Source organism: Procambarus clarkii, chromosome 15, assembly GCF_040958095.1.
Source record: "Procambarus clarkii isolate CNS0578487 chromosome 15, FALCON_Pclarkii_2.0, whole genome shotgun sequence".
In the NCBI taxonomy this organism is placed as follows: Eukaryota; Metazoa; Arthropoda; class Malacostraca; order Decapoda; family Cambaridae; genus Procambarus; species Procambarus clarkii.
The window spans coordinates 38,600,853-38,672,941 of NC_091164.1; positions in this window are offsets into that span (position 1 = coordinate 38,600,853).

Below are 72,089 nucleotides of genomic sequence, written 5' to 3' on the forward strand. Positions count from 1 at the left end.
TCTTCTGTCTATCCATCCATCTACTCATATGTCTTTCCATCTATCAGATAGACGGATGCATCTATGCATCCCTCTATCCGTCAATGTATATATTTAGCAATCAATGTAAACATCCATCTATCTACTTATATAATTTTCCTTTAATCCCTGTTTCACCTGCACCACTTCCCTGTTCCCCCATCCCCATCCCTGTTTCACCTGCACCACTCCCCCTGTTCCCCCATCCCCATCCCTGTTTCACCTGCACCACTCCCCCTGTTCCCCCATCCCTGTTTCACCTGCACCACTCCCTCTGTTTCTCCCTCTTCATCCCTGTTTCACCTGCACCACTCCCCCCTGTTTCTCCCTCTTCATCCCTGTTTCATCTGCACCACTCCCCCTGTTCCTCCATCCCCATCCCTGTTTCACCTGTACAGTACCCCCTGTCCCCCTCTCTTCCTCCCTGTTTCACCTGCACCACTCCCCCTGTTCCCTCTCTTCATTCCACCTCTAAATCCCGTATCCTCCCCCCCCCATCCCACAACAACCTTTGCACCTCTTCCTTTAACTTAAATCAGGACCAATAAACTTCTTTATGTGTTTAATTTAGTTTTTTTCTAAGTACGAAAAAGTCTTCAGCCATCTCAAGCATTATTTTACAATTAACTTTAATTAAATTGGTAGGGGAGAGGGGGGGGGGAGTGATAAGAATAATTAATAATCATTCCTAAATCCTTTAGCTAAAGTCAACACTGACCAACCTATGCCCGTTCCCTACCCCAGACCATTCCCTCTACAAATACATTAATTTAGTAATAATAAGCCTTAATAATATATTAATAAATAAATTTTAAAATAAATCTGTGTATGGCTGCAGCCTCCAGCATGTGGCCTCATAACATAGACAGACATTCTCTTTATATATATATATATGTCGTACCTAGTAGCCAGAACGCACTTCTCAGCCTACTATGCAAGGCCCGATTTGCCTAATAAGCCTAGTTTTCATGAATTAATGTTTTTTCGACTACCTAACCTACCTAACCTAACCTAACCTACCGTTTTCGGCTACCTAACCTAACCTAACCTATAAAGATAGGTTAGGTTAGGTTAGGTAGGGTTGGTTAGGTTCGGTCATATATCTACGTTAATTTTAACTCCAATAAAAAAAAATTTCCCTCATACATAATAAAATGGGTAGCTTTATCATTTCATAAGAAAAAAATTAGAGAAAACATATTAATTCAGGAAAACTTGGCTTATTAGGCAAATCGGGCCTTGCATAGTAGTCCAAAAAGTTCGTTCTGGCTACTTGGTACGACATATATATATATATATATATATATATATATATATATATATTATATATATATATATATATATATATATATATATATATATATGTCGTACGTACCTGTGGACGAGGTACCAACGTACCTGTGGACGAGACAATCGGAATGATAGCCGACAGAGTGTATCGTGATCCAGCCTGTACTCCTCTTGACATGCCAGAAAGTATTCTGAGGAAACTACTCCAAGCTTGTACTAAAGAGGCACCCTTCTTGAGCCCGGATGGGCACATGTATAAGCAAGTAGATGGGGTCGCCATGGGTTCTCCCCTAGGTGTCCTGTTTGCAAACTTCTACATGGGTACCATCGAGCAAAAAGTCTTAGTCGACATGAACTTGAACCGGCCATATACTGCAGGTATGTTGACGACATTTTTACACAGGTACCTGATGTCAGACATCTGCAGGAGCTGAAGGAGGCATTTGAGCAGAGTTCCGTGCTGCGTTTCACTTACGAGACGGAAATGGATGGGAAGCTGCCTTTTCTAGATGTAACAGTCATGGAAAAGGGCGGAGGTTTCCACACTGCAGTCTACACAAAGGAAACAAACATAGGAATGTGCCTAAATGCCAACAGCGACTGCCCTGACAGGTACAAGAGGAGTGTTGTTAACGCATACGTCGACCGTGCTCTCAGCCACAGCTCAGAATGGAAGCAAGTCGACGAAGAACTCTGTAGGGTAAGGCAGGTCCTAGTCAATAACGGCTTCTCCAATGGTTTCATCGAAGACATCATAAGAAGGAAAGTGAAAAGCCATGCAACCTCCGAAGAGACAACTAACACAACACCTATACCCCCTATTAGACTATTTTACAGGAACTTCTTTTCCACAGCTCATAAAACGGAGGAAAGGGTCCTGAAAGATATTGTTAATAGAAACGTTATCCCTACAGACAAAAATCAGAGGATACAACTGACGATTTACTATAAAACCAGAAAACGGCCAGCCTACTCATGAGAAACTCTCCAGACACAAAACAGAACGCTTTAAAAGAGACTAACGTCGTCTATGCCTTCAAATGCCCACTTGGGGACTGTAAGCTCCAAAAAACCCAGTATATAGGCTAGACAACAACATCTCTTTCTAGGCGTTTAACGATGCATAAGCAACAGGGCTCCATTAAGGAACATATAATCTCTTCCCATAACCAAACCATCGCCAGAGAAATCCTAGTAAACAACACAGAAATCATCGATAGATACAGCGATAGCAGGCGGCTTGACGTTTTGCGAGGCACTACACATCAAGAAGTCAACACCAGCAATCAACAGCCAATTATTGCACAACTATATTCTACCCACCTCAAGACTCCGCTCCAATATAGAAGCATCAAGAAATATGGACCAATAGGCTTTCTACAAACACTTCTATTCAATACCCATTGTTTCTGTTCTGTCTTGTATTGATACTTTTAATACCCTATTAATATCCCCTAGTGTTCTGTCTTGTGTTAATGCCACATCACCCTTCCCACCTCACTCAAATGTAGATATAAATCAGGGAAACGCAAGTTCTAATCAGTTGTGTATTTGTGAAGTCTTTGAAAATGTAATAAGTTTTACGAAACGCGCCCGTGTAGCGTCAGACTAGAAATAAAATGAATTTTGGAGAAGTGATTTTTGATTTACCTCCAACAGTGAAGCGTAATGTACGAAAGATTGAGAAAATTCGTGTTAGAATTATTAATCTTACTTTTTCGGTCATATTTAATAATATATATATATATATATATATATATATATATATATATATATATATATATATATATATATATATATATATATATATATATATATATATATATATATATATATATGTATGTATATATATTTTTAAAAAATCTGTCATATTTGTAAATTAAATAATAAATATTTAATTATTATATTTAATTTAATTTGTTTTATTAATATAATTATTTAATAATTTAATAAAATAATATTTTATTAAAAAACATTAATTTGATTACTTATTTAATAAAATTAAATAATAAATAATAAATTAAATATTGATATATACTTGTGTGTCCAGGAGGCCATCTGTGTCCCCTCAGATGGTCTCCCTTATCACATTTTGTGTCTATGGATGTGTGTGAGTGTGTATATCCCTGTGAGTGTCCGGGCGAGTGTGTGTGAGTGTGAGTGTCCCTGTGAGTGTCCGGGTGCGTGTGTGTCCGGTTATACCTGTGGGTCCAGGAGGCCATCTGTGTCCCCTCAGATAATCTCCCTTATCACAGTCTATGGGTGTGTGTGAGTGTGAGTGCCCCTGTAAGTGTTCGGGTGAGGGTGTGTGTGTGTGTGTGTGAGTGTCCGGGTTTATGTGAGGTTTGGTTCCAGGGAAACATTCTTCCCCCCCCCCCCCTTCACGTATCTCCTCCCTTATTCCCTCCGTGGGTTCGAATCCCAGGTGATTAGACCTGCTCTATGTCCATGGATCCAAGGTATCCATCCGTGGGCCCAACGGATTTCACCCCTTCCCCACTTTCCAAGGGCCAGGCCAATTCCAGCTATCCAGGGGACCTGTCGAAACAGAGGCAGCTACAGGAGGGGACACACAAATATTTGTGCCCTGCAGTTACACACCCGTTCCGACAGACTCGATCGCAATCTATCCAGATGAGAACACGTTCTCTTCCGACTAGACCACGCTGGAGTCGCTGTATGTCTCAAATTTGGTTCCTTTATTTATAGTTAGTATTTTTGGTGAATTAATTGATTTGTTTTAATTTTTTATTGACTTAGGTAGAACGATTTGGGGAGTTGGGGGGGGAGGGAGGGGGTTTGTGTGTGTAATGGATTGTCGAGATCGTGGTTGGTTAGTATTTATCTAGTTGTGTTCACCTAGTTGTGCTTGCGAGGGTTGAGCTCTACTCTTTCGGCCCGCCTCTCAACTGCCAATCAATCAATTTTTACTAACTAATAAAAAACATTCCACACACACACACCCAGGAAGCAGCCCGTAACAGCTGTCTAACGCCCAGGTACATATTTACTGCTAGGTAACAGGGGCATCAGAATGATAGAAACTCTGCTGATTTCCGTTTGTCCCATCACCGGGGGATCGAATGAGCTACGATTACGAGTCGAGAGCGACGTCCACTCAGCTATGAAGCCCCCTAGTTTGTGAATTGGTGCAAAAGATAATTTGGGAGAGGTTAAGGGAAAGGAATGATGTTTGGTGGCTTTGAAAGCTTTGGATGGGAGGGGGGTTGCCAGTTATGAATTAAAACTGTTAATTATTTAAGATAGGATATATATGCAAAAGACGTTGCGAGATATAGTAAAAAAAGTGTTTCTGACTGAGGTTAGGTACTGTGTGATTGACTTGTATGTTAGGAAAAAGAACATTTATTAGAAACTAAGATGATCTTTTGAAATGTTTCTTAGCAAATAGTTGCAAATTATGGTGTGAAAAGCATATGGTTCCTCTACCCTACACAAACACACGTGAGCACAATTAGTCCACGGAATTCAGAGAGAGTGAGAGTGAACAGCGAAATAGTAACAAAAAATGTGACAATGAGGGGAAACTATGTCATTCAAACGTTAACCATATAAATTACAGTAACACTAACCGAGCGTCCACATACATATTCCAATCAATTTACATAAATAAACATTCACTAATATATTCCTTTAAAATGGACACACGCAGATAGTTGCAGTACACATGTCAGTTCAATTACTGGTACACATAAACACTCATAGCTGGACGTGTCTGTCCATCTTGACAATAGTAGACATGTAACAAAAAATGTGACAATAATGGGAAACTATGTCATTCAAACGTATAAATGTTAACCATATAAATTACAGTAACACTAATCGCGCGCACACGTACATATGTCAATCAATTTACATAAAATACACATTCTCTAATGTGTACCTTTAAAATGGACACATACAGATAATTACCGTACACATGTCAGTTCAATTACAGGTACACATACACACACATAGCTTCACGTGTCTGTCGGTCTTGACAATAGTACACATGGATACGCACACAAAACAGTCCATTATCAATTAATGTGTGTGTGTGTGTGTGTGTGTGTATTTATTTTCTCCTTGTATTTACTATATGTATCTGCAGAATCGAGTTATTAGCTCTTGGACCCCGCCTATCAAATATATGTATTTTTCCTTTTTTTATATCTACTACATCTATTTCTCTCTAACACACACACACACACACACACACACACACACACACACACACACACACACACACACACACACACACACACACACACACACACACACACACACACACAAACATGCCAAAACTAGAAGACATAAGAAAAGAGGTGATATGATCACTACATACAAAATAGTAACAGGAATTGATAAATCGACAGGGAAGATTTCCTGAGACCTGGCACTTCAAGAACAAGAGGTCATAGATTTAAACTAGCTAAACACAGATGCCGAAGAAATATAAGAAAATTCACCTTCGCAAATAGAGTGGTAGACGGTTGGAACAAGTTAAGTGAGAAGGTGGTGGAGGCCAAGACCGTCAGTAGTTTCAAAGCGTTATATGACAAAGAGTGCTGGGAAGACGGGACACCACGAGCGTAGCTCTCATCCTGTAACTACACTTAGGTAATTACACACACACACACACAAACTGGAGGCCTACCGTCTAAACGGAGAGAGTTCGTTGGTTATAATCCTAATGGTCCCATATCGAATCTCAGTTGATGCAATAGCAAATCGACAGATATTCTTTAACCTGATTCGCCTGTTCACCAGCTCCCCTCCGACCGGGGAGCCAGTCGGCCGAGCGGACAGCACACTGGACACTGGACTTGTGATCGTGTGGTCCCGGGTTCGATTCCGGGCGCCGCCGAGAAACAATGGGCAGAGTTTCTTTCACCCTGTGCCCCTGTTACCTTGCAGTAAAACAGGTACCTGGGTGTTAGTTAGCTGTCACGGGCTGCTTCCTGGGGGTGGAGGCCTGGTCGAGGACCGGACCGCGGGGACACTAAAGCCCCGAAATCATCTCAAGAAGAACCTCAAGAGATAAGCACAAATGAATCCATCAATGGATCCATCTACCTATCTACTTATATCTGTCAATCCATCAATCTATCTTCCCATAAACCAACCATTTATAATTATATACATTTATATTCCATTTATCCGTCCATCAACTCTTCTGTCTATCCATCCATCTACTCATATGTCTTTCCATCTATCAGATAGACGGATGCATCTATGCATCCCTCTATCCGTCAATGTATATATTTAGCAATCAATGTAAACATCCATCTATCTACTTATATAATTTTCCTTTAATCCCTGTTTCACCTGCACCACTTCCCTGTTCCCCCATCCCCATCCCTGTTTCACCTGCACCACTCCCCCTGTTCCCCCATCCCCATCCCTGTTTCACCTGCACCACTCCCCCTGTTCCCCCATCCCTGTTTCACCTGCACCACTCCCTCTGTTTCTCCCTCTTCATCCCTGTTTCACCTGCACCACTCCCCCCCTGTTTTCTCCCTCTTCATCCCTGTTTCATCTGCACCACTCCCCCTGTTCCTCCATCCCCATACCCTGTTTCACCTGTACAGTACCCCCTGTCCCCCTCTCTTCCTCCCTGTTTCACCTGCACCACTCCCCCTGTTCCCTCTCTTCATTCCACCTCTAAATCCCGTATCCTCCCCCCCCCATCCCACAACAACCTTTGCACCTCTTCCTTTAACTTAAATCAGGACCAATAAACTTCTTTATGTGTTTAATTTAGTTTTTTTCTAAGTACGAAAAAGTCTTCAGCCATCTCAAGCATTATTTTACAATTAACTTTAATTAAATTGGTAGGGGAAGAGGGGGGGGGGGGGGAGTGATAAGAATAATTAATAATCATTCCTAAATCCTTTAGCTAAGTCAACACTGACCAACCTATGCCCGTTCCCTACCCCAGACCATTCCCTCTACAAATACATTAATTTAGTAATAATAAGCCTTAATAATATATTAATAAATAAATTTTAAAATAAATCTGTGTATGGCTGCAGCCCTCCAGCATGTGGCCTCATAACATAGACAGACATTCTCTTTATATATATATATATATGTCGTACCTAGTAGCCAGAACGCACTTCTCAGCCTACTATGCAAGGCCCGATTTGCCTAATAAGCCTAGTTTTCATGAATTAATGTTTTTTTCGACTACCTAACCTACCTAACCTAACCTAACCTAACGTTTTCGGCTACCTAACCTAACCTAACCTATAAAGATAGGTTAGGTTAGGTTAGGTAGGGTTGGTTAGGTTCGGTCATATATCTACGTTAATTTTAACTCCAATAAAAAAAATTTCCCTCATACATAATAAAATGGGTAGCTTTATCATTTCATAAGAAAAAAATTAGAGAAAACATATTAATTCAGGAAAACTTGGCTTATTAGGCAAATCGGGCCTTGCCATAGTAGTCCAAAAAGTGCGTTCTGGCTACTAGGTACGACATATATATATATATATATATATATATATATATATATATATATATATATATATATATATATATATATATATATATATATATATATATGTCGTACGTACCTGTGGACGAGGTACCAACGTACCTGTGGACGAGACAATCGGAATGATAGCCGACAGAGTGTATCGTGATCCAGCCTGTTACTCCTCTTGACATGCCAGAAAGTATTCTGAGGAAACTACTCCAAGCTTGTACTAAAGAGGCACCCTTCTTGAGCCCGGATGGGCACATGTATAAGCAAGTAGATGGGGTCGCCATGGGTTCTCCCCTAGGTGTCCTGTTTGGCAAACTTCTACATGGGTACCATCGAGCAAAAAGTCTTAGTCGACATGAACTTGAAACCGGCCATATACTGCAGGTATGTTGACGACATTTTTTACACAGGTACCTGATGTCAGACATCTGCAGGAGCTGAAGGAGGCATTTGAGCAGAGTTCCGTGCTGCGTTTCACTTACGAGACGGAAATGGATGGGAAGCTGCCTTTTCTAGATGTAACAGTCATGGAAAAGGGCGGAGGTTTCCACACTGCAGTCTACACAAAGGAAACAAACATAGGAATGTGCCTAAATGCCAACAGCGGACTGCCCTGACAGGTACAAGAGGAGTGTTGTTAACGCATACGTCGACCGTGCTCTCAGCCACAGCTCAGAATGGAAGCAAGTCGACGAAGAACTCTGTAGGGTAAGGCAGGTCCTAGTCAATAACGGCTTCTCCAATGGTTTCATCGAAGACATCATAAGAAGGAAAGTGAAAAGCCATGCAACCTCCGAAGAGACAACTAACACAACACCTATACCCCCTATTAGACTATTTTACAGGAACTTCTTTTCCACAGCTCATAAAACGGAGGAAAGGGTCCTGAAAGATATTGTTAATAGAAACGTTATCCCTACAGACAAAAATCAGAGGATACAACTGACGATTTACTATAAAACCAGAAAAAACGGCCAGCCTACTCATGAGAAACTCTCCAGACACAAAAACAGAACGCTTTAAAGAGACTAACGTCGTCTATGCCTTCAAATGCCCACTTGGGGACTGTAAGCTCCAAAAAACCCAGTATATAGGCAAGACAACAACATCTCTTTCTAGGCGTTTAACGATGCATAAGCAACAGGGCTCCATTAAGGAACATATAATCTCTTCCCATAACCAAACCATCGCCAGAGAAATCCTAGTAAACAACACAGAAATCATCGATAGATACAGCGATAGCAGGCGGCTTGACGTTTGCGAGGCACTACACATCAAGAAGTCAACACCAGCAATCAACAGCCAATTATTGCACAACTATATTCTACCCACCTCAAGACTCCGCTCCAATATAGAAGCATCAAGAAATATGGACCAATAGGCTTTCTACAAACACTTCTATTCAATACCCATTGTTTCTGTTCTGTCTTGTGTTGATACTTTTAATACCCTATTAATATCCCCTAGTGTTCTGTCTTGTGTTAATGCCACATCACCCTTCCCACCTCACTCAATGTAGATATAAAATCAGGGAAACGCAAGTTCTAATCAGTTGTGTATTTGTGAAGTCTTTTGAAAATGTAATAAGTTTTACGAAACGCGCCCGTGTAGCGTCAGACTAGAAATAAAAATGAATTTTGGGAGAAGTGATTTTTTATTTACCTCCAACAGTGAAGCGTAATGTACGAAAGATTGAGAAAATTCGTGTTAGAATTATTAATCTTACTTTTTTCGGTCATATTTATAATATATATATATATATATATATATATATATATATATATATATATATATATATATATATATATATATATACATATATATATATATATATATATATATATATATATTATGTATGTATATATATTTTAAAAAAATCTGTCATATTTGTAAATTAAATAATAAATATTTAATTATTATATTTAATTTAATTTGTTTTATTAATATAATTATTTAATAATTTAATAAATAATATTTTATTAAAAAACATTAATTTGATTACTTATTTAATAAATTAAATAATAAATAATAAATTAAATATTGATATATACTTGTGTGTCCAGGAGGCCATCTGTGTCCCCTCAGATGGTCTCCCTTATCACATTTTGTGTCTATGGATGTGTGTGAGTGTGTATATCCCTGTGAGTGTTCCGGGCGAGTGTGTGTGAGTGTGAGTGTCCCTGTGAGTGTCCGGGTGCGTGTGTGTCCGGTTATACCTGTGGGTCCAGGAGGCCATCTGTGTCCCCTCAGATAATCTCCCTTATCACAGTCTATGGGTGTGTGTGAGTGTGAGTGCCCCTGTAAGTGTTCGGGTGAGGGTGTGTGTGTGTGTGTTGTGAGTGTCCGGGTTTATGTGAGGTTTGGTTCCAGGGAAACATTCTTCCCCCCCCCCCCCCCTTCAACGATCTCCTCCCTTATTCCCTCCGTGGGTTCGAATCCCAGGTGATTAGACCTGCTCTATGTCCATGGATCCAAGGTATCCATCCGTGGGCCCAACGGATTTCACCCCTTCCCCCACTTTCCAAGGGCCAGGCCAATTCCAGCTATCCAGGGACCTGTCGAAACAGAGGCAGCTACAGGAGGCGGACACACAAAGTATTTGTGCCCTGCAGTTACACACCCGTTCCGACAGACTCGATCGCAATCTATCCAGATGAGAACACGTTCTCTTCCGACTAGACCACGCTGGAGTCGCTGTATGTCTCAAATTTGGTTCCTTTATTTATAGTTAGTATTTTTGGTGAATTAATTGATTTGTTTTAATTTTTTATTGACTTAGGTAGAACGATTTGGGGAGTTGGGGGGGGGGGGGGAGGGGGGGGGGGTTGTGTGTGTAATGGATTGTCGAGATCGTGGTTGGTTAGTATTTATCTAGTTGTGTTCACCTAGTTGTGCTTGCGAGGGTTGAGCTCTACTCTTCGGCCCGCCTCTCAACTGCCAATCAATCAATTTTTACTAACTAATAAAAAACATTCCACACACACACACCCAGGAAGCAGCCCGTAACAGCTGTCTAACGCCCAGGTACATATTTACTGCTAGGTAACAGGGGCATCAGAATGATAGAAACTCTGCTGATTTCCGTTTGTTCCCATCACCGGGGGATCGTATGAGCTACGATTACGAGTCGGAGAGCGACGTCCACTCAGCTATGAAGCCCCCTAGTTTGTGAATTGGTGCAAAAGATAATTTGGGAGAGGTTAAGGGAAAGGAATGATGTTTGGTGGCTTTGAAAGCTTTGGATGGGAGGGGGGTTGCCAGTTATGAATTAAAACTGTTAATTATTTAAGATAGGATATATATGCAAAAGACGTTGCGAGATATAGTAAAAAAAGTGTTTCCTGACTGAGGTTAGGTACTGTGTGATTGACTTGTATGTTAGGAAAAAGAACATTTATTAGAAACTTAGATGATCTTTTGAAATGTTTCTTAGCAATAGTTTGCAAATTATTGTGTGAAAAGCATATGGTTCCCCTACCCTACACAAACACACGTGAGCACAATTAGTCCACGGAATTCAGAGAGAGTGAGAGTGAACAGCGAAATAGTAACAAAAAATGTGACAATGAGGGGAAACTATGTCATTCAAACGTTAACCATATAAATTACAGTAACACTAACCGAGCGTCCACATACATATTCCAATCAATTTACATAAATAAACATTCACTAATATATTCCTTTAAAATGGACACACGCAGATAGTTGCAGTACACATGTCAGTTCAATTACTGGTACACATAAACACTCATAGCTGGACGTGTCTGTCCATCTTGACAATAGTAGACATGTAACAAAAAATGTGACAATAATGGGAAACTATGTCATTCAAACGTATAAATGTTAACCATATAAATTACAGTAACACTAATCGCGCGCACACGTACATATGTCAATCAATTTACATAAATACACATTCTCTAATGTGTACCTTTAAAATGGACACATACAGATAATTACCGTACACATGTCAGTTCAATTACAGGTACACATACACACACATAGCTTCACGTGTCTGTCGGTCTTGACAATAGTACACATGGATACGCACACAAAACAGTCCATTATCAATTAATGTGTGTGTGTGTGTGTGTGTATTTATTTTCTCCTTGTATTTACTATATGTATCTGCAGAATCGAGTTATTAGCTCTTGGACCCCGCCTATCAAATATATGTATTTTTCCTTTTTTATATCTACTACATCTATTTCTCTCTAACACACACACACACACACACACACACACACACACACACACACACACACACACACACACACACACACACACAACATGCCAAAACTAGAAGACATAAGAAAAAGAGGTGATATGATCACTACATACAAAATAGTAACAGGAATTGATAAAATCGACAGGGAAGATTTCCTGAGACCTGGCACTTCAAGAACAAGAGGTCATAGATTTAAACTAGCTAAACACAGATGCCGAAGAAATATAAGAAAATTCACCTTCGCAAATAGAGTGGTAGACGGTTGGAACAAGTTAAGTGAGAAGGTGGTGGAGGGCCAAGACCGTCAGTAGTTTCAAAGCGTTATATGACAAAGAGTGCTGGGAAGACGGGGACACCACGAGCGTAGCTCTCATCCTGTAACTACACTTAGGTAATTACACACACACACACACAAAACTGGAGGCCTACCGTCTAAACGGAGAGAGTTCGTTGGTTATAATCCTAATGGTCCCATATCGAATCTCAGTTGATGCAATAGCAAATCGACAGATATTCTTTAACCTGATTCGCCTGTTCACCAGCTCCCCTCCGACCGGGGAGCCAGTCGGCCGAGCGGACAGCACACTGGACACTGGACTTGTGATCGTGTGGTCCCGGGTTCGATTCCGGGCGCCGCCGAGAAACAATGGGCAGAGTTTCTTTCACCCTGTGCCCCTGTTACCTTGCAGTAAAACAGGTACCTGGGTGTTAGTTAGCTGTCACGGGCTGCTTCCTGGGGGTGGAGGCCTGGTCGAGGACCGGACCGCGGGGACACTAAAGCCCCGAAATCATCTCAAGAAGAACACTCAAGAGATAAGCACAAATGGAATCCATCAATGGATCCATCTACCTATCTACTTATATCTGTCCAATCATCAATCTATCTTCCCATAAACCAACCATTTATAATTATATACATTTATATTCCATTTATCCGTCCATCAACTCTTCTGTCTATCCATCCATCTACTCATATGTCTTTCCATCTATCAGATAGACGGATGCATCTATGCATCTCCTCTATCCGTCAATGTATATATTTAGCAATCAATGTAAACATCCATCTATCTACTTATATAATTTTCCTTTAATCCCTGTTTCACCTGCACCACTTCCTGTTCCCCCATCCCCCATCCCTGTTTCACCTGCAACCACTCCCCCTGTTCCCCCATCCCCATCCCTGTTTCACCTGCACCACTCCCCCTGTTTCCCCCATCCCTGTTTTCACCTGCACCACTCCCTCTGTTTCTCCCTCTTCATCCCTGTTTCACCTGCACCACTCCCCCCTGTTTCTCCCTCTTCATCCCTGTTTCATCTGCACCACTCCCCTGTTCCTCCATCCCCATCCCTGTTTCACCTGTACAGTACCCCCTGTCCCCCTCTCTTCCTCCCTGTTTCACCTGCACCACTCCCCCTGTTCCCTCTCTTCATTCCACCTCTAAATCCCGTATCCTCCCCCCCCCATCCCACAACAACCTTTGCACCTCTTCCTTTAACTTAAATCAGGACCAATAAACTTCTTTATGTGTTTAATTTAGTTTTTTTCTAAGTACGAAAAAGTCTTCAGCCATCTCAAGCATTATTTTACAATTAACTTTAATTAAATTGGTAGGGGAGAGGGGGGGGGGAGTGATAAGAATAATTAATAATCATTCCTAAATCCTTTAGCTAAAGTCAACACTGACCAACCTATGCCCGTTCCCTACCCCAGACCATTCCCTCTACAAATACATTAATTTAGTAATAATAAGCCTTAATAATATATTAATAAATAAATTTTAAAATAAATCTGTGTATGGCTGCAGCCTCCAGCATGTGGCCTCATAACATAGACAGACATTCTCTTTATATATATATATATGTCGTACCTAGTAGCCAGAACGCACTTCTCAGCCTACTATGCAAGGCCCGATTTGCCTAATAAGCCTAGTTTTCATGAATTAATGTTTTTTCGACTACCTAACCTACCTAACCTAACCTAACCTAACGTTTTCGGCTACCTAACCTAACCTAACCTATAAAGATAGGTTAGGTTAGGTTAGGTAGGGTTGGTTAGGTTCGGTCATATATCTACGTTAATTTTAACTCCAATAAAAAAAAATTTCCCTCATACATAATAAAATGGGTAGCTTTATCATTTCATAAGAAAAAAATTAGAGAAAACATATTAATTCAGGAAAACTTGGCTTATTAGGCAAATCGGGCCTTGCATAGTAGTCCAAAAAGTGCGTTCTGGCTACTAGGTACGACATATATATATATATATATATATATATATATATATATATATATATATATATATATATATATATATATATATATATATATATATATATATATGTCGTACGTACCTGTGGACGAGGTACCAACGTACCTGTGGACGAGACAATCGGAATGATAGCCGACAGAGTGTATCGTGATCCAGCCTGTACTCCTCTTGACATGCCAGAAAGTATTCTGAGGAAACTACTCCAAGCTTGTACTAAAGAGGCACCCTTCTTGAGCCCGGATGGGCACATGTATAAGCAAGTAGATGGGGTCGCCATGGGTTCTCCCCTAGGTGTCCTGTTTGCAAACTTCTACATGGGTACCATCGAGCAAAAAGTCTTAGTCGACATGAACTTGAAACCGGCCATATACTGCAGGTATGTTGACGACATTTTTACACAGGTACCTGATGTCAGACATCTGCAGGAGCTGAAGGAGGCATTTGAGCAGAGTTCCGTGCTGCGTTTCACTTACGAGACGGAAATGGATGGGAAGCTGCCTTTTCTAGATGTAACAGTCATGGAAAAGGGCGGAGGTTTCCACACTGCAGTCTACACAAAGGAAACAAACATAGGAATGTGCCTAAATGCCAACAGCGACTGCCCTGACAGGTACAAGAGGAGTGTTGTTAACGCATACGTCGACCGTGCTCTCAGCCACAGCTCAGAATGGAAGCAAGTCGACGAAGAACTCTGTAGGGTAAGGCAGGTCCTAGTCAATAACGGCTTCTCCAATGGTTTCATCGAAGACATCATAAGAAGGAAAGTGAAAAGCCATGCAACCTCCGAAGAGACAACTAACACAACACCTATACCCCCTATTAGACTATTTTACAGGAACTTCTTTTCCACAGCTCATAAAACGGAGGAAAGGGTCCTGAAAGATATTGTTAATAGAAACGTTATCCCTACAGACAAAAATCAGAGGATACAACTGACGATTTACTATAAAACCAGAAAAACGGCCAGCCTACTCATGAGAAACTCTCCAGACACAAAACAGAACGCTTTAAAAGAGACTAACGTCGTCTATGCCTTCAAATGCCCACTTGGGGACTGTAAGCTCCAAAAAACCCAGTATATAGGCAAGACAACAACATCTCTTTCTAGGCGTTTAACGATGCATAAGCAACAGGGCTCCATTAAGGAACATATAATCTCTTCCCATAACCAAACCATCGCCAGAGAAATCCTAGTAAACAACACAGAAATCATCGATAGATACAGCGATAGCAGGCGGCTTGACGTTTGCGAGGCACTACACATCAAGAAGTCAACACCAGCAATCAACAGCCAATTATTGCACAACTATATTCTACCCACCTCAAGACTCCGCTCCAATATAGAAGCATCAAGAAATATGGACCAATAGGCTTTCTACAAACACTTCTATTCAATACCCATTGTTTCTGTTCTGTCTTGTGTTGATACTTTTAATACCCTATTAATATCCCCTAGTGTTCTGTCTTGTGTTAATGCCACATCACCCTTCCCACCTCACTCAAATGTAGATATAAAATCAGGGAAACGCAAGTTCTAATCAGTTGTGTATTTGTGAAGTCTTTGAAAATGTAATAAGTTTTACGAAACGCGCCCGTGTAGCGTCAGACTAGAAATAAAAATGAATTTTGGAGAAGTGATTTTTGATTTACCTCCAACAGTGAAGCGTAATGTACGAAAGATTGAGAAAATTCGTGTTAGAATTATTAATCTTACTTTTTCGGTCATATTTAATAATATATATATATATATATATATATATAATATATATATATATATATATATATATATATATATATATATATATATATATAATATATAGTATGTATATATATTTTAAAAAATCTGTCATATTTGTAAATTAAATAATAAATATTTAATTATTATATTTAATTTAATTTGTTTTATTAATATAATTATTTAATAATTTAATAAAATAATATTTTATTAAAAAACATTAATTTGATTACTTATTTAATAAAATTAAATAATAAATAATAAATTAAATATTGATATATACTTGTGTGTCCAGGAGGCCATCTGTGTCCCCTCAGATGGTCTCCCTTATCACATTTTGTGTCTATGGATGTGTGTGAGTGTGTATATCCCTGTGAGTGTCCGGGCGAGTGTGTGTGAGTGTGAGTGTCCCTGTGAGTGTCCGGGTGCGTGTGTGTCCGGTTATACCTGTGGGTCCAGGAGGCCATCTGTGTCCCCTCAGATAATCTCCCTTATCACAGTCTATGGGTGTGTGTGAGTGTGAGTGCCCCTGTAAGTGTTCGGGTGAGGGTGTGTGTGTGTGTGAGTGTCCGGGTTTATGTGAGGTTTGGTTCCAGGGAAACATCCTTCCCCCCCCCCTTCACGTATCTCCTCCCTTATTCCCTCCGTGGGTTCGAATCCCAGGTGATTAGACCTGCTCTAGGTCCATGGATCCAAGGTATCCATCCGTGGGCCCAACGGATTTCACCCCTTCCCCACTTTCCAAGGGCCAGGCCAATTCCAGCTATCCAGGGGACCTGTCGAAACAGAGGCAGCTACAGGAGGGGACACACAAATATTTGTGCCCTGCAGTTACACACCCGTTCCGACAGACTCGATCGCAATCTATCCAGATGAGAACACGTTCTCTTCCGACTAGACCACGCTGGAGTCGCTGTATGTCTCAAATTTGGTTCCTTTATTTATAGTTAGTATTTTTGGTGAATTAATTGATTTGTTTTAATTTTTTATTGACTTAGGTAGAACGATTTGGGGAGTTGGGGGGGGGGGAGGGGGGGGTTGTGTGTGTAATGGATTGTCGAGATCGTGGTTGGTTAGTATTTATCTAGTTGTGTTCACCTAGTTGTGCTTGCGAGGGTTGAGCTCTACTCTTTCGGCCCGCCTCTCAACTGCCAATCAATCAATTTTTACTAACTAATAAAAAACATTCCACACACACACACCCAGGAAGCAGCCCGTAACAGCTGTCTAACGCCCAGGTACATATTTACTGCTAGGTAACAGGGGCATCAGAATGATAGAAACTCTGCTGATTTCCGTTTGTCCCATCACCGGGGGATCGAATGAGCTACGATTACGAGTCGAGAGCGACGTCCACTCAGCTATGAAGCCCCTAGTTTGTGAATTGGTGCAAAAGATAATTGGGAGAGGTTAAGGGAAAGGAATGATGTTTGGTGGCTTTGAAAGCTTTGGATGGGAGGGGGGTTGCCAGTTATGAATTAAAACTGTTAATTATTTAAGATAGGATATATATGCAAAAGACGTTGCGAGATATAGTAAAAAAAGTGTTTCTGACTGAGGTTAGGTACTGTGTGATTGACTTGTATGTTAGGAAAAAGAACATTTATTAGAAACTTAGATGATCTTTTGAAATGTTTCTTAGCAAATAGTTGCAAATTATTGTGTGAAAAGCATATGGTTCCTCTACCCTACACAAACACACGTGAGCACAATTAGTCCACGGAATTCAGAGAGAGTGAGAGTGAACAGCGAAATAGTAACAAAAAATGTGACAATGAGGGGAAACTATGTCATTCAAACGTTAACCATATAAATTACAGTAACACTAACCGAGCGTCCACATACATATTCCAATCAATTTACATAAATAAACATTCACTAATATATTCCTTTAAAATGGACACACGCAGATAGTTGCAGTACACATGTCAGTTCAATTACTGGTACACATAAACACTCATAGCTGGACGTGTCTGTCCATCTTGACAATAGTAGACATGTAACAAAAAATGTGACAATAATGGGAAACTATGTCATTCAAACGTATAAATGTTAACCATATAAATTACAGTAACACTAATCGCGCGCACACGTACATATGTCAATCAATTTACATAAATACACATTCTCTAATGTGTACCTTTAAAATGGACACATACAGATAATTACCGTACACATGTCAGTTCAATTACAGGTACACATACACACACATAGCTTCACGTGTCTGTCGGTCTTGACAATAGTACACATGGATACGCACACAAAACAGTCCATTATCAATTAATGTGTGTGTGTGTGTGTGTGTATTTATTTTCTCCTTGTATTTACTATATGTATCTGCAGAATCGAGTTATTAGCTCTTGGACCCCGCCTATCAAATATATGTATTTTTCCTTTTTTTATATCTACTACATCTATTCTCTCTAACACACACACACACACACACACACACACACACACACACACACACACACACACACACACACACCACACACACACACAAACATGCCAAAACTAGAAGACATAAGAAAAAGAGGTGATATGATCACTACATACAAAATAGTAACAGGAATTGATAAAATCGACAGGGAAGATTTCCTGAGACCTGGCACTTCAAGAACAAGAGGTCATAGATTTAAACTAGCTAAACACAGATGCCGAAGAAATATAAGAAAATTCACCTTCGCAAATAGAGTGGTAGACGGTTGGAACAAGTTAAGTGAGAAGGTGGTGGAGGCCAAGACCGTCAGTAGTTTCAAAGCGTTATATGACAAAGAGTGCTGGGAAGACGGGACACCACGAGCGTAGCTCTCATCCTGTAACTACACTTAGGTAATTACACACACACACACACAACTGGAGGCCTACCGTCTAAACGGAGAGAGTTCGTTGGTTATAATCCTAATGGTCCCATATCGAATCTCAGTTGATGCAATAGCAAATCGACAGATATTCTTTAACCTGATTCGCCTGTTCACCAGCTCCCCTCCGACCGGGGAGCCAGTCGGCCGAGCGGACAGCACACTGGACACTGGACTTGTGATCGTGTGGTCCCGGGTTCGATTCCGGGCGCCGCCGAGAAACAATGGGCAGAGTTTCTTTCACCCTGTGCCCTGTTACCTTGCAGTAAAACAGGTACCTGGGTGTTAGTTAGCTGTCACGGGCTGCTTCCTGGGGGTGGAGGCCTGGTCGAGGACCGGACCGCGGGGACACTAAAGCCCGAAATCATCTCAAGAAGAACCTCAAGAGATAAGCACAAATGAATCCATCAATGGATCCATCTACCTATCTACTTATATCTGTCAATCCATCAATCTATCTTCCCATAAACCAACCATTTATAATTATATACATTTATATTCCATTTATCCGTCCATCAACTCTTCTGTCTATCCATCCATCTACTCATATGTCTTTCCATCTATCAGATAGACGGATGCATCTATGCATCCCTCTATCCGTCAATGTATATATTTAGCAATCAATGTAAACATCCATCTATCTACTTATATATTTTCCTTTAATCCCTGTTTCACCTGCACCACTTCCCTGTTCCCCCATCCCCATCCCTGTTTCACCTGCACCACTCCCCTGTTCCCCCATCCCCATCCCTGTTTCACCTGCACCACTCCCCCTGTTCCCCCATCCCTGTTTCACCTGCACCACTCCTCTGTTTCTCCCTCTTCATCCCTGTTTCACCTGCACCACTCCCCCTGTTTCTCCCTCTTCATCCCTGTTTCATCTGCACCACTCCCCCTGTTCCTCCACCCATCCCTGTTTCACCTGTACAGTACCCCTTCCCCCTCTCTTCCTCCTGTTTCACCTGCACCACTCCCCCTGTTCCCTCTCTTCATTCCACCTCTAAATCCCGTATCCTCCCCCCCCCATCCCACAACAACCTTTGCACCTCTTCCTTTAACTTAAATCAGGACCAATAAACTTCTTTATGTGTTTAATTTAGTTTTTTTCTAAGTACGAAAAAGTCTTCAGCCATCTCAAGCATTTTACAATTAACTTTAATTAAATTGGTAGGGGAGGAGGGGGGGGGGAGTGATAAGAATAATTAATAATCATTCCTAAATCCTTTAGCTAAAGTCAACACTGACCAACCTATGCCCGTTCCCTACCCCAGACCATTCCCTCTACAAATACATTAATTTAGTAATAATAAGCCTTAATAATATATTAATAAATAAATTTTAAAATAAATCTGTGTATGGCTGCAGCCTCCAGCATGTGGCCTCATAACATAGACAGACATTCTTTATATATATATATATATGTCGTACCTAGTAGCCAGAACGCACTTCTCAGCCTACTATGCAAGGCCCGATTTGCCTAATAAGCCTAGTTTTCATGAATTAATGTTTTTTTCGACTACCTAACCTACCTAACCTAACCTAACCTAACGTTTTCGGCTACCTAACCTAACCTATATAAAGATAGGTTAGGTTAGGTTAGGTAGGGTTGGTTAGGTTCGGTCATATATCTACGTTAATTTTAACTCCAATAAAAAAAAATTTCCCTCATACATAATAAAATGGGTAGCTTTATCATTTCATAAGAAAAAAATTAGAGAGAAAACATATTAATTCAGGAAAACTTGGCTTATTAGGCAAATCGGGCCTTGCATAGTAGTCCAAAAAGTGCGTTCTGGCTACTAGGTACGACATATATATTATATAATATATCTATATATATATATATAATATATATATATATATATATATATATATATATGTAGTGTCGTACCTGTGGACGAGGTACCAACGTACCTGTGGACGAGACAATCGGAATGATAGCCGACAGAGTGTATCGTGATCCAGCCTGTACTCCTCTTGACATGCCAGAAAGTATTTGAGGAAACTACTCCAAGCTTGTACTAAGAGCACCCTTCTTGAGCCCGGATGGGCACATGTATAAGCAGTAGATGGGGTCGCCATGGGTTCTCCCTAGGTGTCCTGTTTGCAAACTTCTACATGGGTACCATCGAGCAAAAAGTCTTAGTCGACATGAACTGAAACCGGCCATATACTGCAGGTATGTTGACGACATTTTACACAGGTACCTGATGTCAGACATCTGCAGGAGCTGAAGGAGGCATTTGAGCAGAGTTCCGTGCTGCGTTTCACTTACGAGACGGAATGGATGGGAAGCTGCCTTTTCTAGATGTAACAGTCATGGAAAAGGGCGGAGGTTTCCACACTGCAGTCTACACAAAGGAAACAAACATAGGAATGTGCCTAAATGCCAACAGCGACTGCCCTGACAGGTACAAGAGGAGTGTTGTTAACGCATACGTCGACCGTGCTCTCAGCCACAGCTCAGAATGGAAGCAAGTCGACGAAGAACTCTGTAGGGTAAGGCAGGTCCTAGTCAAAACGGCTTCTCCAATGGTTTCATCGAAGACATCATAAGAAGGAAAGTGAAAAGCCATGCAACCTCCGAAGAGAAACTAACAACACACTATACCCCCTATTAGACTATTTTACAGGAACTTCTTTTACAGCTCATAAAACGGAGGAAAGGGTCCTGAAAGATATTGTTAATAGAAACGTTATCCCTACAGACAAAAATCAGAGGATACAACTGACGATTTACTATAAAACCAGAAAAACGGCCAGCCTACTCATGAGAAACTCTCCAGACACAAAACAGAACGCTTTAAAGAGACTAACGTCGTCTATGCCTTCAATGCCCACTTGGGGACTGTAAGCTCCAAAAAAACCCAGTATATAGGCAAGACAACAACATCTCTTTCTAGGCGTTTAACGATGCATAAGCAACAGGGCTCCATTAAGGAACATATAATCTCTTCCCATAACCAAACCATCGCCAGAGAAATCCTAGTAAACAACACAGAAATCATCGATAGATACAGCGATAGCAGGCGGCTTGACGTTTGCGAGGCACTACACATCAAGAAGTCAACACCAGCAATCAACAGCCAATTATTGCACAACTATATTCTACCCACCTCAAGACTCCGCTCCAATATAGAAGCATCAAGAAATATGGACCAATAGGCTTTCTACAAAACACTTCTATTCAATACCCATTGTTTCTGTTCTGTCTTGTGTTGATACTTTAATACCCTATTAATATCCCTAGTGTTCTGTCTTGTGTGTAATGCACATCACCTTCCCACCTCACTCAAATGTAGATATAAAATCAGGGAAACGCAAGTTCTAATCAGTTGTGTATTTGTGAAGTCTTTGAAAATGTAATAAGTTTTACGAAACGCGCCCGTGTAGCGTCAGACTAGAAATAAAAAATGAATTTTGGAGAAGTGATTTTTTATTTACCTCCAACAGTGAAGCGTAATGTACGAAAGATTGAGAAAATTCGTGTTAGAATTATTAATCTTACTTTTTCGGTCATATTTAATAATATATATATATATATATATATATATATATATATATATATATATTATATATATATATATAATATATATATATATATATATATATGTATGTATATATTTTTAAAAAATCTGTCATATTTGTAAATTAAATAATAAATATTTAATTATTATATTTAATTTAATTTGTTTTATTAATATAATTATTTAATAATTTAATAAAATAATATTTTATTAAAAAACATTAATTTGATTACTTATTTAATAAAATTAAATAATAAATAATAAATTAAATATTGATATATACTTGTGTGTCCAGGAGGCCATCTGTGTCCCCTCAGATGGTCTCCCTTATCACATTTTGTGTCTATGGATGTGTGTGAGTGTGTATATCCCTGTGAGTGTCCGGGCGAGTGTGTGTGAGTGTGAGTGTCCCTGTGAGTGTCCGGGTGCGTGTGTGTCCGGTTATACCTGTGGGTCCAGGAGGCCATCTGTGTCCCCTCAGATAATCTCCCTTATCACAGTCTATGGGTGTGTGTGAGTGTGAGTGCCCCTGTAAGTGTTCGGGTGAGGGTGTGTGTGTGTGTGTGAGTGTCCGGGTTTATGTGAGGTTTGGTTCCAGGGAAACATCCTTCCCCCCCCCCTTCACGTATCTCCTCCCTTATTCCCTCCGTGGGTTCGAATCCCAGGTGATTAGACCTGCTCTAGGTCCATGGATCCAAGGTATCCATCCGTGGGCCCAACGGATTTCACCCCTTCCCCACTTTCCAAGGGCCAGGCCAATTCCAGCTATCCAGGGGACCTGTCGAAACAGAGGCAGCTACAGGAGGGGACACACAAATATTTGTGCCCTGCAGTTACACACCCGTTCCGACAGACTCGATCGCAATCTATCCAGATGAGAACACGTTCTCTTCCGACTAGACCACGCTGGAGTCGCTGTATGTCTCAAATTTGGTTCCTTTATTTATAGTTAGTATTTTTGGTGAATTAATTGATTTGTTTTAATTTTTTATTGACTTAGGTAGAACGATTTGGGGAGTTGGGGGGGGGGAGGGGGGGGTTGTGTGTGTAATGGATTGTCGAGATCGTGGTTGGTTAGTATTTATCTAGTTGTGTTCACCTAGTTGTGCTTGCGAGGGTTGAGCTCTACTCTTTCGGCCCGCCTCTCAACTGCCAATCAATCAATTTTTACTAACTAATAAAAAACATTCCACACACACACACCCAGGAAGCAGCCCGTAACAGCTGTCTAACGCCCAGGTACATATTTACTGCTAGGAAACAGGGGCATCAGAATGATAGAAACTCTGCTGATTTCCGTTTGTCCCATCACCGGGGGATCGAATGAGCTACGATTACGAGTCGAGAGCGACGTCCACTCAGCTATGAAGCCCCCTAGTTTGTGAATTGGTGCAAAAGATAAATTGGGAGAGGTTAAGGGAAAGGAATGATGTTTGGTGGCTTTGAAAGCTTTGGATGGGAGGGGGGTTGCCAGTTATGAATTAAAACTGTTAATTATTTAAGATAGGATATATATGCAAAAGACGTTGCGAGATATAGTAAAAAAAGTGTTTCTGACTGAGGTTAGGTACTGTGTGATTGACTTGTATGTTAGGAAAAAGAACATTTATTAGAAACTTAGATGATCTTTTGAAATGTTTCTTAGCAAATAGTTGCAAATTATTGTGTGAAAAGCATATGGTTCCTCTACCCTACACAAACACACGTGAGCACAATTAGTCCACGGAATTCAGAGAGAGTGAGAGTGAACAGCGAAATAGTAACAAAAAATGTGACAATGAGGGGAAACTATGTCATTCAAACGTTAACCATATAAATTACAGTAACACTAACCGAGCGTCCACATACATATTCCAATCAATTTACATAAATAAACATTCACTAATATATTCCTTTAAAATGGACACACGCAGATAGTTGCAGTACACATGTCAGTTCAATTACTGGTACACATAAACACTCATAGCTGGACGTGTCTGTCCATCTTGACAATAGTAGACATGTAACAAAAAATGTGACAATAATGGGAAACTATGTCATTCAAACGTATAAATGTTAACCATATAAATTACAGTAACACTAATCGCGCGCACACGTACATATGTCAATCAATTTACATAAATACACATTCTCTAATGTGTACCTTTAAAATGGACACATACAGATAATTACCGTACACATGTCAGTTCAATTACAGGTACACATACACACACATAGCTTCACGTGTCTGTCGGTCTTGACAATAGTACACATGGATACGCACACAAAACAGTCCATTATCAATTAATGTGTGTGTGGGTGTGTGTGTATTTATTTTCTCCTTGTATTTACTATATGTATCTGCAGAATCGAGTTATTAGCTCTTGGACCCCGCCTATCAAATATATGTATTTTTCCTTTTTTTATATCTACTACATCTATTTCTCTCTACACACACACACACACACACACACACACACACACACACACACACACACACACACACACACACACACACACACACACACACACACACACACACACACACACACACACACACACACACAAACATGCCAAAACTAGAAGACATAAAAAAAGAGGTGATATGATCACTACATACAAAATAGTAACAGGAATTGATAAAATCGACAGGGAAGATTTCCTGAGACCTGGCACTTCAAGAACAAGAGGTCATAGATTTAAACTAGCTAAACACAGATGCCGAAGAAATATAAGAAAATTCACCTTCGCAAATAGAGTGGTAGACGGTTGGAACAAGTTTAGTGAGAAGGTGGTGGAGGCCAAGACCGTCAGTAGTTTCAAAGCGTTATATGACAAAGAGTGCTGGGAAGACGGGACACCACGAGCGTAGCTCTCATCCTGTAACTACACTTAGGTAATTACACACACACACACACAAACTGGAGGCCTACCGTCTAAACGGAGAGAGTTCGTTGGTTATAATCCTAATGGTCCCATATCGAATCTCAGTTGATGCAATAGCAAATCGACAGATATTCTTTAACCTGATTCGCCTGTTCACCAGCTCCCCTCCGACCGGGGAGCCAGTCGGCCGAGCGACAGCACACTGGACACTGGACTTGTGATCGTGTGGTCCCGGGTTCGATTCCGGGCGCCGCCGAGAAACAATGGGCAGAGTTTCTTTCACCCTGTGCCCCTGTTACCTTGCAGTAAAACAGGTACCTGGGTGTTAGTTAGCTGTCACGGGCTGCTTCCTGGGGGTGGAGGCCTGGTCGAGGACCGGACCGCGGGACACTAAAGCCCGAAATCATCTCAAGAAGAACCTCAAGAGATAAGCACAAATGAATCCATCAATGGATCCATCTACCTATCTACTTATATCTGTCAATCCATCAATCTATCTTCCCATAAACCAACCATTTATAATTATATACATTTATATTCCATTTATCCGTCCATCAACTCTTCTGTCTATCCATCCATCTACTCATATGTCTTTCCATCTATCAGATAGACGGATGCATCTATGCATCCCTCTATCCGTCAATGTATATTTAGCAATCAATGTAAACATCCATCTATCTACTTATATAATTTTCCTTTAATCCCTGTTTCACCTGCACCACTTCCCTGTTCCCCATCCCCATCCCTGTTTCACCTGCACCACTCCCCCTGTTCCCCATCCCCATCCCTGTTTACCTGCACCACTCCCCTGTTCCCCATCCCTGTTTCACCTGCACCACTCTGTTTCTCCCTCTTCATCCCTGTTTCACCTGCACCACTCCCCCTGTTTCTCCCTCTTCATCCCTGTTTCATCTGCACCACTCCCCCTGTTCCTCCCCCCATCCCTGTTTCACCTGTACAGTACCCCCTGTCCCCTCTCTTCCTCCCTGTTTCACCTGCACCACTCCCCCTGTTCCCTCTCTTCATTCCACCTCTAAATCCCGTATCCTCCCCCCCCCCATCCCACAACAACCTTTGCACCTCTTCCTTTAACTTAAATAGGACCAATAAACTTCTTTATGTGTTTAATTTAGTTTTTTTCTAAGTACGAAAAAGTCTTCAGCCATCTCAAGCATTATTTTACAATTAACTTTAATTAAATTGGTAGGGGAGAGGGGGGGGGGGGAGTGATAAGAATAATTAATAATCATTCCTAAATCCTTTAGCTAAAGTCAACACTGACCAACCTATGCCCGTTCCCTACCCCAGACCATTCCCTCTACAAATACATTAATTTAGTAATAATAAGCCTTAATAATATATTAATAAATAAATTTTAAAATAAATCTGTGTATGGCTGCAGCCTCCAGCATGTGGCCTCATAACATAGACAGACATTCTCTTTATATATATATATATGTCGTACCTAGTAGCCAGAACGCACTTCTCAGCCTACTATGCAAGGCCCGATTTGCCTAATAAGCCTAGTTTTCATGAATTAATGTTTTTTCGACTACCTAACCTACCTAACCTAACCTAACCTAACGTTTTCGGCTACCTAACCTAACCTAACCTATAAAGATAGGTTAGGTTAGGTTAGGTAGGGTTGGTTAGGTTCGGTCATATATCTACGTTAATTTTAACTCCAATAAAAAAAAATTTCCCTCATACATAATAAAATGGGTAGCTTTATCATTTCATAAGAAAAAAATTAGAGAAAACATATTAATTCAGGAAAACTTGGCTTATTAGGCAAATCGGGCCTTGCATAGTAGTCCAAAAAGTGCGTTCTGGCTACTAGGTACGACATATATATATATATATATATATATATATATATATATATATATATATATATATATATATATATATATATATATATATATATATATATGTCGTACGTACCTGTGGACGAGGTACCAACGTACCTGTGGACGAGACAATCGGAATGATAGCCGACAGAGTGTATCGTGATCCAGCCTGTACTCCTCTTGACATGCCAGAAAGTATTCTGAGGAAACTACTCCAAGCTTGTACTAAAGAGGCACCCTTCTTGAGCCCGGATGGGCACATGTATAAGCAAGTAGATGGGGTCGCCATGGGTTCTCCCCTAGGTGTCCTGTTTGCAAACTTCTACATGGGTACCATCGAGCAAAAAGTCTTAGTCGACATGAACTTGAAACCGGCCATATACTGCAGGTATGTTGACGACATTTTTACACAGGTACCTGATGTCAGACATCTGCAGGAGCTGAAGGAGGCATTTGAGCAGAGTTCCGTGCTGCGTTTCACTTACGAGACGGAAATGGATGGGAAGCTGCCTTTTCTAGATGTAACAGTCATGGAAAAGGGCGGAGGTTTCCACACTGCAGTCTACACAAAGGAAACAAACATAGGAATGTGCCTAAATGCCAACAGCGACTGCCCTGACAGGTACAAGAGGAGTGTTGTTAACGCATACGTCGACCGTGCTCTCAGCCACAGCTCAGAATGGAAGCAAGTCGACGAAGAACTCTGTAGGGTAAGGCAGGTCCTAGTCAATAACGGCTTCTCCAATGGTTTCATCGAAGACATCATAAGAAGGAAAGTGAAAAGCCATGCAACCTCCGAAGAGACAACTAACACAACACCTATACCCCCTATTAGACTATTTTACAGGAACTTCTTTTCCACAGCTCATAAAACGGAGGAAAGGGTCCTGAAAGATATTGTTAATAGAAACGTTATCCCTACAGACAAAAATCAGAGGATACAACTGACGATTTACTATAAAACCAGAAAAACGGCCAGCCTACTCATGAGAAACTCTCCAGACACAAAACAGAACGCTTTAAAAGAGACTAACGTCGTCTATGCCTTCAAATGCCCACTTGGGGACTGTAAGCTCCAAAAAACCCAGTATATAGGCAAGACAACAACATCTCTTTCTAGGCGTTTAACGATGCATAAGCAACAGGGCTCCATTAAGGAACATATAATCTCTTCCCATAACCAAACCATCGCCAGAGAAATCCTAGTAAACAACACAGAAATCATCGATAGATACAGCGATAGCAGGCGGCTTGACGTTTGCGAGGCACTACACATCAAGAAGTCAACACCAGCAATCAACAGCCAATTATTGCACAACTATATTCTACCCACCTCAAGACTCCGCTCCAATATAGAAGCATCAAGAAATATGGACCAATAGGCTTTCTACAAACACTTCTATTCAATACCCATTGTTTCTGTTCTGTCTTGTGTTGATACTTTTAATACCCTATTAATATCCCCTAGTGTTCTGTCTTGTGTTAATGCCACATCACCCTTCCCACCTCACTCAAATGTAGATATAAAATCAGGGAAACGCAAGTTCTAATCAGTTGTGTATTTGTGAAGTCTTTGAAAATGTAATAAGTTTTACGAAACGCGCCCGTGTAGCGTCAGACTAGAAATAAAAATGAATTTTGGAGAAGTGATTTTTATTTACCTCCAACAGTGAAGCGTAATGTACGAAAGATTGAGAAAATTCGTGTTAGAATTATTAATCTTACTTTTTCGGTCATATTTAATAATATAATATATATATATATATATATATATATATATATATATATATATATATACATATATATATATATATATATATATATATATATTTATGTATGTATATATATTTTAAAAAATCTGTCATATTTGTAAATTAAATAATAAATATTTAATTATTATATTTAATTTAATTTGTTTATTAATATAATTATTTAATAATTTAATAAAATAATATTTTATTAAAAAACATTAATTTGATTACTTATTTAATAAAATTAAATAATAAATAATAAATTAAATATTGATATATACTTGTGTGTCCAGGAGGCCATCTGTGTCCCCTCAGATGGTCTCCCTTATCACATTTTGTGTCTATGGATGTGTGTGAGTGTGTATATCCCTGTGAGTGTCCGGGCGAGTGTGTGTGAGTGTGAGTGTCCCTGTGAGTGTCCGGGTGCGTGTGTGTCCGGTTATACCTGTGGGTCCAGGAGGCCATCTGTGTCCCCTCAGATAATCTCCCTTATCACAGTCTATGGGTGTGTGTGAGTGTGAGTGCCCCTGTAAGTGTTCGGGTGAGGGTGTGTGTGTGTGTGTGTGAGTGTCCGGGTTTATGTGAGGTTTGGTTCCAGGGAAACATCTTCCCCCCCCCCCCCCTTCACGTATCTCCTCCCTTATTCCCTCCGTGGGTTCGAATCCCAGGTGATTAGACCTGCTCTATGTCCATGGATCCAAGGTATCCATCCGTGGGCCCAACGGATTTCACCCCTTCCCCACTTTCCAAGGGCCAGGCCAATTCCAGCTATCCAGGGGACCTGTCGAAACAGAGGCAGCTACAGGAGGGGACACACAAATATTTGTGCCCTGCAGTTACACCCGTTCCGACAGACTCGATCGCAATCTATCCAGATGAGAACACGTTCTCTTCCGACTAGACCACGCTGGAGTCGCTGTATGTCTCAAATTTGGTTCCTTTATTTATAGTTAGTATTTTTGGTGAATTATTGATTTGTTTTAATTTTTTATTGACTTAGGTAGAACGATTTGGGGAGTTGGGGGGGGGGAAGGGGGGGGGGTTGTGTGTGTAATGGATTGTCGAGATCGTGGTTGGTTAGTATTTATCTAGTTGTGTTCACCTAGTTGTGCTTGCGAGGGTTGAGCTCTACTCTTTCGGCCCGCCTCTCAACTGCCAATCAATCAATTTTTACTAACTAATAAAAAACATTCCACACACACACACCCAGGAAGCAGCCCGTAACAGCTGTCTAACGCCCAGGTACATATTTACTGCTAGGTAACAGGGGCATCAGAATGATAGAAACTCTGCTGATTTCCGTTTGTCCCATCACCGGGGGATCGAATGAGCTACGATTACGAGTCGAGAGCGACGTCCACTCAGCTATGAAGCCCCCTAGTTTGTGAATTGGTGCAAAAGATAATTTGGGAGAGGTTAAGGGAAAGGAATGATGTTTGGTGGCTTTGAAAGCTTTGGATGGGAGGGGGTTGCCAGTTATGAATTAAAACTGTTAATTATTTAAGATAGGATATATATGCAAAAGACGTTGCGAGATATAGTAAAAAAAGTGTTTCTGACTGAGGTTAGGTACTGTGTGATTGACTTGTATGTTAGGAAAAAGAACATTTATTAGAAACTTAGATGATCTTTTGAAATGTTTCTTAGCAAATAGTTGCAAATTATTGTGTGAAAAGCATATGGTTCCCTACCCTCACAAACACACGTGAGCACAATTAGTCCACGGAATTCAGAGAGAGTGAGAGTGAACAGCGAAATAGTAACAAAAAATGTGACAATGAGGGGAAACTATGTCATTCAAACGTTAACCATATAAATTACAGTAACACTAACCGAGCGTCCACATACATATTCCAATCAATTTACATAAATAAACATTCACTAATATATTCCTTTAAAATGGACACACGCAGATAGTTGCAGTACACATGTCAGTTCAATTACTGGTACACATAAAACTCATAGCTGGACGTGTCTGTCCATCTTGACAATAGTAGACATGTAACAAAAAATGTGACAATAATGGGAAACTATGTCATTCAAACGTATAAATGTTAACCATATAAATTACAGTAACACTAATCGCGCGCACACGTACATATGTCAATCAATTTACATAAATACACATTCTCTAATGTGTACCTTTAAAATGGACACATACAGATAATTACCGTACACATGTCAGTTCAATTACAGGTACACATACACACACATAGCTTCACGTGTCTGTCGGTCTTGACAATAGTACACATGGATACGCACACAAAACAGTCCATTATCAATTAATGTGTGTGTGTGTGTGTGTGTATTTATTTTCTCCTTGTATTTACTATATGTATCTGCAGAATCGAGTTATTAGCTCTTGGACCCCGCCTATCAAATATATGTATTTTCCTTTTTTTATATCTACTACATCTATTTCTCTCTAACACACACACACACACACACACACACACACACACACACACACACACACACACACACAAACATGCCAAAACTAGAAGACATAAGAAAAAGAGGTGATATGATCACTACATACAAAATAGTAACAGGAATTGATAAAATCGACAGGGAAGATTTCCTGAGACCTGGCACTTCAAGAACAAGAGGTCATAGATTTAAACTAGCTAAACACAGATGCCGAAGAAATATAAGAAAATTCACCTTCGCAAATAGAGTGGTAGACGGTTGGAACAAGTTAAGTGAGAAGGTGGTGGAGGCCAAGACCGTCAGTAGTTTCAAAGCGTTATATGACAAAGAGTGCTGGGAAGACGGGACACCACGAGCGTAGCTCTCATCCTGTAACTACACTTAGGTAATTACACACACACACACACAAACTGGAGGCCTACCGTCTAAACGGAGAGAGTTCGTTGGTTATAATCCTAATGGTCCCATATCGAATCTCAGTTGATGCAATAGCAAATCGACAGATATTCTTTAACCTGATTCGCCTGTTCACCAGCTCCCCTCCGACCGGGGAGCCAGTCGGCCGAGCGGACAGCACACTGGACACTGGACTTGTGATCGTGTGGTCCCGGGTTCGATTCCGGGCGCCGCCGAGAAACAATGGGCAGAGTTTCTTTCACCCTGTGCCCCTGTTACCTTGCAGTAAAACAGGTACCTGGGTGTTAGTTAGCTGTCACGGGCTGCTTCCTGGGGGTGGAGGCCTGGTCGAGGACCGGACCGCGGGGACACTAAAGCCCCGAAATCATCTCAAGAAGAACCTCAAGAGATAAGCACAAATGAATCCATCAATGGATCCATCTACCTATCTACTTATATCTGTCAATCCATCAATCTATCTTCCCATAAACCAACCATTTATAATTATATACATTTATATTCCATTTATCCGTCCATCAACTCTTCTGTCTATCCATCCATCTACTCATATGTCTTTCCATCTATCAGATAGACGGATGCATCTATGCATCCCTCTATCCGTCAATGTATATATTTAGCAATCAATGTAAACATCCATCTATCTACTTATATAATTTTCCTTTAATCCCTGTTTCACCTGCACCACTTCCCTGTTCCCCCATCCCCATCCCTGTTTCACCTGCACCACTCCCCCTGTTCCCCCATCCCCATCCCTGTTTCACCTGCACCACTCCCCCTGTTCCCCCATCCCTGTTTCACCTGCACCACTCCCTCTGTTTCTCCCTCTTCATCCCTGTTTCACCTGCACCACTCCCCCCTGTTTCTCCCTCTTCATCCCTGTTTCATCTGCACCACTCCCCCTGTTCCTCCATCCCCATCCCTGTTTCACCTGTACAGTACCCCCTGTCCCCCTCTCTTCCTCCCTGTTTCACCTGCACCACTCCCCCTGTTCCCTCTCTTCATTCCACCTCTAAATCCCGTATCCTCCCCCCCCCATCCCACAACAACCTTTGCACCTCTTCCTTTAACTTAAATCAGGACCAATAAACTTCTTTATGTGTTTAATTTAGTTTTTTTCTAAGTACGAAAAAGTCTTCAGCCATCTCAAGCATTATTTTACAATTAACTTTAATTAAATTGGTAGGGGAGGGGGGGGGGGGAGTGATAAGAATAATTAATAATCATTCCTAAATCCTTTAGCTAAAGTCAACACTGACCAACCTATGCCCGTTCCCTACCCCAGACCATTCCCTCTACAAATACATTAATTTAGTAATAATAAGCCTTAATAATATATTAATAAATAAATTTTAAAATAAATCTGTGTATGGCTGCAGCCTCCAGCATGTGGCCTCATAACATAGACAGACATTCTCTTTATATATATATATATGTCGTACCTAGTAGCCAGAACGCACTTCTCAGCCTACTATGCAAGGCCCGATTTGCCTAATAAGCCTAGTTTTCATGAATTAATGTTTTTTCGACTACCTAACCTACCTAACCTAACCTAACCTAACGTTTTCGGCTACCTAACCTAACCTAACCTATAAAGATAGGTTAGGTTAGGTTAGGTAGGGTTGGTTAGGTTCGGTCATATATCTACGTTAATTTTAACTCCAATAAAAAAAAATTTCCCTCATACATAATAAAATGGGTAGCTTTATCATTTCATAAGAAAAAAATTAGAGAAAACATATTAATTCAGGAAAACTTGGCTTATTAGGCAAATCGGGCCTTGCATAGTAGTCCAAAAAGTGCGTTCTGGCTACTAGGTACGACATATATATATATATATATATATATATATATATTAATATATATATATATATAATATATATATATATATATATATATATATATGTCGTACGTACCTGTGGACGAGGTACCAACGTACCTGTGGACGAGACAATCGGAATGATAGCCGACAGAGTGTATCGTGATCCAGCCTGTACTCCTCTTGACATGCCAGAAAGTATTCTGAGGAAACTACTCCAAGCTTGTACTAAAGAGGCACCCTTCTTGAGCCCGGATGGGCACATGTATAAGCAAGTAGATGGGGTCGCCATGGGTTCTCCCCTAGGTGTCCTGTTTGCAAACTTCTACATGGGTACCATCGAGCAAAAAGTCTTAGTCGACATGAACTTGAAACCGGCCATATACTGCAGGTATGTTGACGACATTTTTACACAGGTACCTGATGTCAGACATCTGCAGGAGCTGAAGGAGGCATTTGAGCAGAGTTCCGTGCTGCGTTTCACTTACGAGACGGAAATGGATGGGAAGCTGCCTTTTCTAGATGTAACAGTCATGGAAAAGGGCGGAGGTTTTCCACACTGCAGTCTACACAAAGGAAACAAACATAGGAATGTGCCTAAATGCCAACAGCGACCTGCCCTGACAGGTACAAGAGGAGTGTTGTTAACGCATACGTCGACCGTGCTCTCAGCCACAGCTCAGAATGGAAGCAAGTCGACGAAGAACTCTGTAGGGTAAGGCAGGTCCTAGTCAATAACGGCTTCTCCAATGGTTTCATCGAAGACATCATAAGAAGGAAAGTGAAAAGCCATGCAACCTCCGAAGAGACAACTAACACAACACCTATACCCCCTATTAGACTATTTTAACAGGAACTTCTTTTCCACAGCTCATAAAACGGAGGAAAGGGGTCCTGAAAGATATTGTTAATAGAAAATGTTATCCCTACAGACAAAAATCAGAGGATACAACTGACGATTTACTATAAAACCAGAAAAACGGCCAGCCTACTCATGAGAAACTCTCCAGACACAAAACAGAACGCTTTAAAAGAGACTAACGTCGTCTATGCCTTCAAATGCCCACTTGGGGACTGTAAGCTCCAAAAAACCCAGTATATAGGCAAGACAACAACATCTCTTTCTAGGCGTTTAACGATGCATAAGCAACAGGGCTCCATTAAGGAACATATAATCTCTTCCATAAACCAAACCATCGCCAGAGAAATCCTAGTAAACAACACAGAAATCATCGATAGATACAGCGATAGCAGGCGGCTTGACGTTTGCGAGGCACTAACATCAAGAAGTCAACACCAGCAATCAACAGCCAATTATTGCACAACTATATTCTACCCCCCTCAAGACTCCGCTCCAATATAGAAGCATCAAGAAATATGGACCAATAGGCTTTCTACAAACACTTCTATTCAATACCCATTGTTTCTGTTCTGTCTTGTGTTGATACTTTTAATACCCTATTAATATCCCCTAGTGTTCTGTCTTGTGTTAATGCCACATCACCCTTCCCACCTCACTCAAATGTAGATATAAAATTCAGGGAACGCAAGTTCTAATCAGTTGTGATTTGTGAAGTCTTGAAAATGTAATAAGTTTTACGAAACGCGCCCGTGTAGCGTCAGACTAGAAATAAAAATGAATTTTGGAGAAGTGGATTTTTGATTTACCTCCAACAGTGAAGCGTAATGTACGAAAGATTGAGAAAATTCGTGTTAGAATTATTAATCTTACTTTTTCGGTCATATTTAATAATATATATATATATATATATATATTATATATATATTATATATATATATATATATATATATATATATATATATATATATATATATATATATATATATATATATGTATGTATATATATTTTTAAAAAATCTGTCATATTTGTAAATTAAATAATAAATATTTAATTATTATATTTATTTAATTTGTTTTATTAATATAATTATTTAATAATTTAATAAAATAATATTTTATTAAAAAACATTAATTGATTACTTATTTAATAAAATTAAATAATAAATAATAAATTAAATATTGATATATACTTGTGTGTCCCAGGAGGCCATCTGTGTCCCCTCAGATGGTCTCCCTTATCACATTTTGTGTCTATGGATGTGTGTGAGTGTGTATATCCCTGTGAGTGTCCGGGCGAGTGTGTGTGAGTGTGAGTGTCCCTGTGAGTGTCCGGGTGCGTGTGTGTCCGGTTATACCTGTGGGTCCAGGAGGCCATCTGTGTCCCCTCAGATAATCTCCCTTATCACAGTCTATGGGTGTGTGTGAGTGTGAGTGCCCCTGTAAGTGTTCGGGTGAGGGTGTGTGTGTGTGTGTGTGAGTGTCCGGGTTTATGTGAGGTTTGGTTCCAGGGAAACATCCTTCCCCCCCCCCCCTTCACATATCTCCTCCCTTATTCCTCCGTGGGTTCGAATCCCAGGTGATTAGACCTGCTCTAGGTCCATGGATCCAAGGTATCCATCCGTGGGCCCAACGGATTTCACCCCTTCCCCACTTTCCAAGGGCCAGGCCAATTCCAGCTATCCAGGGGACCTGTCGAAACAGAGGCAGCTACAGGAGGGGACACACAAATATTTGTGCCCTGCAGTTACACACCCGTTCCGACAGACTCGATCGCAATCTATCCAGATGAGAACACGTTCTCTTCCGACTAGACCACGCTGGAGTCGCTGTATGTCTCAAATTTGGTTCTTTATTTATAGTTAGTATTTTTGGTGAATTAATTGATTTGTTTTAATTTTTTATTGACTTAGGTAGAACGATTTGGGGAGTTGGGGGGGGGGGGGGGGAGGGAGGGGGGGGGGTTGTGTGTGTAATGGATTGTCGAGATCGTGGTTGGTTAGTATTTATCTAGTTGTGTTCACCTAGTTGTGCTTGCGAGGGTTGAGCTCTACTCTTTCGGCCCGCCTCTCAACTGCCAATCAATCAATTTTACTAACTAATAAAAAACATTCCACACACACACACCCAGGAAGCAGCCCGTACAGCTGTCTAACGCCCAGGTACATATTTACTGCAAGGAAACAGGGGCATCAGAATGATAGAAACTCTGCTGATTTCCGTTTGTTCCATCACCGGGGGATCGAATGAGCTACGATTACGAGTCGAGAGCGACGTCCACTCAGCTATGAGCCCCCTAGTTTGTGAATTGGTGCAAAAGATAATTTGGGAGAGGTTAAGGGAAAGGAATGATGTTTGGTGGCTTTGAAAGCTTTGGATGGGAGGGGGGTTGCCAGTTATGAATTAAAACTGTTAATTATTTAAGATAGGATATATATGCAAAAGACGTTGCGAGATATAGTAAAAAAAGTGTTTCTGACTGAGGTTAGGTACTGTGTGATTGACTTGTATGTTAGGAAAAAGAACATTTATTAGAAACTTAGATGATCTTTTGAAATGTTTCTTACGCAAATAGTTGCAAATTATTGTGTGGAAAGCATATGGTTTCCTCTACCCTACACAAACACACGTGAGCACAATTAGTCACGGAATTTAGAGAGAGTGAGAGTGAACAGCGAAATAGTAACAAAAAATGTGACAATGAGGGGAAACTATGTCATTCAAACGTTAACCATATAAATTACAGTAACACTAACCGAGCGTCCACATACATATTCCAATCAATTTACATAAATAAACATTCACTAATATATTCCTTTAAATGGACACACGCAGATAGTTGCAGTACACATGTCAGTTCAATTACTGGTACACATAAACACTCATAGCTGGACGTGTCTGTCCATCTTGACAATAGTAGACATGTAACAAAAAATGTGACATAATGGGAAACTATGTCATTCAAAACGTATAAATGTTAACCATATAAATTACAGTAACAATAATCGCGCGCGCACACGTACATATGTCAATCAATTTACATAAATACACATTCTCTAATGTGTACCTTTAAAATGGACACATACAGATAATTACCGTACACATGTCAGTTCAATTACAGGTACACATACACACACATAGCTTCACGTGTCTGTCGGTCTTGACAATAGTGCACATGGATACGCACACAAAACAGTCCATTATCAATTAATGTGTGTGTGTGTGTGTGTGTATTTATTTTCTCCTTGTATTTACTATATGTATCTGCAGAATCGAGTTATTAGCTCTTGGACCCCGCCTATCAAAATATATGTATTTTTCCTTTTTTTATATCTACTACATCTATTTCTCTCTAACACACACCACACACACACACACACACACACACACACCACACACACACACACACACACACACAAACATGCCAAAACTAGAAGACATAAGAAAAAGAGGTGATATGATCACTACATACAAAATAGTAACAGGAATTGATAAAATCGACAGGGAAGATTTCCTGAGACCTGGCACTTCAAGAACAAGAGGTCATAGATTTAAATTAGCTAAACACAGATGCCGAAGAAATATAAGAAAATTCACCTTCGCAAATAGAGTGGTAGACGGTTGGAACAAGTTAAGTGAGAAGGTGGTGGAGGCCAAGACCGTCAGTAGTTTCAAAGCGTTATATGACAAAGAGTGCTGGGAAGACGGGACACCACGAGCGTAGCTCTCATCCTGTAACTACACTTAGGTAATTACACACACACACACACAAACTGGAGGCCTACCGTCTAAACGGAGAGAGTTCGTTGGTTATAATCCTAATGGTCCCATATCGAATCTCAGTTGATGCAATAGCAAATCGACAGATATTCTTTAACCTGATTCGCCTGTTCACCAGCTCCCCTCCGACCGGGGAGCCAGTCGGCCGAGCGGACAGCACACTGGACACTGGACTTGTGATCGTGTGGTCCCGGGTTCGATTCCGGGCGCCGCCGAGAAACAATGGGCAGAGTTTCTTTCACCCTGTGCCCCTGTTACCTTGCAGTAAAACAGGTACCTGGGTGTTAGTTAGCTGTCACGGGCTGCTTCCTGGGGGTGGAGGGCCTGGTCGAGGACCGGACCGCGGGGACACTAAAGCCCCGAAATCATCTCAAGAAGAACCTCAAGAGATAAGCACAATGAATCCATCAATGGATCCATCTACCTATCTACTTATATCTGTCAATCCATCAATCTATCTTCCCATAAACCAACCATTTATAATTATATACATTTATATTCCATTTATCCGTCCATCAACTCTTCTGTCTATCCATCCATCTACTCATATGTCTTTCCATCTATCAGATAGACGGATGCATCTATGCATCCCTCTATCCGTCAATGTATATATTTAGCAATCAATGTAAACATCCATCTATCTACTTATATAATTTTCCTTTAATCCCTGTTTCACCTGCACCACTTCCCTGTTCCCCCATCCCCATCCCTGTTTCACCTGCACCACTCCCCCTGTTCCCCCATCCCCATCCCTGTTTCACCTGCACCACTCCCCCTGTTCCCCCATCCCTGTTTCACCTGCTCCACTCCCTCTGTTTCTCCCTCTTCATCCCTGTTTCACCTGCACCACTCCCCCCTGTTTCTCCCTCTTCATCCCTGTTTCATCTGCACCACTCCCCCTGTTCCTCCATCCCCATCCCTGTTTCACCTGTACAGTACCCCCTGTCCCCCTCTCTTCCTCCCTGTTTCACCTGCACCACTCCCCCTGTTCCCTCTCTTCATTCCACCTCTAAATCCCGTATCCTCCCCCCCCCCCCATCCCACAACAACCTTTGCACCTCTTCCTTTAACTTAAATCAGGACCAATAAACTTCTTTATGTGTTTAATTTAGTTTTTTTCTAAGTACGAAAAAGTCTTCAGCCATCTCAAGCATTATTTTACAATTAACTTTAATTAAATTGGTAGGGGAGAGGGGGGGGGGAGTGATAAGAATAATTAATAATCATTCCTAAATCCTTTAGCTAAAGTCACACTGACCAACCTATGCCCGTTCCCTACCCCAGACCATTCCCTCTACAAATACATTAATTTAGTAATAATAAGCCTTAATAATATATTAATAAATAAATTTTAAAATAAATCTGTGTATGGCTGCAGCCTCCAGCATGTGGCCTCATAACATAGACAGACATTCTCTTTATATATATATATATATGTCGTACCTAGTAGCCAGAACGCACTTCTCAGCCTACTATGCAAGGCCCGATTTGCCTAATAAGCCTAGTTTTCATGAATTAATGTTTTTTCGACTACCTAACCTACCTAACCTAACCTAACCTAACGTTTTCGGCTACCTAACCTAACCTAACCTATAAAGATTGGTTAGGTTAGGTTAGGTAGGGTTGGTTAGGTTCGGTCATATATCTACGTTAATTTTAACTCCAATAAAAAAAAATTTCCCTCATACATAATAAAATGGGTAGCTTTATCATTTCATAAGAAAAAAATTAGAGAAAACATATTAATTCAGGAAAACTTGGCTTATTAGGCAAATCGGGCCTTGCATAGTAGTCCAAAAAGTGCGTTCTGGCTACTAGGTACGACATATATATATATATATATATATATATATATATATATATATATATATATATATATATATATATATATATATATATATATATATATATATATATATATATATGTCGTACGTACCTGTGGACGAGGTACCAACGTACCTGTGGACGAGACAATCGGAATGATAGCCGACAGAGTGTATCGTGATCCAGCCTGTACTCCTCTTGACATGCCAGAAAGTATTCTGAGGAAACTACTCCAAGCTTGTACTAAAGAGGCACCCTTCTTGAGCCCGGATGGGCACATGTATAAGCAAGTAGATGGGGTCGCCATGGGTTCTCCCCTAGGTGTCCTGTTTGCAAACTTCTACATGGGTACCATCAAGCAAAAAGTCTTAGTCGACATGAACTTGAAACCGGCCATATACTGCAGGTATGTTGACGACATTTTTACACAGGTACCTGATGTCAGACATCTGCAGGAGCTGAAGGAGGCATTTGAGCAGAGTTCCGTGCTGCGTTTCACTTACGAGACGGAAATGGATGGGAAGCTGCCTTTTCTAGATGTAACAGTCATGGAAAAGGGCGGAGGTTTCCACACTGCAGTCTACACAAAGGAAACAAACATAGGAATGTGCCTAAATGCCAACAGCGACTGCCCTGACAGGTACAAGAGGAGTGTTGTTAACGCATACGTCGACCGTGCTCTCAGCCACAGCTCAGAATGGAAGCAAGTCGACGAAGAACTCTGTAGGGTAAGGCAGGTCCTAGTCAATAACGGCTTCTCCAATGGTTTCATCGAAGACATCATAAGAAGGAAAGTGAAAAGCCATGCAACCTCCGAAGAGACAACTAACACAACACCTATACCCCCTATTAGACTATTTTACAGGAACTTCTTTTCCACAGCTCATAAAACGGAGGAAAGGGTCCTGAAAGATATTGTTAATAGAAATGTTATCCCTACAGACAAAAATCAGAGGATACAACTGACGATTTACTATAAAACCAGAAAAACGGCCAGCCTACTCATGAGAAACTCTCCAGACACAAAACAGAACGCTTTAAAAGAGACTAACGTCGTCTATGCCTTCAAATGCCCACTTGGGGACTGTAAGCTCCAAAAAACCCAGTATATAGGCAAGACAACAACATCTCTTTCTAGGCGTTTAACGATGCATAAGCAACAGGGCTCCATTAAGGAACATATAATCTCTTCCATAACCAAACCATCGCCAGAGAAATCCTAGTAAACAACACAGAAATCATCGATAGATACAGCGATAGCAGGCGGCTTGACGTTTGCGAGGCACTACACATCAAGAAGTCAACACCAGCAATCAACAGCCAATTATTGCACAACTATATTCTACCCACCTCAAGACTCCGCTCCAATATAGAAGCATCAAGAAATATGGACCAATAGGCTTTCTACAAACACTTCTATTCAATACCCATTGTTTCTGTTCTGTCTTGTGTTGATACTTTTAATACCCTATTAATATCCCCTAGTGTTCTGTCTTGTGTTAATGCCACATCACCCTTCCCACCTCACTCAAATGTAGATATAAAATCAGGGAAACGCAAGTTCTAATCAGTTGTGTATTTGTGAAGTCTTTGAAAATGTAATAAGTTTTACGAAACGCGCCCGTGTAGCGTCAGACTAGAAATAAAAATGAATTTTGGAGAAGTGATTTTTGATTTACCTCCAACAGTGAAGCGTAATGTACGAAAGATTGAGAAAATTCGTGTTAGAATTATTAATCTTACTTTTTCGGTCAAATTTAATAATATATATATATATATATATATATATATATATATATATATATATATATATATATATATATATATATATATATATATATATATATATATATATATATATATGTATGTATATATATTTTTAAAAAATCTGTCATATTTGTAAATTAAATAATAAATATTTAATTATTATATTTAATTTAATTTGTTTTATTAATATAATTATTTAATAATTTAATAAAATAATATTTTATTAAAAAACATTAATTTGATTACTTATTTAATAAAATTAAATAATAAATAATAAATTAAATATTGATATATACTTGTGTGTCCAGGAGGCCATCTGTGTCCCCTCAGATGGTCTCCCTTATCACATTTTGTGTCTATGGATGTGTGTGAGTGTGTATATCCCTGTGAGTGTCCGGGCGAGTGTGTGTGAGTGTGAGTGTCCCTGTGAGTGTCCGGGTGCGTGTGTGTCCGGTTATACCTGTGGGTCCAGGAGGCCATCTGTGTCCCCTCAGATAATCTCCCTTATCACAGTCTATGGGTGTGTGTGAGTGTGAGTGCCCCTGTAAGTGTTCGGGTGAGGGTGTGTGTGTGTGTGTGTGAGTGTCCGGGTTTATGTGAGGTTTGGTTCCAGGGAAACATCCTTCCCCCCCCCCCCCTTCACGTATCTCCTCCCTTATTCCCTCCGTGGGTTCGAATCCCAGGTGATTAGACCTGCTCTAGGTCCATGGATCCAAGGTATCCATCCGTGGGCCCAACGGATTTCACCCCTTCCCCACTTTCCAAGGGCCAGGCCAATTCCAGCTATCCAGGGGACCTGTCGAAACAGAGGCAGCTACAGGAGGGGACACACAAATATTTGTGCCCTGCAGTTACACACCCGTTCCGACAGACTCGATCGCAATCTATCCAGATGAGAACACGTTCTCTTCCGACTAGACCACGCTGGAGTCGCTGTATGTCTCAAATTTGGTTCCTTTATTTATAGTTAGTATTTTTGGTGAATTAATTGATTTGTTTTAATTTTTTATTGACTTAGGTAGAACGATTTGGGGAGTTGGGGGGGGGGGAGGGGGGGGGGGTTGTGTGTGTAATGGATTGTCGAGATCGTGGTTGGTTAGTATTTATCTAGTTGTGTTCACCTAGTTGTGCTTGCGAGGGTTGAGCTCTACTCTTTCGGCCCGCCTCTCAACTGCCAATCAATCAATTATTACTAACTAATAAAAAACATTCCACACACACACACCCAGGAAGCAGCCCGTAACAGCTGTCTAACGCCCAGGTACATATTTACTGCTAGGTAACAGGGGCATCAGAATGATAGAAACTCTGCTGATTTCCGTTTGTTCCATCACCGGGGGATCGAATGAGCTACGATTACGAGTCGAGAGCGACGTCCACTCAGCTATGAAGCCCCCTAGTTTGTGAATTGGTGCAAAAGATAATTTGGGAGAGGTTAAGGGAAAGGAATGATGTTTGGTGGCTTTGAAAGCTTTGGATGGGAGGGGGGTTGCCAGTTATGAATTAAAACTGTTAATTATTTAAGATAGGATATATATGCAAAAGACGTTGCGAGATATAGTAAAAAAAGTGTTTCTGACTGAGGTTAGGTACTGTGTGATTGACTTGTATGTTAGGAAAAAGAACATTTATTAGAAACTTAGATGATCTTTTGAAATGTTTCTTACCAAATAGTTGCAAATTATTGTGTGGAAAGCATATGGTTCCTCTACCCTACACAAACACACGTGAGCACAATTAGTCCACGGAATTCAGAGAGAGTGAGAGTGAACAGCGAAATAGTAACAAAAAATGTGACAATGAGGGGAAACTATGTCATTCAAACGTTAACCATATAAATTACAGTAACACTAACCGAGCGTCCACATACATATTCCAATCAATTTACATAAATAAACATTCACTAATATATTCCTTTAAAATGGACACACGCAGATAGTTGCAGTACACATGTCAGTTCAATTACTGGTACACATAAACACTCATAGCTGGACGTGTCTGTCCATCTTGACAATAGTAGACATGTAACAAAAAATGTGACAATAATGGGAAACTATGTCATTCAAACGTATAAATGTTAACCATATAAATTACAGTAACAATAATCGCGCGCACACGTACATATGTCAATCAATTTACATAAATACACATTCTCTAATGTGTACCTTTAAAATGGACACATACAGATAATTACCGTACACATGTCAGTTCAATTACAGGTACACATACACACACATAGCTTCACGTGTCTGTCGGTCTTGACAATAGTACACATGGATACGCACACAAAACAGTCCATTATCAATTAATGTGTGTGTGTGTGTGTGTGTGTGTATTTATTTTCTCCTTGTATTTACTATATGTATCTGCAGAATCGAGTTATTAGCTCTTGGACCCCGCCTATCAAATATATGTATTTTTCCTTTTTTTATATCTACTACATCTATTTCTCTCTAACACACACACACACACACACACACACACACACACACACACACACACACACACACACACACACACACACACACACACAAACATGCCAAAACTAGAAGACATAAGAAAAAGAGGTGATATGATCACTACATACAAAATAGTAACAGGAATTGATAAAATCGACAGGGAAGATTTCCTGAGACCTGGCACTTCAAGAACAAGAGGTCATAGATTTAAACTAGCTAAACACAGATGCCGAAGAAATATAAGAAAATTCACCTTCGCAAATAGAGTGGTAGACGGTTGGAACAAGTTAAGTGAGAAGGTGGTGGAGGCCAAGACCGTCAGTAGTTTCAAAGCGTTATATGACAAAGAGTGCTGGGAAGACGGGACACCACGAGCGTAGCTCTCATCCTGTAACTACACTTAGGTAATTACACACACACACACACAAACTGGAGGCCTACCGTCTAAACGGAGAGAGTTCGTTGGTTATAATCCTAATGGTCCCATATCGAATCTCAGTTGATGCAATAGCAAATCGACAGATATTCTTTAACCTGATTCGCCTGTTCACCAGCTCCCCTCCGACCGGGGAGCCAGTCGGCCGAGCGGACAGCACACTGGACACTGGACTTGTGATCGTGTGGTCCCGGGTTCGATTCCGGGCGCCGCCGAGAAACAATGGGCAGAGTTTCTTTCACCCTGTGCCCCTGTTACCTTGCAGTAAAACAGGTACCTGGGTGTTAGTTAGCTGTCACGGGCTGCTTCCTGGGGGTGGAGGCCTGGTCGAGGACCGGACCGCGGGGACACTAAAGCCCCGAAATCATCTCAAGAAGAACCTCAAGAGATAAGCACAAATGAATCCATCAATGGATCCATCTACCTATCTACTTATATCTGTCAATCCATCAATCTATCTTCCCATAAACCAACCATTTATAATTATATACATTTATATTCCATTTATCCGTCCATCAACTCTTCTGTCTATCCATCCATCTACTCATATGTCTTTCCATCTATCAGATAGACGGATGCATCTATGCATCCCTCTATCCGTCAATGTATATATTTAGCAATCAATGTAAACATCCATCTATCTTCTTATATAATTTTCCTTTAATCCCTGTTTCACCTGCACCACTTCCCTGTTCCCCCATCCCCATCCCTGTTTCACCTGCACCACTCCCCCTGTTCCCCCATCCCCATCCCTGTTTCACCTGCACCACTCCCCCTGTTCCCCCATCCCTGTTTCACCTGCACCACTCCCTCTGTTTCTCCCTCTTCATCCCTGTTTCACCTGCACCACTCCCCCCTGTTTCTCCCTCTTCATCCCTGTTTCATCTGCACCACTCCCCCTGTTCCTCCATCCCCATCCCTGTTTCACCTGTACAGTACCCCCCTGTCCCCCTCTCTTCCTCCCTGTTTCACCTGCACCACTCCCCCTGTTCCCTCTCTTCATTCCACCTCTAAATCCCGTATCCTCCCCCCCCCATCCCACAACAACCTTTGCACCTCTTCCTTTAACTTAAATCAGGACCAATAAACTTCTTTATGTGTTTAATTTAGTTTTTTTTTAAGTACGAAAAAGTCTTCAGCCATCTCAAGCATTATTTTACAATTAACTTTAATTAAATTGGTAGGGGAGAGGGGGGGGGGGGAGTGATAAGAATAATTAATAATCATTCCTAAATCCTTTAGCTAAAGTCAACACTGACCAACCTATGCCCGTTCCCTACCCCAGACCATTCCCTCTACAAATACATTAATTTAGTAATAATAAGCCTTAATAATATATTAATAAATAAATTTTAAAATAAATCTGTGTATGGCTGCAGCCTCCAGCATGTGGCCTCATAACATAGACAGACATTCTCTTTATATATATATATATGTCGTACCTAGTAGCCAGAACGCACTTCTCAGCCTACTATGCAAGGCCCGATTTGCCTAATAAGCCTAGTTTTCATGAATTAATGTTTTTTCGACTACCTAACCTACCTAACCTAACCTAACCTAACGTTTTCGGCTACCTAACCTAACCTAACCTATAAAGATAGGTTAGGTTAGGTTAGGTAGGGTTGGTTAGGTTCGGTCATATATCTACGTTAATTTTAACTCCAATAAAAAAAAATTTCCCTCATACATAATAAAATGGGTAGCTTTATCATTTCATAAGAAAAAAATTAGAGAAAACATATTAATTCAGGAAAACTTGGCTTATTAGGCAAATCGGGCCTTGCATAGTAGTCCAAAAAGTGCGTTCTGGCTACTAGGTACGACATATATATATATATATATATATATATATATATATATATATATATATATATATATATATATATATATATATATATATATATATATATGTCGTACGTACCTGTGGACGAGGTACCAACGTACCTGTGGACGAGACAATCGGAATGATAGCCGACAGAGTGTATCGTGATCCAGCCTGTACTCCTCTTGACATGCCAGAAAGTATTCTGAGGAAACTACTCCAAGCTTGTACTAAAGAGGCACCCTTCTTGAGCCCGGATGGGCACATGTATAAGCAAGTAGATGGGGTCGCCATGGGTTCTCCCCTAGGTGTCCTGTTTGCAAACTTCTACATGGGTACCATCGAGCAAAAAGTCTTAGTCGACATGAACTTGAAACCGGCCATATACTGCAGGTATGTTGACGACATTTTTACACAGGTACCTGATGTCAGACATCTGCAGGAGCTGAAGGAGGCATTTGAGCAGAGTTCCGTGCTGCGTTTCACTTACGAGACGGAAATGGATGGGAAGCTGCCTTTTCTAGATGTAACAGTCATGGAAAAGGGCGGAGGTTTCCACACTGCAGTCTACACAAAGGAAACAAACATAGGAATGTGCCTAAATGCCAACAGCGACTGCCCTGACAGGTACAAGAGGAGTGTTGTTAACGCATACGTCGACCGTGCTCTCAGCCACAGCTCAGAATGGAAGCAAGTCGACGAAGAACTCTGTAGGGTAAGGCAGGTCCTAGTCAATAACGGCTTCTCCAATGGTTTCATCGAAGACATCATAAGAAGGAAAGTGAAAAGCCATGCAACCTCCGAAGAGACAACTAACACAACACCTATACCCCCTATTAGACTATTTTACAGGAACTTCTTTTCCACAGCTCATAAAACGGAGGAAAGGGTCCTGAAAGATATTGTTAATAGAAACGTTATCCCTACAGACAAAAATCAGAGGATACAACTGACGATTTACTATAAAACCAGAAAAACGGCCAGCCTACTCATGAGAAACTCTCCAGACACAAAACAGAACGCTTTAAAAGAGACTAACGTCGTCTATGCCTTCAAATGCCCACTTGGGGACTGTAAGCTCCAAAAAACCCAGTATATAGGCAAGACAACAACATCTCTTTCTAGGCGTTTAACGATGCATAAGCAACAGGGCTCCATTAAGGAACATATAATCTCTTCCCATAACCAAACCATCGCCAGAGAAATCCTAGTAAACAACACAGAAATCATCGATAGATACAGCGATAGCAGGCGGCTTGACGTTTGCGAGGCACTACACATCAAGAAGTCAACACCAGCAATCAACAGCCAATTATTGCACAACTATATTCTACCCACCTCAAGACTCCGCTCCAATATAGAAGCATCAAGAAATATGGACCAATAGGCTTTCTACAAACACTTCTATTCAATACCCATTGTTTCTGTTCTGTCTTGTGTTGATACTTTTAATACCCTATTAATATCCCCTAGTGTTCTGTCTTGTGTTAATGCCACATCACCCTTCCCACCTCACTCAAATGTAGATATAAAATCAGGGAAACGCAAGTTCTAATCAGTTGTGTATTTGTGAAGTCTTTGAAAATGTAATAAGTTTTACGAAACGCGCCCGTGTAGCGTCAGACTAGAAATAAAAATGAATTTTGGAGAAGTGATTTTTGATTTACCTCCAACAGTGAAGCGTAATGTACGAAAGATTGAGAAAATTCGTGTTAGAATTATTAATCTTACTTTTTCGGTCATATTTAATAATATATATATATATATATATATATATATATATATATATATATATATATATATATATATATATATATATATATATATATATATATATATATATATATATATATGTATGTATATATATTTTAAAAAATCTGTCATATTTGTAAATTAAATAATAAATATTTAATTATTATATTTAATTTAATTTGTTTTATTAATATAATTATTTAATAATTTAATAAAATAATATTTTATTAAAAAACATTAATTTGATTACTTATTTAATAAAATTAAATAATAAATAATAAATTAAATATTGATATATACTTGTGTGTCCAGGAGGCCATCTGTGTCCCCTCAGATGGTCTCCCTTATCACATTTTGTGTCTATGGATGTGTGTGAGTGTGTATATCCCTGTGAGTGTCCGGGCGAGTGTGTGTGAGTGTGAGTGTCCCTGTGAGTGTCCGGGTGCGTGTGTGTCCGGTTATACCTGTGGGTCCAGGAGGCCATCTGTGTCCCCTCAGATAATCTCCCTTATCACAGTCTATGGGTGTGTGTGAGTGTGAGTGCCCCTGTAAGTGTTCGGGTGAGGGTGTGTGTGTGTGTGTGTGAGTGTCCGGGTTTATGTGAGGTTTGGTTCCAGGGAAACATCCTTCCCCCCCCCCCCCCCTTCACGTATCTCCTCCCTTATTCCCTCCGTGGGTTCGAATCCCAGGTGATTAGACCTGCTCTAGGTCCATGGATCCAAGGTATCCATCCGTGGGCCCAACGGATTTCACCCCTTCCCCACTTTCCAAGGGCCAGGCCAATTCCAGCTATCCAGGGGACCTGTCGAAACAGAGGCAGCTACAGGAGGGGACACACAAATATTTGTGCCCTGCAGTTACACACCCGTTCCGACAGACTCGATCGCAATCTATCCAGATGAGAACACGTTCTCTTCCGACTACACCACGCTGGAGTCGCTGTATGTCTCAAATTTGGTTCCTTTATTTATAGTTAGTATTTTTGGTGAATTAATTGATTTGTTTTAATTTTTTATTGACTTAGGTAGAACGATTTGGGGAGTTGGGGGGGGGGAGGGGGGGGGGGGGAGGGGGGGGGTTGTGTGTGTAATGGATTGTCGAGATCGTGGTTGGTTAGTATTTATCTAGTTGTGTTCACCTAGTTGTGCTTGCGAGGGTTGAGCTCTACTCTTTCGGCCCGCCTCTCAACTGCCAATCAATCAATTTTTACTAACTAATAAAAAACATTCCACACACACACACCCAGGAAGCAGCCCGTAACAGCTGTCTAACGCCCAGGTACATATTTACTGCTAGGTAACAGGGGCATCAGAATGATAGAAACTCTGCTGATTTCCGTTTGTTCCATCACCGGGGGATCGAATGAGCTACGATTACGAGTCGAGAGCGACGTCCACTCAGCTATGAAGCCCCCTAGTTTGTGAATTGGTGCAAAAGATAATTTGGGAGAGGTTAAGGGAAAGGAATGATGTTTGGTGGCTTTGAAAGCTTTGGATGGGAGGGGGGTTGCCAGTTATGAATTAAAACTGTTAATTATTTAAGATAGGATATATATGCAAAAGACGTTGCGAGATATAGTAAAAAAAGTGTTTCTGACTGAGGTTAGGTACTGTGTGATTGACTTGTATGTTAGGAAAAAGAACATTTATTAGAAACTTAGATGATCTTTTGAAATGTTTCTTAGCAAATAGTTGCAAATTATTGTGTGAAAAGCATATGGTTCCCCTACCCTACACAAACACACGTGAGCACAATTAGTCCACGGAATTCAGAGAGAGTGAGAGTGAACAGCGAAATAGTAACAAAAAATGTGACAATGAGGGGAAACTATGTCATTCAAACGTTAACCATATAAATTACAGTAACACTAACCGAGCGTCCACATACATATTCCAATCAATTTACATAAATAAACATTCACTAATATATTCCTTTAAAATGGACACACGCAGATAGTTTCAGTACACATGTCAGTTCAATTACTGGTACACATAAACACTCATAGCTGGACGTGTCTGTCCATCTTGACAATAGTAGACATGTAACAAAAAATGTGACAATAATGGGAAACTATGTCATTCAAACGTATAAATGTTAACCATATAAATTACAGTAACACTAATCGCGCGCACACGTACATATGTCAATCAATTTACATAAATACACATTCTCTAATGTGTACCTTTAAAATGGACACATACAGATAATTACCGTACACATGTCAGTTCAATTACAGGTACACATACACACACATAGCTTCACGTGTCTGTCGGTCTTGACAATAGTACACATGGATACGCACACAAAACAGTCCATTATCAATTAATGTGTGTGTGTGTGTGTGTGTATTTATTTTCTCCTTGTATTTACTATATGTATCTGCAGAATCGAGTTATTAGCTCTTGGACCCCGCCTATCAAATATATGTATTTTTCCTTTTTTTATATCTACTACATCTATTTCTCTCTAACACACACACACACACACACACACACACACACACACACACACACACACACACACACACACACACACACACACAAACATGCCAAAACTAGAAGACATAAGAAAAAGAGGTGATATGATCACTACATACAAAATAGTAACAGGAATTGATAAAATCGACAGGGAAGATTTCCTGAGACCTGGCACTTCAAGAACAAGAGGTCATAGATTTAAACTAGCTAAACACAGATGCCGAAGAAATATAAGAAAATTCACCTTCGCAAATAGAGTGGTAGACGGTTGGAACAAGTTAAGTGAGAAGGTGGTGGAGGCCAAGACCGTCAGTAGTTTCAAAGCGTTATATGACAAAGAGTGCTGGGAAGACGGGACACCACGAGCGTAGCTCTCATCCTGTAACTACACTTAGGTAATTACACACACACACACACAAACTGGAGGCCTACCGTCTAAACGGAGAGAGTTCGTTGGTTATAATCCTAATAGTCCCATATCGAATCTCAGTTGATGCAATAGCAAATCGACAGATATTCTTTAACCTGATTCGCCTGTTCACCAGCTCCCCTCCGACCGGGGAGCCAGTCGGCCGAGCGGACAGCACACTGGACACTGGACTTGTGATCGTGTGGTCCCGGGTTCGATTCCGGGCGCCGCCGAGAAACAATGGGCAGAGTTTCTTTCACCCTGTGCCCCTGTTACCTTGCAGTAAAACAGGTACCTGGGTGTTAGTTAGCTGTCACGGGCTGCTTCCTGGGGGTGGAGGCCTGGTCGAGGACCGGACCGCGGGGACACTAAAGCCCCGAAATCATCTCAAGAAGAACCTCAAGAGATAAGCACAAATGAATCCATCAATGGATCCATCTACCTATCTACTTATATCTGTCAATCCATCAATCTATCTTCCCATAAACCAACCATTTATAATTATATACATTTATATTCCATTTATCCGTCCATCAACTCTTCTGTCTATCCATCCATCTACTCATATGTCTTTCCATCTATCAGATAGACGGATGCATCTATGCATCTCTCTATCCGTCAATGTATATATTTAGCAATCAATGTAAACATCCATCTATCTACTTATATAATTTTCCTTTAATCCCTGTTTCACCTGCACCACTTCCCTGTTCCCCCATCCCCATCCCTGTTTCACCTGCACCACTCCCCCTGTTCCCCCATCCCCATCCCTGTTTCACCTGCACCACTCCCCCTGTTCCCCCATCCCTGTTTCACCTGCACCACTCCCTCTGTTTCTCCCTCTTCATCCCTGTTTCACCTGCACCACTCCCCCCTGTTTCTCCCTCTTCATCCCTGTTTCATCTGCACCACTCCCCCTGTTCCTCCATCCCCATCCCTGTTTCACCTGTACAGTACCCCCTTTCCCCCTCTCTTCCTCCCTGTTTCACCTGCACCACTCCCCCTGTTCCCTCTCTTCATTCCACCTCTAAATCCCGTATCCTCCCCCCCCCCCCCACAACAACCTTTGCACCTCTTCCTTTAACTTAAATCAGGACCAATAAACTTCTTTATGTGTTTAATTTAGTTTTTTTCTAAGTACGAAAAAGTCTTCAGCCATCTCAAGCATTATTTTACAATTAACTTTAATTAAATTGGTAGGGGAGAGGGGGGGGGGGGGGAGTGATAAGAATAATTAATAATCATTCCTAAATCCTTTAGCTAAAGTCAACACTGACCAACCTATGCCCGTTCCCTACCCCATACCATTCCCTCTACAAATACATTAATTTAGTAATAATAAGCCTTAATAATATATTAATAAATAAATTTTAAAATAAATCTGTGTATGGCTGCAGCCTCCAGCATGTGGCCTCATAACATAGACAGACATTCTCTTTATATATATATATATGTCGTACCTAGTAGCCAGAACGCACTTCTCAGCCTACTATGCAAGGCCCGATTTGCCTAATAAGCCTAGTTTTCATGAATTAATGTTTTTTCGACTACCTAACCTACCTAACCTAACCTAACCTAACGTTTTCGGCTACCTAACCTAACCTAACCTATAAAGATAGGTTAGGTTAGGTTAGGTAGGGTTGGTTAGGTTCGGTCATATATCTACGTTAATTTTAACTCCAATAAAAAAAAATTTCCCTCATACATAATAAAATGGGTAGCTTTATCATTTCATAAGAAAAAAATTAGAGAAAACATATTAATTCAGGAAAACTTGGCTTATTAGGCAAATCGGGCCTTGCATAGTAGTCCAAAAAGTGCGTTCTGGCTACTAGGTACGACATATATATATATATATATATATATATATATATATATATATATATATATATATATATATATATATATATATATATATATATGTATGTATATATATTTTTAAAAAATCTGTCATATTTGTAAATTAAATAATAAATATTTAATTATTATATTTAATTTAATTTGTTTTATTAATATAATTATTTAATAATTTAATAAAATAATATTTTATTAAAAAACATTAATTTGATTACTTATTTAATAAAATTAAATAATAAATAATAAATTAAATATTGATATATACTTGTGTGTCCAGGAGGCCATCTGTGTCCCCTCAGATGGTCTCCCTTATCACAGTTTGTGTCTATGGATGTGTGTGAGTGTGTATATCCCTGTGAGTGTCCGGGCGAGTGTGTGTGAGTGTGAGTGTCCCTGTGAGTGTCCGGGTGCGTGTGTGTCCGGTTATACCTGTGGGTCCAGGAGGCCATCTGTGTCCCCTCAGATAATCTCCCTTATCACAGTCTATGGGTGTGTGTGAGTGTGAGTGCCCCTGTAAGTGTTCGGGTGAGGGTGTGTGTGTGTGTGTGTGAGTGTCCGGGTTTATGTGAGGTTTGGTTCCAGGGAAACATCCTTCCCCCCCCCCCCCTTCACGTATCTCCTCCCTTATTCCCTCCGTGGGTTCGAATCCCAGGTGATTAGACCTGCTCTAGGTCCATGGATCCAAGGTATCCATCCGTGGGCCCAACGGATTTCACCCCTTCCCCACTTTCCAAGGGCCAGGCCAATTCCAGCTATCCAGGGGACCTGTCGAAACAGAGGCAGCTACAGGAGGGGACACACAAATATTTGTGCCCTGCAGTTACACACCCGTTCCGACAGACTCGATCGCAATCTCGATCGATCAGCAGTCTCCGTGGTGTAGTGGTAAGACACTCGCCTGGCGTTCCGCGAGCGCTATGTCATGGGTTCGTATCCTGGCCGGGGAGGATTTACTGGGCGCAAATCCTTAACTGTAGCCTCTGTTTAACGCAACAGTAAAATGTGTACTTGGATGAAAAAACGATTCTTCGCGGCAGGGGATCGTATTCCAGGGACCATAGGATTAAGGACTTGCCCGAAACGCTACGCGTACTAGTGGCTGTACAAGAATGTAACAACTCTTGTATATATCTCAAAAAAAAAAAAAAAAAAAAAAAAAAAAAAAAAAAAAAAAAAAAAAAAAAAAAATCTATCCAGATGAGAACACGTTCTCTTCCGACTAGACCACGCTGGAGTCGCTGTATGTCTCAAATTTGGTTCCTTTATTTATAGTTAGTATTTTTGGTGAATTAATTGATTTGTTTTAATTTTTATTGACTTAGGTAGAACGATTTGGGGAGTTGGGGGGGGGGGGGAGGGGGGGGGGGGGTTGTGTGTGTAATGGATTGTCGAGATCGTGGTTGGTTAGTATTTATCTAGTTGTGTTCACCTAGTTGTGCTTGCGAGGGTTGAGCTCTACTCTTTCGGCCCGCCTCTCAACTGTCAATCAATCAATTATTACTAACTAATAAAAAACATTCCACACACACACACCCAGGAAGCAGCCCGTAACAGCTGTCTAACGCCCAGGTACATATTTACTGCTAGGTAACAGGGGCATCAGAATGATAGAAACTCTGCTGATTTCCGTTTGTTCCATCACCGGGGGATCGAATGAGCTACGATTACGAGTCGAGAGCGACGTCCACTCAGCTATGAAGCCCCCTAGTTTGTGAATTGGTGCAAAAGATAATTTGGGAGAGGTTAAGGGAAAGGAATGATGTTTGGTGGCTTTGAAAGCTTTGGATGGGAGGGGGGTTGCCAGTTATGAATTAAAACTGTTAATTATTTAAGATAGGATATATATGCAAAAGACGTTGCGAGATATAGTAAAAAAAGTGTTTCTGACTGAGGTTAGGTACTGTGTGATTGACTTGTATGTTAGGAAAAAGAACATTTATTAGAAACTTAGATGATCTTTTGAAATGTTTCTTAGCAAATAGTTGCAAATTATTGTGTGAAAAGCATATGGTTCCCCTACCCTACACAAACACACGTGAGCACAATTAGTCCACGGAATTCAGAGAGAGTGAGAGTGAACAGCGAAATAGTAACAAAAAATGTGACAATGAGGGGAAACTATGTCATTCAAACGTTAACCATATAAATTACAGTAACACTAACCGAGCGTCCACATACATATTCCAATCAATTTACATAAATAAACATTCACTAATATATTCCTTTAAAATGGACACACGCAGATAGTTTCAGTACACATGTCAGTTCAATTACTGGTACACATAAACACTCATAGCTGGACGTGTCTGTCCATCTTGACAATAGTAGACATGTAACAAAAAATGTGACAATAATGGGAAACTATGTCATTCAAAACGTATAAATGTTAACCATATAAATTACAGTAACACTAATCGCGCGCACACGTACATATGTCAATCAATTTACATAAATACACATTCTCTAATGTGTACCTTTAAAATGGACACATACAGATAATTACCGTACACATGTCAGTTCAATTACAGGTACACATACACACACATAGCTTCACGTGTCTGTCGGTCTTGACAATAGTACACATGGATACGCACACAAAACAGTCCATTATCAATTAATGTGTGTGTGTGTGTGTGTGTATTTATTTTCTCCTTGTATTTACTATATGTATCTGCAGAATCGAGTTATTAGCTCTTGGACCCCGCCTATCAAATATATGTATTTTTCCTTTTTTTATATCTACTACATCTATTTCTCTCTAACACACACACACACACACACACACACACACACACACACACACACACACACACACACACACACACACACACAAACATGCCAAAACTAGAAGACATAAGAAAAAGAGGTGATATGATCACTACATACAAAATAGTAACAGGAATTGATAAAATCGACAGGGAAGATTTCCTGAGACCTGGCACTTCAAGAACAAGAGGTCATAGATTTAAACTAGCTAAACACAGATGCCGAAGAAATATAAGAAAATTCACCTTCGCAAATAGAGTGGTAGACGGTTGGAACAAGTTAAGTGAGAAGGTGGTGGAGGCCAAGACCGTCAGTAGTTTCAAAGCGTTATATGACAAAGAGTGCTGGGAAGACGGGACACCACGAGCGTAGCTCTCATCCTGTAACTACACTTAGGTAATTACACACACACACACACAAACTGGAGGCCTACCGTCTAAACGGAGAGAGTTCGTTGGTTATAATCCTAATGGTCCCATATCGAATCTCAGTTGATGCAATAGCAAATCGACAGATATTCTTTAACCTGATTCGCCTGTTCACCAGCTCCCCTCCGACCGGGGAGCCAGTCGGCCGAGCGGACAGCACACTGGACACTGGACTTGTGATCGTGTGGTCCCGGGTTCGATTCCGGGCGCCGCCGAGAAACAATGGGCAGAGTTTCTTTCACCCTGTGCCCCTGTTACCTTGCAGTAAAACAGGTACCTGGGTGTTAGTTAGCTGTCACGGGCTGCTTCCTGGGGGTGGAGGCCTGGTCGAGGACCGGACCGCGGGGACACTAAAGCCCCGAAATCATCTCAAGAAGAACCTCAAGAGATAAGCACAAATGAATCCATCAATGGATCCATCTACCTATCTACTTATATCTGTCAATCCATCAATCTATCTTCCCATAAACCAACCATTTATAATTATATACATTTATATTCCATTTATCCGTCCATCAACTCTTCTGTCTATCCATCCATCTACTCATATGTCTTTCCATCTATCAGATAGACGGATGCATCTATGCATCTCTCTATCCGTCAATGTATATATTTAGCAATCAATGTAAACATCCATCTATCTACTTATATAATTTTCCTTTAATCCCTGTTTCACCTGCACCACTTCCCTGTTCCCCCCATCCCCATCCCTGTTTCACCTGCACCACTCCCCCTGTTCCCCCATCCCCATCCCTGTTTCACCTGCACCACTCCCCCTGTTCCCCCATCCCTGTTTCACCTGCACCACTCCCTCTGTTTCTCCCTCTTCATCCCTGTTTCACCTGCACCACTCCCCCCTGTTTCTCCCTCTTCATCCCTGTTTCATCTGCACCACTCCCCCTGTTCCTCCATCCCCATCCCTGTTTCACCTGTACAGTACCCCCTTTCCCCCTCTCTTCCTCCCTGTTTCACCTGCACCACTCCCCCTGTTCCCTCTCTTCATTCCACCTCTAAATCCCGTATCCTCCCCCCCCCCCACAACAACCTTTGCACCTCTTCCTTTAACTTAAATCAGGACCAATAAACTTCTTTATGTGTTTAATTTAGTTTTTTTCTAAGTACGAAAAAGTCTTCAGCCATCTCAAGCATTATTTTACAATTAACTTTAATTAAATTGGTAGGGGAGAGGGGGGGGGGGAATGATAAGAATAATTAATAATCATTCCTAAATCCTTTAGCTAAAGTCAACACTGACCAACCTATGCCCGTTCCCTACCCCATACCATTCCCTCTACAAATACATTAATTTAGTAATAATAAGCCTTAATAATATATTAATAAATAAATTTTAAAATAAATCTGTGTATGGCTGCAGCCTCCAGCATGTGGCCTCATAACATAGACAGACATTCTCTTTATATATATATATATGTCGTACCTAGTAGCCAGAACGCACTTCTCAGCCTACTATGCAAGGCCCGATTTGCCTAATAAGCCTAGTTTTCATGAATTAATGTTTTTTCGACTACCTAACCTACCTAACCTAACCTAACCTAACGTTTTCGGCTACCTAACCTAATCTAACCTATAAAGATAGGTTAGGTTAGGTTAGGTAGGGTTGGTTAGGTTCGGTCATATATCTACGTTAATTTTAACTCCAATAAAAAAAAATTTCCCTCATACATAATAAAATGGGTAGCTTTATCATTTCATAAGAAAAAAATTAGAGAAAACATATTAATTCAGGAAAACTTGGCTTATTAGGCAAATCGGGCCTTGCATAGTAGTCCAAAAAGTGCGTTCTGGCTACTAGGTACGACATATATATATATATATATATATATATATATATATATATATATATATATATATATATATAATATATATATATATATATGTATGTATATATATTTTTAAAAAATCTGTCATATTTGTAAATTAAATAATAAATATTTAATTATTATATTTAATTTAATTTGTTTTATTAATATAATTATTTAATAATTTAATAAAATAATATTTTATTAAAAAACATTAATTTGATTACTTATTTAATAAAATTAAATAATAAATAATAAATTAAATATTGATATATACTTGTGTGTCCAGGAGGCCATCTGTGTCCCCTCAGATGGTCTCCCTTATCACAGTTTGTGTCTATGGATGTGTGTGAGTGTGTATATCCCTGTGAGTGTCCGGGCGAGTGTGTGTGAGTGTGAGTGTCCCTGTGAGTGTCCGGGTGCGTGTGTGTCCGGTTATACCTGTGGGTCCAGGAGGCCATCTGTGTCCCCTCAGATAATCTCCCTTATCACAGTCTATGGGTGTGTGTGAGTGTGAGTGCCCCTGTAAGTGTTCGGGTGAGGGTGTGTGTGTGTGTGTGTGAGTGTCCGGGTTTATGTGAGGTTTGGTTCCAGGGAAACATCCTTCCCCCCCCCCCCCCCCTTCACATATCTCCTCCCTTATTCCCACCGTGGGTTCGAATCCCAGGTGATTAGACCTGCTCTAGGTCCATGGATCCAAGGTATCCATCCGTGGGCCCAACGGATTTCACCCCTTCCCCACTTTCCAAGGGCCAGGCCAATTCCAGCTATCCAGGGGAACCTGTCGAAACAGAGGCAGCTACAGGAGGGGACACACAAATATTTGTGCCCTGCAGTTACACACCCGTTCCGACAGACTCGATCGCAATCTATCCAGATGAGAACACGTTCTCTTCCGACTAGACCACGCTGGAGTCGCTGTATGTCTCAAATTTGGTTCCTTTATTTATAGTTAGTATTTTTGGTGAATTAATTGATTTGTTTTAATTTTTTATTGACTTAGGTAGAACGATTTGGGGAGTTGGGGGGGGGGGGGGGTTGTGTGTGTAATGGATTGTCGAGATCGTGGTTGGTTAGTATTTATCTAGTTGTGTTCACCTAGTTGTGCTTGCGAGGGTTGAGCTCTACTCTTTCGGCCCGCCTCTCAACTGCCAATCAATCAATTATTACTAACTAATAAAAAACATTCCACACACACACACCCAGGAAGCAGCCCGTAACAGCTGTCTAACGCCCAGGTACATATTTACTGCTAGGTAACAGGGGCATCAGAATGATAGAAACTCTGCTGATTTTCGTTTGTTCCATCACCGGGGGATCGAATGAGCTACGATTACGAGTCGAGAGCGACGTCCACTCAGCTATAAAGGCCCCCTAGTTTGTGAATTGGTGCAAAAGATAATTTGGGAGAGGTTAAGGGAAAGGAATGATGTTTGGTGGCTTTGAAAGCTTTGGATGGGAGGGGGGTTGCCAGTTATGAATTAAAACTGTTAATTATTTAAGATAGGATATATATGCAAAAGACGTTGCGAGATATAGTAAAAAAAGTGTTTCTGACTGAGGTTAGGTACTGTGTGATTGACTTGTATGTTAGGAAAAAGAACATTTATTAGAAACTTAGATGATCTTTTGAAAAGTTTCTTAGCAAATAGTTGCAAATTATTGTGTGAAAAGCATTTGCTTCCCCTACCCTACACAAACACACGTGAGCACAATTAGTCCACGGGATTCAGAGAGAGTGAGAGTGAACAGCGAAATAGTAACAAAAAATGTGACTATGAGGGGAAACTATGTCATTCAAACGTTAACCATATAAATTACAGTAACACTAACCGAACGTCCACATACATATTCCAATCAATTTACATAAATAAACATTCACTAATATATTCCTTTAAAATGGACACACGCAGATAGTTTGCAGTACACATGTCAGTTCAATTACTGGTACACATAAACACTCATAGCTGGACGTGTCTGTCCATCTTGACAATAGTAGAGATGTAACAAAAAATGTGACAATAATGGGAAACTATGTCATTCAAACGTATAAATGTTAACCATATAAATTACAGTAACACTAATCGCGCGCACACGTACATACGTCAATCAATTTACATAAATACACATTCTCTAATGTGTACCTTTAAAATGGACACATACAGATAATTACCGTACACATGTCAGTTCAATTACAGGTACACATACACACACATAGCTTCACGTGTCTGTCGGTCATGACAATAGTACACATGGATACGCACACAAAACAGTCCATTATCAATTAATGTGTGTGTGTGTATTTATTTTCTCCTTGTATTTACTATATGTATCTGCAGAATCGAGTTATTAGCTCTTGGACCCCGCCTATCAAATATATGTATTTTTCCTTTTTTTATATCTACTACATCTATTATCTCTAACACACACACACACACACATACACACACACAAACATGCCAAAACTAGAAGACAGAAGAAAAAGAGGTGATATGATCACTACATACAAAATAGTAACAGGAATTGATAAAATCGACAGGGAAGATTTCCTGAGACCTGGCACTTCAAGAACAAGAGGTCATAGATTTAAACTAGCTAAACACAGATGCCGAAGAAATATAAGAAAATTCACCTTCGCAAATAGAGTGGTAGACGGTTGGAACAAGTTAAGTGAGAAGGTGGTGGAGGCCAAGACCGTCAGTAGTTTCAAAGCGTTATATGACAAAGAGTGCTGGGAAGACGGGACACCACGAGCGTAGCTCTCATCCTGTAACTACACTTAGGTAATTACACACACACACACACACAAACTGGAGGCCTACCGTCTAAACGGAGAGAGTTCGTTGGTTATAATCCTAATGGTCCCATATCGAATCTCAGTTGATGCAATAGCAAATCGACAGATATTCTTTAACCTGATTCGCCTGTTCACCAGCTCCCCTCCGACCGGGGAGCCAGTCGGCCGAGCGGACAGCACACTGGACACTGGACTTGTGATCGTGTGGTCCCGGGTTCGATTCCGGGCGCCGCCGAGAAACAATGGGCAGAGTTTCTTTCACCCTGTGCCCCTGTTACCTTGCAGTAAAACAGGTACCTGGGTGTTAGTTAGCTGTCACGGGCTGCTTCCTGGGGGTGGAGGCCTGGTCGAGGACCGGACCGGGGACACTAAAGCCCCGAAATCATCTCAAGAAGAACCTCAAGAGATAAGCACAAATGGATTCATCTACCTATCTATTTATATCTGTCAATCCATCAATCTATCTTCCCATAAACCAACCATTTATCATTATATACATTTATATTCCATTTATCCGTCCATCAACTCTTCTGTCTATCCATCCATCTACTCATGTGTCTTTCCATCCATCAGATAGACGGATGCATCTATGCATCCCTCTATCCGTCAATGTATATATTTAGCAATCAATGTAAACATCCATCTATCTACTTATATAAATTTTCCTTTAATCCCTGTTTCACCTGCACCACTCCCCCTGTTCCCCCATCCCCATCCCTGTTTCACCTGCACCACTCCCTCTGTCCCCCCATCCCTGTTTCACCTGCACCACTCCCTCTGTTTCTCCCTCTTCATCCCTGTTTCACCTGCACCACTCCCCCCTGTTTCTCCCTCTTCATCCCTGTTTCATCTGCACCACTCCCCCTGTTCCTCCATCCCCATCCCTGTTTCACCTGTACAGCACCCCCTGTCCCCCCCTCTTCCTCCCTGTTTCACCTGCACCACGCCCCCTGTTCCCTCTCTTCATTCCACCTCTAAATACCGTATCCTCCCCCCCCCCCCCACAACAACCTTTGCACCTCTTCCTTTAACTAAAATCAGGACCAATAAACTTCTTTATGTGTTTAATTTAGGTTTTTTCTAAGTACGAAAAAGTCTTCAGCCATCTCAAGCATTATTTTACAATTAACTTTAATTAAATTGGTAGGGGAGGGGGGGGGGGAGTGATAAGAATAATTAATAATCATTCTAAATCCTTTAGCTAAAGTCAACACTGACCAACCTATGCCCGTTCCCTACCCCAGACCATTCCCTCTACAAATACATTACTTTAGTAATAATAAGCCTTAATAATATATTAATAAATAAATTTTAAAATAAATCTGCATATGGCTGCAGCCTCCAGCATGTGGCCTCATAACATAGACAGACATTCTCTTTATATATATATATATATATATATATATATATATATATATATATATATATATATATATATATATATATATATATATATATATATATATATATATGTCGTACCTAGTAGCCAGAACGCACTTCTCAGCCTACTATGCAAGGCCCGATTTGCCTAATAAGCCTAGTATTCATGAATTAATGTTTTTTCGACTACCTAACCTACCTAACCTAACCTAACCTAACGTTTTCGGCTACCTAACCTAACCTAACCTATAAAGATAGGTTAGGTTAGGTTAGGTAGGGTTGGTTAGGTTCGGTCATATATCTACGTTAATTTTAACTCCAATAAAAAAAAATTTCCCTCATACATAATGAAATGGGTAGCTTTATCATTTCATAAGAAAAAAATTAGAGAAAACATATTAATTCAGGAAAACTTGGCTTATTAGGCAAATCGGGCCTTGCATAGTAGTCCAAAAAGTGCGTTCTGGCTACTAGGTAAATATATATATATATATATATATATATATATATATATATATATATATATATATATATATATATATATATATATATATATGTATATATATTTTTAAAAAATCTGTCATATTTGTCAATTAAATAATAAATATTTAATTATTAAATTTAATTTAATTTGTTTTATTAATATAATTATTTAATAATTTAATAAAATAATATTTTATTAAAAAACATTAATTTGATTACTTATTTAATAAAATTAAATAATAAATAATAAATTAAATATTGATATATACTTGTGTGTCCAGGAGGCCATCTGTGTCCCCTCAGATGGTCTCCCTTATCACAGTTTGTGTCTATGGATGTGTGTGAGTGTGTATATCCCTGTGAGTGTCCGGGCAAGTGTGTGTGAGTGTGAGTGTCCCTGTGAGTGTCCGGGTGCGTGTGTGTCCGGTTATACCTGTGGGTCCAGGAGGCCATCTGTGTCCCCTCAGATAATCTCCCTTATCACAGTCTATGGGTGTGTGTGAGTGTGAGTGCCCCTGTAAGTGTTCGGGTGAGGGTGTGTGTGTGTGTGTGTGAGTGTCCGGGTTTATGTGAGGTTTGGTTCCAGGGAAACATCCTTCCCCCCCCCCCCCCTTCACATATCTCCTCCCTTATTCCCACCGTGGGTTCGAATCCCAGGTGATTAGACCTGCTCTAGGTCCATGGATCCAAGGTATCCATCCGTGGGCCCAACGGATTTCACCCCTTCCCCACTTTCCAAGGGCCAGGCCAATTCCAGCTATCCAGGGAACCTGTCGAAACAGAGGCAGCTACAGGAGGGGACACACAAATATTTGTGCCCTGCAGTTACACACCCGTTCCGACAGACTCGATCGCAATCTATCCAGATGAGAACACGTTCTCTTCCGACTAGACCACGCTGGAGTCGCTGTATGTCTCAAATTTGGTTCCTTTATTTATAGTTAGTATTTTTGGTGAATTAATTGATTTGTTTTAATTTTTTATTGACTTAGGTAGAACGATTTGGGGAGTTGGGGGGGGGGGGTTGTGTGTGTAATGGATTGTCGAGATCGTGGTTGGTTAGTATTTATCTAGTTGTGTTCACCTAGTTGTGCTTGCGAGGGTTGAGCTCTACTCTTTCGGCCCGCCTCTCAACTGCCAATCAATCAATTATTACTAACTAATAAAAAACATTCCACACACACACACCCAGGAAGCAGCCCGTAACAGCTGTCTAACGCCCAGGTACATATTTACTGCTAGGTAACAGGGGCATCAGAATGATAGAAACTCTGCTGATTTCCGTTTGTTCCATCACCGGGGGATCGAATGAGCTACGATTACGAGTCGAGAGCGACGTCCACTCAGCTATAAAGGCCCCTAGTTTGTGAATTGGTGCAAAAGATAATTTGGGAGAGGTTAAGGGAAAGGAATGATGTTTGGTGGCTTTGAAAGCTTTGGATGGGAGGGGGGTTGCCAGTTATGAATTAAAACTGTTAATTATTTAAGATAGGATATATATGCAAAAGACGTTGCGAGATATAGTAAAAAAAGTGTTTCTGACTGAGGTTAGGTACTGTGTGATTGACTTGTATGTTAGGAAAAAGAACATTTATTAGAAACTTAGATGATCTTTTGAAAAGTTTCTTAGCAAATAGTTGCAAATTATTGTGTGAAAAGCATTTGCTTCCCCTACCCTACACAAACACACGTGAGCACAATTAGTCCACGGGATTCAGAGAGAGTGAGAGTGAACAGCGAAATAGTAACAAAAAATGTGACTATGAGGGGAAACTATGTCATTCAAACGTTAACCATATAAATTACAGTAACACTAACCGAACGTCCACATACATATTCCAATCAATTTACATAAATAAACATTCACTAATATATTCCTTTAAAATGGACACACGCAGATAGTTGCAGTACACATGTCAGTTCAATTACTGGTACACATAAACACTCATAGCTGGACGTGTCTGTCCATCTTGACAATAGTAGAGATGTAACAAAAAATGTGACAATAATGGGAAACTATGTCATTCAAACGTATAAATGTTAACCATATAAATTACAGTAACACTAATCGCGCGCACACGTACATACGTCAATCAATTTACATAAATACACATTCTCTAATGTGTACCTTTAAAATGGACACATACAGATAATTACCGTACACATGTCAGTTCAATTACAGGTACACATACACACACATAGCTTCACGTGTCTGTCGGTCATGACAATAGTACACATGGATACGCACACAAAACAGTCCATTATCAATTAATGTGTGTGTGTGTATTTATTTTCTCCTTGTATTTACTATATGTATCTGCAGAATCGAGTTATTAGCTCTTGGACCCCGCCTATCAAATATATGTATTTTTCCTTTTTTTATATCTACTACATCTATTTATCTCTAACACACACACACACACACACATACACACACACAAACATGCCAAAACTAGAAGACAGAAGAAAAAGAGGTGATATGATCACTACATACAAAATAGTAACAGGAATTGATAAAATCGACAGGGAAGATTTCCTGAGACCTGGCACTTCAAGAACAAGAGGTCATAGATTTAAACTAGCTAAACACAGATGCCGAAGAAATATAAGAAAATTCACCTTCGCAAATAGAGTGGTAGACGGTTGGAACAAGTTAAGTGAGAAGGTGGTGGAGGCCAAGACCGTCAGTAGTTTCAAAGCGTTATATGACAAAGAGTGCTGGGAAGACGGGACACCACGAGCGTAGCTCTCATCCTGTAACTACACTTAGGTAATTACACACACACACACACACAAACTGGAGGCCTACCGTCTAAACGGAGAGAGTTCGTTGGTTATAATCCTAATGGTCCCATATCGAATCTCAGTTGATGCAATAGCAAATCGACAGATATTCTTTAACCTGATTCGCCTGTTCACCAGCTCCCCTCCGACCGGGGAGCCAGTCGGCCGAGCGGACAGCACACTGGACACTGGACTTGTGATCGTGTGGTCCCGGGTTCGATTCCGGGCGCCGCCGAGAAACAATGGGCAGAGTTTCTTTCACCCTGTGCCCCTGTTACCTTGCAGTAAAACAGGTACCTGGGTGTTAGTTAGCTGTCACGGGCTGCTTCCTGGGGGTGGAGGCCTGGTCGAGGACCGGACCGGGGACACTAAAGCCCCGAAATCATCTCAAGAAGAACCTCAAGAGATAAGCACAAATGGATTCATCTACCTATCTATTTATATCTGTCAATCCATCAATCTATCTTCCCATAAACCAACCATTTATCATTATATACATTTATATTCCATTTATCCGTCCATCAACTCTTCTGTCTATCCATCCATCTACTCATGTGTCTTTCCATCCATCAGATAGACGGATGCATCTATGCATCCCTCTATCCGTCAATGTATATATTTAGCAATCAATGTAAACATCCATCTATCTACTTATATAAATTTTCCTTTAATCCCTGTTTCACCTGCACCACTCCCCCTGTTCCCCCATCCCCATCCCTGTTTCACCTGCACCACTCCCTCTGTCCCCCATCCCTGTTTCACCTGCACCACTCCCTCTGTTTCTCCCTCTTCATCCCTGTTTCACCTGCACCACTCCCCCCTGTTTCTCCCTCTTCATCCCTGTTTCATCTGCACCACTCCCCCTGTTCCTCCATCCCCATCCCTGTTTCACCTGTACAGCACCCCCTGTCCCCCCCTCTTCCTCCCTGTTTCACCTGCACCACGCCCCCTGTTCCCTCTCTTCATTCCACCTCTAAATACCGTATCCTCCCCCCCCCCCCCACAACAACCTTTGCACCTCTTCCTTTAACTAAAATCAGGACCAATAAACTTCTTTATGTGTTTAATTTAGGTTTTTTCTAAGTACGAAAAAGTCTTCAGCCATCTCAAGCATTATTTTACAATTAACTTTAATTAAATTGGTAGGGGAGGGGGGGGGGGAGTGATAAGAATAATTAATAATCATTCTAAATCCTTTAGCTAAAGTCAACACTGACCAACCTATGCCCGTTCCCTACCCCAGACCATTCCCTCTACAAATACATTACTTTAGTAATAATAAGCCTTAATAATATATTAATAAATAAATTTTAAAATAAATCTGCATATGGCTGCAGCCTCCAGCATGTGGCCTCATAACATAGACAGACATTCTCTTTATATATATATATATATATATATATATATATATATATATATATATATATATATATATATATATATATATATATATATATATATATATATATATATGTCGTACCTAGTAGCCAGAACGCACTTCTCAGCCTACTATGCAAGGCCCGATTTGCCTAATAAGCCTAGTATTCATGAATTAATGTTTTTTCGACTACCTAACCTACCTAACCTAACCTAACCTAACGTTTTCGGCTACCTAACCTAACCTAACCTATAAAGATAGGTTAGGTTAGGTTAGGTAGGGTTGGTTAGGTTCGGTCATATATCTACGTTAATTTTAACTCCAATAAAAAAAAATTTCCCTCATACATAATGAAATGGGTAGCTTTATCATTTCATAAGAAAAAAATTAGAGAAAACATATTAATTCAGGAAAACTTGGCTTATTAGGCAAATCGGGCCTTGCATAGTAGTCCAAAAAGTGCGTTCTGGCTACTAGGTAAATATATATATATATATATATATATATATATATATATATATATATATATATATATATATATATATATATATATATATATATATATATGTATATATATTTTTAAAAAATCTGTCATATTTGTCAATTAAATAATAAATATTTAATTATTAAATTTAATTTAATTTGTTTTATTAATATAATTATTTAATAATTTAATAAAATAATATTTTATTAAAAAACATTAATTTGATTACTTATTTAATAAAATTAAATAATAAATAATAAATTAAATATTGATATATACTTGTGTGTCCAGGAGGCCATCTGTGTCCCCTCAGATGGTCTCCCTTATCACAGTTTGTGTCTATGGATGTGTGTGAGTGTGTATATCCCTGTGAGTGTCCGGGCAAGTGTGTGTGAGTGTGAGTGTCCCTGTGAGTGTCCGGGTGCGTGTGTGTCCGGTTATACCTGTGGGTCCAGGAGGCCATCTGTGTCCCCTCAGATAATCTCCCTTATCACAGTCTATGGGTGTGTGTGAGTGTGAGTGCCCCTGTAAGTGTTCGGGTGAGGGTGTGTGTGTGTGTGTGTGAGTGTCCGGGTTTATGTGAGGTTTGGTTCCAGGGAAACATCCTTCCCCCCCCCCCCCCCCTTCACATATCTCCTCCCTTATTCCCACCGTGGGTTCGAATCCCAGGTGATTAGACCTGCTCTAGGTCCATGGATCCAAGGTATCCATCCGTGGGCCCAACGGATTTCACCCCTTCCCCACTTTCCAAGGGCCAGGCCAATTCCAGCTATCCAGGGAACCTGTCGAAACAGAGGCAGCTACAGGAGGGGACACACAAATATTTGTGCCCTGCAGTTACACACCCGTTCCGACAGACTCGATCGCAATCTATCCAGATGAGAACACGTTCTCTTCCGACTAGACCACGCTGGAGTCGCTGTATGTCTCAAATTTGGTTCCTTTATTTATAGTTAGTATTTTTGGTGAATTAATTGATTTGTTTTAATTTTTTATTGACTTAGGTAGAACGATTTGGGGAGTTGGGGGGGGGGGGGTTGTGTGTGTAATGGATTGTCGAGATCGTGGTTGGTTAGTATTTATCTAGTTGTGTTCACCTAGTTGTGCTTGCGAGGGTTGAGCTCTACTCTTTCGGCCCGCCTCTCAACTGCCAATCAATCAATTATTACTAACTAATAAAAAACATTCCACACACACACACCCAGGAAGCAGCCCGTAACAGCTGTCTAACGCCCAGGTACATATTTACTGCTAGGTAACAGGGGCATCAGAATGATAGAAACTCTGCTGATTTCCGTTTGTTCCATCACCGGGGGATCGAATGAGCTACGATTACGAGTCGAGAGCGACGTCCACTCAGCTATAAAGGCCCCTAGTTTGTGAATTGGTGCAAAAGATAATTTGGGAGAGGTTAAGGGAAAGGAATGATGTTTGGTGGCTTTGAAAGCTTTGGATGGGAGGGGGGTTGCCAGTTATGAATTAAAACTGTTAATTATTTAAGATAGGATATATATGCAAAAGACGTTGCGAGATATAGTAAAAAAAGTGTTTCTGACTGAGGTTAGGTACTGTGTGATTGACTTGTAAGTTAGGAAAAAGAACATTTATTAGAAACTTAGATGATCTTTTGAAAAGTTTCTTAGCAAATAGTTGCAAATTATTGTGTGAAAAGCATTTGCTTCCCCTACCCTACACAAACACACGTGAGCACAATTAGTCCACGGGATTCAGAGAGAGTGAGAGTGAACAGCGAAATAGTAACAAAAAATGTGACTATGAGGGGATACTATGTCATTCAAACGTTAACCATATAAATTACAGTAACACTAACCGAGCGTCCACATACATATTCCAATCAATTTACATAAATAAACATTCACTAATATATTCCTTTAAAATGGACACACGCAGATAGTTGCAGTACACATGTCAGTTCAATTACTGGTACACATAAACACTCATAGCTGGACGTGTCTGTCCATCTTGACAATAGTAGAGATGTAACAAAAAATGTGACAATAATGGGAAACTATGTCATTCAAACGTATAAATGTTAACCATATAAATTACAGTAACACTAATCGCGCGCACACGTACATACGTCAATCAATTTACATAAATACACATTCTCTAATGTGTACCTTTAAAATGGACACATACAGATAATTACCGTACACATGTCAGTTCAATTACAGGTACACATACACACACATAGCTTCACGTGTCTGTCGGTCTTGACAATAGTACACATGGATACGCACACAAAACAGTCCATTATCAATTAATGTGTGTGTGTGTATTTATTTTCTCCTTGTATTTACTATATGTATCTGCAGAATCGAGTTATTAGCTCTTGGACCCCGCCTATCAAATATATGTATTTTTCCTTTTTTTATATCTACTACATCTATTTATCTCTAACACACACACACACACACACACACACACACACACACACATTAAGGAGGCATTTAGGGCGCTTTACACTGCCTACGTAAGGCCAGTCTTAGAGTATGCCGCCTCATCATGGAGTCCCCATCTGAAGAAGCATATAATGAAACTGGAAAAGGTTCAGAGGTTTGCAACGAGACTCGTCCCAGAGCTACGAGGGATGGGGTATGAAGAGCGCCTGAGGGAACTGTGCCTTACGACACTAGAAAGAAGAAGGGAGAGGGGGGACATGATAGGAACGTATAAGATACTCAGAGGAATTGACAGAGTGGACATAGACGAAATGTTCACACGGAATAGTAACAGAACGAGAGGACATGGATGGAAGCTTGAAACTCAGATGAGTCACAGAGATGTAAGGAAGTTTTCTTTTAGCGTGAGAGTAGTGGGGAAATGGAATGCACTTCAGGAACAGGTTGTGGAAGCAAATACTATTCATAATTTTAAAACCAGGTATGATAGGGAAATGGGACAGGAGTCATTGCTGTAAACAACCGATGCTCGAAAGGCGGGATCCAAGAGTCAATGCTCGATCCTGCAAGCACATATAGGTGAGTACATATAGGTGAGTACACACACACACACACACACACACACACACACACACACACAGACACACACACACACACACACACACACACAAACATGCCAAATCTAGAAGACAGAAGAAAAAGAGGTGATATGATCACTACATACAAAATAGTAACAGGAATTGATAAATCGACAGGGAAGATTTCCTGAGACCTGGCACTTCAAGAACAAGAGGTCATAGATTTAAACTAGCTAAACACAGATGCCGAAGAAATATAAGAAAATTCACCTTCGCAAATAGAGTGGTAGACGGTTGGAACAAGTTAAGTGAGAAGGTGGTGGAGGCCAAGACCGTCAGTAGTTTCAAAGCGTTATATGACAAAGAGTGCTGGGAAGACGGGACACCACGAGCGTAGCTCTCATCCTGTAACTACACTTAGGTAATTACACACACACACACACACAAACTGGAGGCCTACCGTCTAAACGGAGAGAGTTCGTTGGTTATAATCCTAATGGTCCCATATCGAATCTCAGTTGATGCAATAGCAAATCGACAGATATTCTTTAACCTGATTCGCCTGTTCACCAGCTCCCCTCCGACCGGGGAGCCAGTCGGCCGAGCGGACAGCACACTGGACACTGGACTTGTGATCGTGTGGTCCCGGGTTCGATTCCGGGCGCCGCCGAGAAACAATGGGCAGAGTTTCTTTCACCCTGTGCCCCTGTTACCTTGCAGTAAAACAGGTACCTGGGTGTTAGTTAGCTGTCACGGGCTGCTTCCTGGGGGTGGAGGCCTGGTCGAGGACCGGACCGCGGGGACACTAAAGCCCCGAAATCATCTCAAGAAGAACCTCAAGAGATAAGCACAAATGGATTCATCTACCTATCTATTTATATCTGTCAATCCATCAATCTATCTTCCCATAAACCAACCATTTATCATTATATACATTTATATTCCATTTATCCGTCCATCAACTCTTCTGTCTATCCATCCATCTACTCATGTGTCTTTCCATCTATCAGATAGACGGATGCATCTATGCATCCCTCTATCCGTCAATGTATATATTTAGCAATCAATGTAAACATCCATCTATCTACTTATATAAATTTTCCTTTAATCCCTGTTTCACCTGCACCACTCCCCCTGTTCCCCCATCCCCATCCCTGTTTCACCTGCACCACTCCCTCTGTCCCCCCATCCCTGTTTCACCTGCACCACTCCCTCTGTTTCTCCCTCTTCATCCCTGTTTCACCTGCACCACTCCCCCCTGTTTCTCCCTCTTCATCCCTGTTTCATCTGCACCACTCCCCCTGTTCCTCCATCCCCATCCCTGTTTCACCTGTACAGCACCCCCTGTCCCCCCCTCTTCCTCCCTGTTTCACCTGCACCACGCCCCCTGTTCCCTCTCTTCATTCCACCTCTAAATACCGTATCCTCCCCCCCCCCCCCACAACAACCTTTGCACCTCTTCCTTTAACTAAAATCAGGACCAATAAACTTCTTTATGTGTTTAATTTAGGTTTTTTCTAAGTACGAAAAAGTCTTCAGCCATCTCAAGCATTATTTTACAATTAACTTTAATTAAATTGGTAGGGGAGGGGGGGGGGGGAGTGATAAGAATAATTAATAATCATTCTAAATCCTTTAGCTAAAGTCAACACTGACCAACCTATGCCCGTTCCCTACCCCAGACCATTCCCTCTACAAATACATTACTTTAGTAATAATAAGCCTTAATAATATATTAATAAATAAATTTTAAAATAAATCTGCATATGGCTGCAG